Genomic DNA, 72089 nt, shown 5'->3' with positions numbered 1-72089 from the left:
TTACATACGTCACCCATAGTTTGTGGTTGAAGTTGAGCTTTACTTGGTAACTACAGTACAAAGGACATTCCTTGACTCTATTTGCCCTTAATCTGGGAACCAGTAAGAACAACCACAAGTTGCTATTCCTGTGTACCTAAAGATACGGGAAAAATATTAGTTCAGAGACGATATGTTATTTTATAATGTATATATCCTTTCGGCTATTCCCTCATGAGCTCAAGCAAGTTCATTTTTACCCTTTATTTTAGTTCTCTTCTTTTTTGTACATAAGAGAATGTAGCGCTGAAGTCTGTTTACAGACTCATTCATTTTCTTGACTATTTTGTTGTAATAAAGGAAAAGAGCTCAGCAGGTGAGCAACTCCAGAGCTCAGCAGGTGAGTAGCTCATTGCAAGTACCAGCTCTTCATCCTGTCTCAGAAGCATGTATTACATACTGAACAACAAAAAATATCTTTTGGACAGATTCCTTACTTTGAATTTCAAGTACTTACAAGATGGTAAATTGAAAGAAATTATAACCAGAAGAAAGCTGCACACCTTTTCCAGCCAAAAGCTATTTTCAGACTGTCTAAGCTTGAGGCTTCTCCACCCTGCTTTCCTCAGATGTCCCCAGCTGAGAGGTTTTATAGAGAAGGAATTATGAAAACTTCTGGAACAGCAATGGAGATAGTATTAACCCACAGCAATTTAAACTACAAATTTTTCACAGTATCATATTTGCAGTTTCTTCGGAATCATGGGAAGTACATTTTCTTTCTCCTTTCTTCACAACTGGGCAGCATTTTTGGTCAGGCTTTCACACAAGTGAAGGCCAGTTATTAGAGACATTCTCCCAGAAGCTCAGTAAATGTCACTGTCCCAAAGCATTCTGAAGCATTCTGTAACAATGCTCTTGCAATATCACCTAAAGGTCATTCCTTTACAGTGTCTCTTGAATTTTTGCTGATAAAGAACAGCATATTCTTTGCTCCATTTTTGCATTTTCCTTCATAGAGCCTGCAGTCGCTGCCTCTCCTCCCTGGTGCTTGCACCCTCCACCTTCTCATAGGCACTCAGCTTGTCTCCCTTTAGCTATACATATTCAGTTCTTTTAATCTTTCATCGTAAATCAATCATTCCACTGTTTAATCATTTGTTCTTTTTTTCCCCTGAAACTCTCTCCCTCTTGTCAGAGCTACATGTGCAGAACTGAACTCATTTTTCTAATTGCATGGCCAAAGACACAGACAAAGCAGGATAGCTGTCTTGTGAGTACATAGTTGGAGTCAACTAAACTAACAAGGATTTTAAAACAGAAAGAGTCTTGGTTGGTGTGTTATCACTCTGCCTGATGGCTGTCAATCCTGTGTTCGGATGCTACTTTATAAAAAAGAAGGATTTGAGAAAGAAGCCTGGATGCAGACAAGGGTAGCAACTGCTAGTGTTTGGTCTGAGACTTGGACTAGCCCATCAGGCCCACAACCTCACAGGTAGTGCTGAAATTCAGATACAAATGTAGGCTCCGTGGCACTCACCATCTATATTTCACTTGAGGGATTCAGTCTTGTAGTTTTCTGGAAAAATCAGGATGTTTCCAGCTGCTTAACTTCCCAACTTCACTAAAATGATCGATACGGACAAAAGTCACACATGAGCATATAAATTGCCATTTTATTCTTTTGTAGCACAAGTCAATCATTAGAGAATAAAATAGAGTGAAAGAAAAGTTAGGAGAGAGCAGAAGGAAGAGTCAAAGAGTAAACATAATACTGGAATAGCTGTGTTTCTTATTTTGTATATTGACCTGATAGGGACAGGGAAGAAAGGAAATGAAGGACATAATTCTACTACTAGAAATCATCATCCTTGAAGAAGAGAGACTACTTTTTCCATTCTTAATTGGGAAGACTAAAAGAACAGCTCATGAGTCTCTTGGAGCTGTACAAGCCTGGTGTCTGAGGATGCGTAGGTCCAGCTGCTCTCCTTGAGACTCAGTGCGGACAGTGCCTTGGCACATTGCTTTTCCTGGAAAACATGCTACTACAAGTAAGGGCATAGTGCAAAAAGAGAATATTGTAAACACAGATGAACATAAATAGGAAACCATGTAGTCACAGGTGAGTATAATACAGGCAGTCTTATAGGGGAGCTACTCCTAGTGGCTTCTATAAGCAAGGCAATTTTATCCCCTTCAAAGGCAAAAATGGGAGCCAGGATACTCCGTTTATAATTTGGGGGATTTTTGAAATCATAGCTCTTTCATTATAAAATGCCTTAAGCCCTCAGACATAGCAATCAAATCCTGCAATATCCGGTGTCAAGTAAAGAAGTACCTCCTGTATTTTAACAAACATCATCAAAGGGTTTAAATCTAAATCATGTTAACTGTGAGAATATGCTGGTAATATTTCTGATGAGCACGTTTCCTTATCAAAACTGTATGATTGTTACTTCCACAGTAGTCTTTGATGCTCTAGTTGAAGAAAGAATCCCTAAGTAGGAAGGTTTTCAGATGGGACTATGTTCTTGGAACCAGGTGGACCCTACCCACATCTTACTCTCATACTGTTTCTAAGATGCCCCCTTGCAGCATTGGTGAAGCCTGACAAAGCAGAATCAACTTCCTGGCAGACCTTTTTGCAAACACAACTACATGATAAACATATTTTTGGAGGTACAATGCCGATCAATATTTTTATGAGCAAGTGCGAAGGGCAGAAACACATAAGAAACCACAATGAATAAGGTTTTAGCCTTATAGCATAAATGAAATGCTGTCTCCATTTAATTGTGGCCTCTATGACTTGCATGTGCAGTGCTGGGTTCCAGCCTATAACCATCTGATAGTGACCTACAGTCTTACAGTTTACCTTGGCCATATAAGTCTGTACAAATGTAACCCAATGTAGCTGAATCTTACAACCCACTGCAGCTGAATCTTACATAGCGTCTTGCCACTGTGGCCTGTTAAACCATTTCTTCTTCCTAAATTATGTTTCAGAGCTGAGCCATTCTTACCAAAGCAGTGAGATGTGGACACCAATAGTGACTAAGACAGGAGTAGAAAGAGGAATATCTAACAGTATAAATCAAAGTGTAAATCCATGGCAGCTATCTGTCTTTTGTAAACACCTAGGAAGAACATGAAACTATGCTTCCAAGAAGACAAAGCTGAATAAAGAAATTATCTGTGCCAACATCTATCACTTAACAGACGGCATACCAAGGAACATAACACCTACCTGTAACTTACACAGAGCAATCTCGAGTCTGTGAGAGATCCTTGGATATGTATTTCTGACAGCTGCAATGAGATTTACAAAGTGTATTTGGGTTTCAACTCACTAATATGCTCTGAGAATAACATCTACAAAGATGACGTATTTTGTAAAAGATCTGGCAACCTTTCAGGGAATTTTCAAGATCTCTTGTATATGCAAAGAGAACTTTGATTTGATGATTAAGATAGATTTATAGCAGCAGAAACACCTATTTAAATATTATAATATTTAATAATATGTAAAAAAAAAACATTTTATATACTGCGTTGAACTGAAATGACATCCGTTGAATGCTGAAAAGCTCAGAGGAGATTTCTCACTTCATTTGTGAATATTCAAGAATTTTTTGGGCATAATGTTCATTTCAGGAATGAGAAGCAAATTTATCTGATCTTTTACTGAGCTCTATAAGTATCATGCCATTTCTAGAGCAATTTCATTCTGATATTTCTGCACCATATCTTTCAAAATCTGCCTGAACTTTTTGTCTACATATCTGCTCATTGTGTTCTTCCATTGGTGAGGACTGAAGCTCTGAATGAAGACAGGATTTTGGCATTCCAATGTTCAACAATCCACAATATAGCTATGCCACTGTCATCAACCTGGCAAAAGAAATGAGATCAGACTCTAAGAAGTCATTGGCAAATAAAGCTATTTTTGAACTAAAGGATTCGATTAGTCTCAGATAAGTCTTTAAGTGCCTGATTTTTTGGTGCTATTGTAGGTTTCTACTCACAGTAACTACTGATTTTGGATGGAAAACTAAAGTTTAACAGAAATACTGACTCATCCTCACTGAGGGGAATAAAAAGCATTTGCTTTGATACAGACAGGAATAAGAAAGATCAGAGAGCTACAAAAAAGACAAAAGGAACTTTGTCCTGGTGTTGTATGTGGGCTTGAATTTTTTTAATCTTTGTGCTCAAAAGATATTTCTGTGCTTAGATATGTTGAGTGTATGGACATTCATCATTGCTTTCTGTAAACAAGTAAGAGACATCTCTGTAAATTTCATGTAAACCATGACAAAAGTCTTCCTGGATCTGTCTCCTCTCCAATGTAATTATCCAATCCCTTTGTCAGACAGAGTAAGCAAATTAACTAGGTAGAAAACACATACATTTTAAAGAACCATGCAATTCCTATCTTAATCAAGAATTCATGGTGAAGTTAATTCCTAGCAAGACTGAGAGTTGATGAAACGCAGGTTCAGTCTGGTGCCCAGAGATAAACGTCTCACTCAATTGCCATGGTTCGTGTCTTATGCAGAAGAGGCACCATATAAAGTTTAGGTATTCCAGTATGTTTTCTCCTGCTGCAAGAAGAATCTTTTTAAACATTTATTAAAAAATTGTGTCAAAGCTGCTTTTGGAATGAAAAGTAGATTTTCAGCTAAATTTGTCTTGAAAATTTTTCTCTCTTTTTTTTTTTTTTTTTTTGCAGAAAGCATGAAGAGTAGAAGTATTCTGCTCAAACATTGAGGTCTACACAAAATAGGCATATTTCTGAGCTAATCAGCAACACGTCTTTTACATTCAGAGGATAGAAACTGGTTGTTGAGGGTGTGGTCCATGTCAGCTTTAAATAGGCACTGTAAATAGAGTTGATCACTCTGAAAATACATGATTGCATGGAGATGCATGAGGGACCAACTATGGGATGTATTGTGCATCTCTGACAATGGAGGGAAACTGCATGACACTTATTTATTGCCAAACAATTTTCCACTAAGGTGGTGAATTTGACCAGTTCTGACTTCCATTAGAAAATTGTAATTTATGGCCAAAAGTATAGAAAAAAAAGTAATGAAAAAGAATAGATTAAATACTTTGAATAATTCAATTTCCATAATAAATGAAGCATTTCTCTTCTTTTAATCTTTAAGAAATATCAAATTAAAATAAAAAAGAAGTAAACATTCCTAGCATTTCCCAATGTAGAACCATAGAATCATGGAATCATTTGAGCTGGGAGGAACTTTAAAGGTCCAACTCCTCTGCAATAAACAGGGACACCTACAGCTCCATCAGGTGCTCAGAGCCCCATTCAGCCTGACCTTGAATGTCTCCAAGGATGGGGCATCCTCCATATCTCTGGGCAACCTGTGCCAGTGTTTTACCACTCTTATAGTAAAAAAACTTCTTCCTTATATTTAGTCTGAATCTCTCCTCTTTCATTTTGAAACCATTTCTCCCTTGTCCTGCCACCACAGACCTTGCCAAAGAGTCTGTCCTCTTCTTTCTTACAGCCCCTTTAGATACTGACAGGCCACTCTCAGGTCCCCCCTGAGCCTTCTCTCCTCCAGGCTGCACAGCCCCAGCTCCCTCAGCCTGTCCTTGTAGGAGAGGTGTTCCATCACTGGATCATTTTGTTGCCCTCCTCTGGACACACTTCAGCAGGTCCATGTCTCTCCTGTGCTGAGGACTCCACATCTGGATGTAGTGCTCCAGGTGAGGTCTCACAGCTCAGAGCAGAGGGGCAGGATCCCCTCCCTCTCTCTGCTGACCACACTGCTTTGGATGCAGCCCAGGATACAGTTGGCTTTCTGGGCTGTAAGAGCTCACTGCTGGCTCATGTCCAGCTGCTGTCCAGCAGCTCCTCAGGTAATTTTTATCAGGGCTGTGCTCAATGTTGTTGTCTCCATGTTTTCAGTACTCCTTTAAATGCAGAATAAAAAATGTCCTATTTTTAATTCCTGCTTTTTTGAAACACTCAGCCTACTAAGACTGCCAGGAAAGTAAAGTTAATAGGCCAATTTGTTTCCTTTTCAAGCAGGCATTTTTTGTGTTTTATCTCTAGTTGCTTTTCAAGCTATGGAGGAAGCACCTGTAAACGTGTTGCAGAACTACCTCATTATCCTCGTTCAGACTCTGCAAGCACCATTAGTCAGGCAGTGCTTTAAACCTGTCTGTAGTGTGAGATATTCCTGGTGATGATTCCATGTTGCTTTTTTTGTTTTGTTTGTTTGCTTGCATTGTCTGCATCCTTTTGTAAAGGAAAATATCTGATGTCCATCACATGAAGGCTGCAGGTCAGGTGGTTTGTGATAGGGCAATATGGATGATACAAAAAACGATATGAAAAAGGATTTCCCGTCTTCTACCAGATGCATTTCTGAGCTTTCTGTTATGCCTTTTCCCAGTAGATGTAAAGCAACATTGCATTGAAACTAGACAATTGATTTGAGATCTTAATCAAGCAGAGGACCTACAGATGCATAGACTGTAACATCACAAAAGATTTCTTTCATTAGGTTAAAAGCACCTAATTAATTCAAATTATATGTGAATAAAAGCACTGAGCCCCTTTTTGGAGGTTTCACGGGGAGTGGTGCCCAGACCATAGGAGCAATCAAAAGGCTGGTAGGTTTTTTGTTCCACTCAATTCTTGTTCATTTTGGCAGAAAAATTGGTCTTCCTTTCTTGCTGACCTTGTTTTGCTCCCTGAATCTCTTCAGTACTTTTCCCAAGGTGACTGAAAACTTCCTGAAGATTTGGACTGTGTGGATCATTCAGATAGAATACTTTTAAGGCAACATACAGAACTTCCAGGGCGCCCCTATGAGAATCCAAAGGTGTCCTTGGGGCCTGCAGTATAGCCTAATTGTTACCACCCCAACCCTTAAAACCACATATTGAGTAAGTCTTTTACCAAATTTGTACCTTTACTTAGGCTTTTAAGGTTCGGCTTATCGTCACATTCAGCCACCTCTGCTCTCCTTCATTAAAGGCAAAGAAAATGACAGTCAAATATGTTCCAAGAATAGCAGGAATTGAAAATTCTGGCTCACCACTTCTCTCCTTGAGCACATCATTGTTCCAGGTGACATGGGAAATGTACGCAGAAAGCAAGCTGTTTTACAACATCAGTTGAATGTCTCTAGGTTTATATTGACAGAGAGTCTGACAAATATGGATGAGGAGAAACTCCTAATGGCGAATTGAGTGTGAAGAATAGAATATATCCAATATTTTGAAACCCAGTGTGTTCAATGTGTATGCCACACAGTTGAGAAGACAGAAGAGAGACAACAATGAGTTTGATGGAAGGTCCTTGCTTAAGTTCATATCTTATCACAAATAAATGGAATGATAGTCCATTCTCACTGAATGACCAGTGACAATAATATCGATCTCTGACTAATGTAAGAATGACAGTGAGAGAAGAGAGAAGGCACAGCTTGTTAAATGGAGTGAGGATAATGTAGGGGCATCTGTGCAGCAGGTTTTCTTGTCTGTTGGCTCCCTCCCCACCTGAAAAAGTTGGGTTACTCTGCATCAGTTGAATACAATGCTTTGGATGTCAATCATTTGCAAATATCTCCACTTTCACAAGCTGACAATTTAACAGGCAATTCTGCTCACTTACTATTTACTGGAACAAGGCAGGCTATAAATACGGGATTTGGTACAGCTCAGGGCCAAAGTATGGGTCCATTTTGGCTCTTTGTATATAAATACAGGTGAGTCACTGGATGTGCCCGTACACACCTTGAAAGAAAAATACCTGAAGTGATCATTGACTGCCAGGAACCTCTGCCAGATTGTTTGCAATGTCCTTTGCTCCTCCTTGGCTCATCTTCTTTCATGAATGCTGAGCCAAATTAGAATCTGCCCTGTGGTTAATTTTATTGGCTGGCTCATTGCTACAAGGTACAGTTTTTTAATGAAAGATTGTTTACACCCATGTATGTATATATGCATACACACACAAATTTCCAACAGATTTTAACCTCGATTGTCACAAGTTTTATGGCTTATCTTTCAAAAGGCATGTGTGAATTATTTATGCTCGTGACAGCATGCACAGAAGTTTCTGTGCTGTGAAGGCTTTTCTTCAGTGTTTACTTACTTGCTGCATGGAAGGCTTCCTGGTATTATTTTAATATGCCTAGAGAAAGGAAGAGTCAAATAAAAGAGAGTGAAATTTCTGCCTGTGCATAAAGAGGATCAAATGGACCAATTCAGTAGACTCCTTGTGGATCACCATTGTCACAGGTGAGAGAAGAATTTGATTTGCAACCCAAAAGAAGCCTAGTTTTCATGTTTTCTTTTTGCTGATATTGAGAGTACAAAGTACTTTTTCATTGTAGTGGGATGAAATAAATATATTTTCAAAGATACTCTTGCAATAATAAAATGAGTGTGCTATACAGCCAGTGTTTAACTGGGAAATGCTTCACTTTTTTAAAAAAAAATTCTGTTCTGTGCAAGAGCTTTGCCAAAGGGTGTACATGTTTCTGTTGCAGCCAAAATTACTGTTATAGCCAAGGGATGTACACGTTTCTGTGTAAGCACATTGCCAAAGGGTGTGCAAGCTATAGTTCAAAGTTACAGTTGAAGGGGCATTCCTAGCTTTAACGTATGTGATCTGCTTATCCAGTCAATTAAACGCGGTTCATTTTCAGATGGCTGAGGGGATTGCTCATGTGATACAGAGCCTATTACTATGGGAGCCCTTAAAAACAAGTTCCCTTTCAACTTTTTGCTGTTATGCAAGATATTACTGGTACTCATGGTATTCCCCATTCTTTGTACAATACATGCTTCTACAAAGTGTACCTTACCTCCAATTAAAGATGGTGAAAGTGCTGTGTGTTTTTCTATGAGGGTGCCAAATATCCTGTGAATCTCACCCAGGGTGTGCCAGGCTTCTCAGCAGGCTACTGTATGTCAGCTTCATCCTACTCTGAGGGATTTTGAGTGAATGGCAGTGGCTGAGGAAACAGATTTTTTTGGCGTAGTGAAATTTTCGGCATAAAATATCTTCTCAGCACACAGTGGGCACAAATCTGGTGCAAACAAAATGCAAGAAAATATATGGAATAGCACAAGAAAATGATATGGGAGAACAAAACTAGTTGGAAGTGTTCTTTTCAGAGCAATCTCAGCAAATCAATTAAAAAAAAAAAGTTTCTGACAAAGTAAAAAAAAAAAAAAAAAGAGTCCAAAATCCATTCCAAATTGAAGGTTTTCTTATTTTCCAGTGAAACAATGAAGCCCCCATTTCTGGAGGCTAGTTTCTGGAAATAGCATGAAAAGTCTGTTGGCTCTGCTCTGCCAGGTAAATCTGCTCCCTCTTCCTATAATTTCTTAGAGTAATATATTATTGTTGTATCAGAGCTCCTCACCAGTGTCAATGGGTTCAGCTGTTGTGGGTGATCCTAAACAGATGTCTCTGCGTGTTAGAAGTCTGGGCATGGTTCATCAGTTCTATTTTGCTGTAGGAGGAGGAGTTGCACCAAAACTTCCACAACACTTGTTACTAGATCCCATTAGGCCATAAAGAGATGCCAGAGTGGCCTCTTCATCAAGAGACCTTTGCCTTTTGACATCTACAGCACTAACGTTTGCCTCTGGACATCTACAGCAAGACATCAGTCACTGCTGTGCATTCAATATAACTGAACCAAAGAAAAATGTTTAATCTTTCTGAAACAGGTCAGAAAATTTGCCCTCTTGAGATCCTTGCTTTCCTCTGTGGAAGTCAGGGAATCTGCCATGATTGAATCAGACCAGATTTTGTCCAACTTTTACATATTTAAACTTAGATGAGATAAATCTGTTTGTTGCACAACTGAATCACAGCAGAAAAAAAGATACTTCAAAGAGAAACAAACAAGATGAGTAGGAGCAAGGAACGCTTCTGTTTGACATTCATATGATAAGAAATTAATTTAGAGGGAAAATGAGTATAAAGAATAACATGATAAGGCTGTTCACTAGCAGACTGGAACAGATTAAATGAATGCAGCCTACCCACTTCATCCCAGTCAGGAGCAAAAGAACATAAAAGAAGGTGAAAGATACAAATCTGAATATGGAAAGGTAAATATGGAAATATTCCTCCACAGTGCGAGATCATCCAATAGTCATGACATAGCAAGAGCCCAAGAGTTTCAAAGAAGTAAGAAAAAATGTCAGGTATATTAAGATAGTATCAGTAGTTGTTTTAGTTAGTTAACAAAACGCAATGATTCTCTCTCAATAGGGGTAAAAGGATACACTGTTCTTCTGTGATATATACAGATTAACACAAATTCAACTGCTGACCTTGTCATTAGTCATTATATGAGAAAGGGAAAAAAGAAATGTACATTTGCCCCAAGCCTAAGTTTGATTTTTGGATATGTAACCATATTTACCTTATGCTTGTAAACAAGCCAAAACTTGAATGTATAAAATTGATATTTTTCTTTGCAAATTTGTTTAGAATTTTCTCCATGTAACATCTCTTTTATTTGTTGAAATGAAATCACTTCTAACTTTCTCTTTTATGTCTTCTCCTTTTACAAGATGTTTCTTCTGGCAATATCAGTCAACTTTCTTTACCTCATTCTTTGTTCCCACATTGCCAATATTTCTGTGCTGCTGACTTTTGCACATATCCTCAGGAGTTTTTCTGATGATACTGTGAACGGGAGACCCTGGATGTTTACCAACTCCTTACTTATTTATCATACCTGGCTCTATTCCTAGGACACAGTGAAAACAGTGTCTGTTCTTGTTGATTGCTAAGCAAATCTTGTAACGAAACGGTTCTCCAGTATATTTAGGAACACTACTTCTCCCTTTGGGACCCCGTCACTCCCATCTACCTGGAAATTAGTGGGTACAAACCTCGCTACCTGCATATTTACATGTATTTTCTACAGTATGCAGAGAGTGGTCTAGTTTGCTTTCTTCCGCTTGTCCTTAGTATTCCCTGGAGTATATCTCAAAATCTTTGGTTTGTATTTCCAAAAGATAAGAAAAATTAATTGTAATATTTTCTCCTATTTTTAACGCAAAGTTTAAATTTAAACATACAGCTTTGACAAAACCAACAGGGTGTGCGAAGCTCCAGAAAACTTCTAGGAGGGTTTGTAAGTTATGGGTTCCTTGTCCCACATATGATTGGGTTGCCATTTAAATACTCTAAGTCCAAATATTAAAGCTTGCATTATGCAACATGCACAATGTAGGCTGCTGCCTTTTATTGATCATAGTAAATCCCTAGCAACAAGAATCTGCTTTTTCACATCTGCCCAGAAACTTGTGCTTTTCCTTCTTTTATTTCTTTTTGTCTGTGTCAATTTTAATGCAGTGATATTTCACCAGAACTCCTACTGTGTAACCACTATTTTAAAACCAAACAGTGCCTGGCAAAGGACAGTCAACACTTCAGTTCTGAAGGGCTATTTAAGCAACTGAAAACCTTTGCTGTCAACCTGCTACGTAGTGTTTTATATACGCCTCCTTCACACCGCAGGACTCTGGGTTTTGTCAGCCTTAATGTGAAACTGTCCAAACACTAGAAGTCTTTCGATGGAAAACACTTCTGGCAAAGGAGAGGAAAGCAAAGAAAAGAGGCAGGAAAGAGGAATAATCTTAAAAAAAAAAAAAAAAAAAAAAAAAAAAAAAAAAAAAAAAAAAAAAAAAGATTAAATCAATCTCTGAGTTGGTAAGAGTGTTTCTGAACTCTATATTTTTTTAGGTCTGGAAGTGTCCTTGCTCTCTGAAGAAATTCAGCTTCTTTCATATGCTTGAGAACATGGTGTGATTGAAGAGATGACTACAGTATCCATTCCAAACTCTGACTTTCTGGTGTGTATTCCCAAGGGTATCCTGCCATAGCCCCTATTTGTCCAACCCCCAGCAAGTCCTTCTGAGCACTCCTGAATATATTCCTGATGAGGAGAAATGTTTCACTACTATGCTGTACCCTCTCACACCACAACTGAGACATATTCCATGACATGCAGCAAGGTCAGGGCCAAGGCAAGCACAGAATCTGCCAAAAATTCTTCGTGTGACTTCATGGAATCCCATTCCCCCACACCACAAACACAACCTCTATTTCTTAATTTCTTATCACCTGACAGATTTCCAAGACATTTCATCTCACTCGGTCTAAGCAGAAGAGAATATGACCCATACAAATCCCCATAACACAGATATACATCCCACTAATTCCTGACATGGCTGGATTTAATGGCAAATATGGAGAGCATCTGTATGTGGCATAGAGGGTAAAGTCAGCTCAATTGTGAAACAGGTGATCCTGCTTACCTCATTAGATGCTCTTGAAGAGCATCTGCATCCTGTGGCTGTCTTCTGCCTTCAAGAGGACACTTCCCAGGCAGTCATTTCCAAGTTGCTTTACAAGGAGAATAGGCAAACTCAAATACTGTACTGTAAATAGTACAGTGGGTAAGGTAGGGGTTGATATGTGAAGGATGGAGAAGGACAAGAACACAGCCAATCCATGGTGAATCATGTACTGAATATGCTGGAAGTGAGCGAGTATCAGGGCTTCAACAAATATTAAATACTCATTTAATGGTTTACATTGATTACTCCACGCACAGTATGCTTGTTTTACAGTTAGAGCATCTGCTGCTGGCCAGAGGGCATCATTGTTTGAATCTGTTGTGATAGGACAAGGGGAAGTGATTTCAAAATAAAATAGGGGTGATTTAGAGACTAGATATAAATAAAAAGTTTTTCACAATAAGGGTAGTGAGGCACTGGTACAGGTTACCCAGAGAGGTGGTAGATACCCCATCCCTGGAGACATTCAAGGTCAGACTGGACAGGGCTCTGAGCATCTGATGGAGATGTCAGTGTTCCTGTTCATTGCAGGGGGTTTGCACTTGATGATAATCCTTGATGATCCTTATAACAAAGCTGAGGAAGTGTGGGATAGACGAGTGGACAGTGAGGTGGGTTGAGAACTGGCTGACTGGCAGAGCGCAGAGGGTTGGTGGTGGTGGTGCAGAGTCTGGCTGGAGACCTGTGACCAGTGGTGTCCCCCAGGGGTCTGTGCTGGGTCCGGTCTTGTTCAACATCTTCATCAATGACCTTGATGAGGGGATAGTGGCCACCCTCAGCAAGTTTGCTGATGATACAAAGTTGGAAGGATTGGCTGACACGCCTGAAGGCTGTGCTGCCATTCAGCGAGACCTGGACAGGCTGGAGAGCTGGGCAGTAAGAAACTGGATGAGGTTCAACAAAAGCAAGTGTAGGGTCTTACACCTAGGGAGGAATAATTGCATGCACCAATACAGGCTGGGGGATGAGCTGCTGGAGAGGAGCTCTGCGGAGAGGGACCTGGGTGTCCTGGTGGACAACAGGTTGGCCATGAGGCAGCAGTGTGCCCTCGTGGCCAAAAAGGCCAATGGCATTCTGGGGTGCATTAAGAAGAGCGTGTCCAGCAGATCGAAGGAGGTGATCCTCCCCCTCTACTCTGCCCTGGTAAGGCCTCATCTGGAGTACTGTGTCCAGTTCTGGGCTCCCCAGTACAAAAAAGACAGAGATCTCTTGGACAGAGTCCAGCGGAGGGCCACAAAGATGGTGAAGGGCCTGGAGCATCTCCTCTATGAAGAAAGGCTAAGTGAACTGGGTCTGTTTAGCCTTGAGAAAAGAAGACTGAGAGGGGACCTGATCCAGGTTTATAAATATCTGAGGTGTGGTGGCCATAGTGAGGCCAGTCTCTTTTCAGTGGTACGTGGAGACAGGATGAGGGGAAACGGACATAAGCTGCAGCATAGGAAGTTTCGCACGAATGTGCGTAAGAACTTCTTCACGGTGAGGTGACAGAGCACTGGAACAGGCTGCCCAGGGAGGTTGTGGAGTCCCCTTCTCTGGAGATATTCAAGTCTCGCCTGGACGCCTACCTGTGCGACCTGGTGTAGGGAACCTGCTTTGGCAGGGGGGTTGGTCTCGATGATCTCTAGAGGTCCCTTCCAACCCCTACAGTTCTGTGATTCTGTGATTCTGTGATCTTTAAGGGACCATTCCAACTCAAATGATTCTATAATATTGTGGTCCTTGTCTGCATGTATCTTTAATTTGAACAAAAACTGTAATTCATACAACCTTTATGTTTCAAATGGTCACCTTATACAACAAATCTTACCCTGTCAGAGAGCTCAGAAGTTGGGGAACATTTCAGAACTGTTGAAAACTCTCATGTCCTGCAGATACTCAAAGCCAAATCACCCAACACGATCTAACTTGTGTAAATCAGTGTCCCAGCACTCAACAACTCTGTGCCTTTCCAGGCGTATACTTATCCAGCCCTCACCTACCAGTGTCCAAGCAAGGGCTGTGGAACAGCAAGCTCTGGCCTCTCTTTATCTTTTGCGGAAGTTAACCACAATAGAAGTTAGTTATTTATACAATACTTAGGGCTGATCGGGAGGGAAAAATCAATCACACAGCTGTTTTGGATTGTTTTTCTCTCTCTCACTCTGGTGCACAAATTAAGCCATTGGTTAATCAAACAGTCTATTGACAAGAACCCTGATTTATGTTGAGTTAAGTTACAGCATGCAAATATTTGCATAGTGCTTGATGTAGATTTAAACACAGACTCCAAAAGTTTTTTGTTTTGTTTTGTTTTGTTTTTTAAACCATGAACATTTTCTGAGGATTTTTCAAGTGCAAAACTCAAGCTTTTCATCTTTACTGGTATTTGAATGGACAGACTGTGGCAAGAGTCAAACTATTTGTGCTAAAACCTTAATCTGATAAATAACTCAGAGGATGATTTTTAAAAGCACAAAGGGCGGTAATGTGCCTTGCTCTCACTAATAGTTCAAAAGAGTTGGGCACCTTGCTCCAGTTTACATTTTCAAAAATCTCCCTTCTTTGTCTTGAAATCTGTGTTGACAGCAAGCTCTATTCAGGAAATTCTTCAGAAAGAACAGGCAGATTCAGACCTTCCTGCGAACATGCAATGTGCAACTGAGATTGATGTTCTGTAAGCAAGAAAAAACTAAACTTCTCAAGGGAAAAAGAAAAAGGTAAAATTGTCAATAGCCTGCCTATGACTCGGAATCTGAAATCTCTTTTAAGGAGTAACTGCAGTGTTATATATATATAATGTTATCCAGGAACCAAAGAGATCTGCTAGGACTGTTTCTCTTGTCAAAAAAGAACCCAGTGGATGCTACATTCCAAAACAGACCTCTGGAGAGGTAAATCCTTTAGCTCTACATCTCGCTCCCACACAGCATTCTGCTCACTGTATGGAAATACATTTGTGTTTTTTTAAATGCAATATAATTACTTGTATTCAAATCTGCTGTTTGAACCATAGCATCAGACACATAGAATTGTGGAATCATATATACCCCAAAGGTCATCTAATCCAGCTGTCAGCCCATCCTCACCATGTCCACTAACCATGTCCCTCAGTACCACATCTCCACAGCACTTGAACACCTCCAGGGATGATAGCTCAGCCGTATTTGAGCCTTTATTAGTTTTGTTTTCCAGCTTGGTTAAGAAGATGAGTCTCAATTCAATTTTGCTAGGCCAGTAGTAAGGCCTAAGCAATCCAGTCTTCTCTGCTGTAGATTTTCTATCCGTCAAATGGAAAGGATAGCATTATTTTTTTCTTCAGAGGTAAGCCGCATCATTTACAACATGGCATAGTCTGTGTCTGGATTTTACTTATATGTGAGAGCATGATGCAACTCCTTTCTTACCTCCCCACCTCTGTTAAAACCCACAACCCTTCAGGGCTGTGTTTGGCTGATGTCTGTGCTGGGTAATTCTCAGCAGAACATCTTTCTGGACTGGTGATCCCGTGAAAGCAAAGTTGTCGTGACATAAGAGCAATGCCTGCAAGGTGCCCGCAAACAAAGCCATTCTCACTGAGTTTCTCTGCATGAACTGGTAGAGCTTGCCCATTCCTGCCCAGTTCTTTTGGCTCAGACACCTTAATACTGACTATATCCCTTGCTATATGCTGAGTAATCTGTTGTGAAAAATGCTTCCAATGAGGCCCGATTATGCATGCTCTCCTACCAGGCAACATAAAAATCCTGCCTAAACAGTGTGTTGATTAAAGTCCCACAAGTTTTTAAATGATTACTTATGCTTACCTACCATTATCTCACTGCTGAAGCACCTTGCCAGCAGCCTTCTTTGTGGTGAGTAATTAAATAATGCAAACTGATGGGACTCAGCGTTGATTTTTAAAGGAAAACAGGCCTCATGAGATGACAGGATCAGCACAACCTGTGTGAGCTGTTGAAAAGTTTGGTCAGAAATGCCTTCATGGCAGACTACACAGTAGGATGTCAGAGACTAAGAACCTCCCTGACCTCCCTGAATGAGCTACATGGGCAGTGCTACCATGAGCATGGAAACAAAGTGGGGAAGTGCTTGGTGGTTGAAAAAGATGGATAAATCACAGAAATATATAAAGCTCTGGTTCTTCATGGCTGAATGTATACTGAATTAGGGATCATTGTAGCTCATAGATTATGTATTTTGCCACCATCCCTAGATCACAGTGGGGAAGAACTGCAACTTGCTTGCACTTCCAGCGTATTCTGTGGCTAAGGCTGAGATATGGGCAGATTGAGGTACAGCTACACTGTAAGATTTTTTAGGTAATTTAGAAAACAGCAGTTTGGCAATAGAATCCGCACAGGCTTATCAGTCCTACATTTACCACTGTGGACATGCAGTTAGCTAGCTATAGTTGAAAGTCATTCTTCTTGGCACAGTGTTCCAGTCCCTTCTATCTAAAATGAACCAAGGGAGAAGTCCAGGCCTTAAGCCTGTCAGCTTTACAGAACAATCATGTGATGAAATGGAGAATATGTGTCAAGGGAAGAAGGTGACAGAGACTTACAATACAGTTTTAATTTTAACTGGTAATAGGATCCAGGAATCTCAGTTTGTCTGGTTTTCAGTGGCAGTGAAAACCCATGAGTGGCTCTTTTCAGACACATTTCTATTACATCCATGACTTGAGAATAATCCCTAAGTATTAATGAAAATATGCATAAGCATAAGAGTAAAAAGTATCTCTTTCACTTTCTCTGTTTCTCAGAATTGAGGGTGTTCTCCATGTACTGAAAGATGAGTTTTTTAATGGCTTCCTTATTTTTTGTTTGCTTTTACATTTAATCGGGCATTTTCCTATGAAAAAGCTTTGACTTAAAGTTGCTGCACTGCAGTATAAAATGTTGAGTTGTGAGCCTCAAATCCCAAGACCAGCTGAGATTCTTCCCAGCTAGGTTTCATCTAAACTAAGTCTAGTAAACAACACCTTTGTATTTTGGAGACAGAACTGAAATGTTGGGAAAATGTTTTGAATTGGGTATTTAATTGTTCTTCATGTTTAAAACTATAGTTTGTCCTCATACCACCATGTTTTTCATGAGTAATCTTGTCCCCAGTGGTCAATGCAGGATTCTAAAAGCTCATTCTGGTAGCTAAAATTGAACTGAGTGAATCTAGCTGACCTTAGTCCAAGGAAACAGATCAGAATCCTCTCTTCCTAACCAGCACCTTGCATGTGTTGATGACTACTCTGCAGACTGCAGAGTGCCTGGATTCTGCCTGGATTCCTGCTGTGAACTTCTCAGGCTTTTGTGAAAGTCACTCAGTTTTGGAATTTAAACAGCTTGTTATTTTATAAACTCTGGAGACTCAGCACAGCATTCAAAACATGCCTAATGTGCAGGGACTCTGTTTTGTCCAGCCCAAAGAAGCAGAACTGTCAGCACTGCCAATTTTTGCATTGATGTCACTTAAACACATTAGCCTTTGTTGATTTGAAAATAAGGAATCAACAGGTCCAGAGATCTGTATTAAAGAGAGCTCCAGTATAGGAATATAATAGGTGCCAGTGAAGCTGGAGAAAAGACTGCTGAATGGCCTTGTAAAAGGAGGCATTCACATCAGTTTGACAATCAGTCCATCAAAATATATATTTATATAGCTGGAACTAGAGCTCAAAACTACTACTTTCCAAACAGTCTTAACTGCAGAATGTAGATATTTGGGGGCCATCATGTAGCCAGATACACGAGAATGGTTAGGCCAGCTGACAAGCAATCCTATCTCATTACGAGAATTACTTATTCTCAAACTAATTTTTGTCAACTGCAGAGATACAGCTCTGGTAGGAGGGACTTACTGAAAACCTCTCTTTCTCCTATATATTTAGAATATAAACTCTTAGAGTTGTCTAGAAAACTTAATTCAGTGAGATCACGAATCCAGTTTTGTCCCTTATTTTTTTCTTGATGACAACTATGATGATAGAAGACAACAGTGATATTGCTGATGCCTGTGTGGCTCTGTTGGACTCCTTGGCGACAAGGGGTGGTTTCCATGGAATGTGACGTTCATGGTGAATTTCAGCATTTCTGAGCTCTCTTGAATCTACAATTGCACTGGAGCCCTCTTCTGTTTGCAGTAATGGGACTTTGATTTGCTCTCTGGCCACATGAATCACCTCTTCTATCTGCACACATAGTGCTTTATCGTGTGAAAAAGTGCTCCATCCAAGAAATGTGAATTAAAGGTAAAACAGGTCTAGAGAATTCCTTCTTTGTAATAAGTTATCCATTAAATACCACTTAAGCTTTTCTTGTTTTAAAGCATATGTCAACATAATCTCAAATACTTTTTATAAAGTACTAGTAGTAAGTCATTAAAAATGACAAAAATGTCTTTAATCTATTAAAAATATTTTAATCAACTGAGATATCTTTTTCAACATAATAAAATAAACACAACCCAGACTGGGCTATCTAATCTCTAGCTCACAATGGGATGACTTTACAGTAGAATGTCAGAATCACTGGCTAAATTCATTAGGTGCTTACAGCTCTCAGGAGCTTTCAGGTATGTTTTCATCACTACTGCGGAATATCCTACTTCTTTTCAAATATTTACCGATGTCAAATGTTTATATGTTTGTATTTCCTTGGGGGCAAATGTGTGTACTTTCTGAAAGGTGCCATGACTGAGATATGGTAAATAAGGTTTTCTTAGCCATTTATCAAATGCAAGATAATGGTTCTATATCCTTTCCGAGTAGTTGTTCAGATTTTCCTTTGTCTCAATTTGACCAAGATGACCAGGAATCCTGGAAAAGGCAGAGAGGAGAAGAAGACCTGGTGAAATCTAGGAGAATGTTGTAATTGTACTATTTGCTTGTCTGCTATGATGTTACTCTGTTCTGATTTCAGTACCTGAAGACAGTTCACTCATGGAAGAGTTAAAGACTTGTCTAATTTGGGATCTAAACACTACAGTCTGGGGCTGTGATGAAACCACTGTTCTGGTCAAATCCATGTCCAGTATTGCAGATGCCTGTCATGATGAATCAACCTATGCAGCTTATTTTTGCTGATTGCTGTGGCCCATCATGAATTGGGACAAAATTAATCCTACAGAAGATGTAAGACCATGTCGCAGGGCGTGCACTCTCACTGTGTCACTGGGAGGTCATGGTGCTTCCCGTTCACTCTGTTGTCCAGTGGGACAGGAAGAAAGAAAGAAGGATATGGATGTTATTCTTAAAATGCAGGAGTAATTGCTCAGACATTATGTAGGTGGGAGAGGAGAGGAGAGGAGAGGAGAGGAGAGGAGAGGAGAGGAGAGGAGAGGAGAGGAGAGGAGAGGAGAGGAGAGGAGAGGAGAGGAGAGGAGAGGAGAGGAGAGGAGAGGAGAGGAGAGGAGAGGAGAGGAGAGGAGAGGAGAGGAGAGGAGAGGATGGACCAGATGTTTGTGAATGCAATATCTATTAATAAAAAATAATCAGGAATATCATAGATCAGGAAGAATGTTTTCCATTAAATACATATTTCATTGTATCAAATAATACAGCATATGGTAATTGGATTAAAAAAACTGACCTGAATTCATAAGTTTTCTCATAATCTGAGAAAATTCAGATAAGTTTTGATGTCTTGTTTGGCCCTGTTTGGTCTTTTTCCTGTATTGAAGACTCTCCATGTTTGCAAGTCATGCAGCTTTGACGACTGAAGAAAATCTTCCATTCAGAACACTACATATATATATTCATAACCAGTGACAAAGCTCTAAAAGAAATGCTACACAGTTCTGTGTTTTCACCTGCAGCCTATTCATTAATCAGTTACTATCTTGAACTTCATCAAAACTGCCAAATTTTCAGCATCTGTTAGTAATGGCTTTTTTAAAACAATCAGTTAGTCCCACAGACCCCTCTGCCAACCAATTACTTATACTATTTAGATGATATTTTGTCCTACATTAATGTTATTGTTCACTATTCGTCAAAGGGGAAATTCAGAAACATTTTATAGATCAGGGCTTTTCCTATTTATGTCGAAATTGTGCATTAAATATAATAATACATTAAAACTTTATTCTCCATAGAAAATTAGTTGCAATCTATCAGTTACTGGACAAAGATACTTACCTTCTCTACTTCCATGGTTGTAACCACTGGGTAAGTAACGTTAATGCATTGTTCAGATGGAAGGATGGAAAAACCACAAACAATACAGTAAAAAAGAAAGAAAGAAAGAAAAAAATTAGACTCGACTCCATTGCTTTTCTGTTTCTCTCCATGCCATACAGTAAAAACATAATCATATGCTGTAGTGCTACGGTTTTGCCGGCATTCTTTTAAGACAACATGAGTAACTCACTTGTAATTTATTGAAATATTTTAATTGTGATAGGATTACCCATGGATGGGGCATTGGAATGAGACTCGTGAGGTTTAGAATAAATCCCCAGATCAGAGCATCTTACCTGGTGACTTTGAGTGAATCACTATGCCTCAATTCAGAAGCATATCCAAACATGTGAATAATTCCATGTTCATGTAGCCAAATGTTTGGATGAATGACTATCTTTGAGCAAATGTTCATGTGCTGTTGACTTCACATACACAGAACAGTTATTAAAAAGCTGTGTTTTCTGAGATAAAATTCAGGGTATTTATTTCCTGTCCGTAAATCAGGAGTGATATACACCATTTAAATCCTTTTAAAGATGTTCACTCTTTTAGGCGCAGTTAGTGATAATCATATACACTCATATTTAAAATGTAATGTTTATTTATTATTATGAATTCAAAAAAATTGTGGAAGGAATAAAATAACCTTAAACATCATGAGAGCTATTATAAACCATCTGTCAGACTGTGGGCTCTTCATTCCAGATCTGCTTGGAAAAGAGCAAAAATAATAAACTGCTGATACTTTGACTTCCATCCTCTCACTTATTAAAAACCAAACAATCATACCAAAACCTCACCAAAACCCATGGACCACATAACCAGTGTTTAGACATGGGCATACTAAAACCTTTGTGGATGTCCAGCTCACTAAACATTTTTCTCGGCGAAAACAGTAGAACATAACTATAAAATGTGACTGTAGTTATATCCACTTAGCACAATTGCTAAACCACAGTGTAGTATATAGAAGAGTTAGGAAAAATACATTGAATGTTGGCCTGTCTGTTTTCAGAATTACTCTAATTCAAACTGATCTGTATTTTATATGATGAGACCATAATAAAAAGCAAGACTCCACATAAAAGTTTATGATAATAATGAGTGTGGTTCACAATGTGTGCTTGATCTCCATTCATATTCTGTATTTTAGTGTATGACAATTATAAAATACTTCTTTGCTGTGATTCTTGTTTCCTTTTCTTGCTCCTTATAAGTGAATAGAAAAGATCGTGACAAGGGATTTTATATCATTTAAATATACAGATAAAGATGGAAATCTCTCCGTGCTATTACCCCAAGTAAATATTTACTGAGCTTTAGTAATCACAGTGTCTAACCAAGGACAAATTTAATTTCCTTTCCAACTAGTTATGGAAACTGAATTTCATAGGTTTCTCATTTCTCCATCAATTTCAGCTGTTTTGTGTGGGTTTAATGGGGTTTCTAATAGGTAATAGGAAATTTTTGCTCATCATGCTGGCATAACCTAGCATATAATATGATATTTATATATATATATATTTTTTTTTTCAGTAGAAAGTTGATGTTTTACTGCTTACTAGCAGTAAAATAATTGGTAAAACTATAACTTGGTTCGGTGACCCAAAGGAGGAACCAGACCTGCACTGATAGGCAGAGGTGTAGTTGATTTCCTTGAGACCTGGATCACAAAAAACCACATGATCACTACCAAGGACTGAAAGTCAATGACAAGGCTGTCCAAGAGAAAAAATTTTGGCACAAGGCACTTTTTCACACCTGAATTGATTTATGGACATTGCAGAGAACAGTCCAGTAGAGAAACACAGCTCTGCATATCTGCCATGATGTACAGGATAGTCAAAAGGATAAAGAAAGATAGGATTTTGGCTTTTCCATCTTCTAGTACACCCAACCTTGCCCAAAACTGGCCTTAGGAAAGGCAGGCAGGACCAGATGGTGCTCTGCCTAGGGACAATGGGTAAATCTACCCGATCCTGGCTGGGGAGGGAACAAGTGCTATGTTCATAAAATTGTTTGAGTTGGAAGGGATCTTTAAAAGCCATCTAGTCCAACTCTCTCACAGTGAACAAAGACAACTACAGCTCTATTAGGACACTCCGAGAAAACTGATGGGCTGCTGAGACATCCTGTGGTGCCGTGGGCCCTGCTAATGGGGAATCCAGGGAAACTGAAGGATTGCTTCTGAACCTCCCTCTTTATGTTCGAAGATAATTTGGTGATACATCATTATGGATTTGAGTTATGTGAAGACTAAGGTCCGTAGTTCACAGTATTGGGAAATCTGCTCATCCCTGATCTAGACTAGCTGGACTTCTTTTCCCATGTTGTTGGGGACCCGGAAGATATTTAAATGTGATACCAGTCAAGAGATCTTCAGTGCAAGGAACAAAGTCCACGTGTTCACCTCCTGAGAAACATCAAGCACAGAGAAAAATTTTTGGTTGTTGCTTTTTTTTTAATACCAAATATGCAACAAGAATCCAATGTCAGTATTTGCTGATAGTTGCCTTGTGCCATAGCCTAATTCCTCTTTATTAAAAGAGTAAGTATACTGTGTTGTGTGTATTTTACACATGCACAAAAATGCACACACTTCTCGCTTGGTGCAGACAGTACACAGATCCATCTCCCATTTTATACTGAAACTTTTTATACAACTCTTGTGATATGATAAAATTGGCATGTAAGGGTGAATCACAGCTGAGAAGAACATATTTTTTCTAATTTATTTTCTTACATACTATGTGATGCATGCAACAATAGACACAAATCAGTATTTTATTTATGAGAAGTTTCCTTAGATTTTCCCTGCTATAGTAGAAAAGGGTAACCAATAGTTAAAATCTTTGTCTTTTTTTTTTTTTTAATCACTTTTTTTGTGTAGTAGTTGTTAGTTAGCTATGTCTGTTCTTGGAAAGTAGTATGCCTCTTCTACAAAATAGTATTCCAATAATGCTTGTATTTCCCACCTCTGGGCTGGAGAGACTATGAAAAGTATCTCCTTTTTTAACAAATCTTTCAAAACTACTCAGCCCCTTAATTTCATTATAAATTGGACTTGTACAAATCCTTACAAGTATGGTTGCCCTTTGACAGTTCTTCCTGCTTTAGTCTTAGAACTGCAATGGGAACAGGACTCTTGATCACAGCAGGAATGCGTTTATGATCATGCATTGCTCAAGTCTGTTTTTATTTCTCGTTTTATGTAAAATGCTGCAGTAATCCCTTTAGAATTCCCCTCAGCTTAAATCTCAGAGACTGTTCAAGGCTGCCTCTTAATGTCTCAAGAGCACTTCAGCTCACATAAGCCTCATATTCAACAGGTAAAGCCTACTTTGTTCTATAGAGATGGCTGAAGTAATGTAAAATTAAAGGTTTAATCTTCTGTGGTAACTCAGACTGTCCTCAGTCCAACACAAAGACACTAAAAGTCTGCTAACTTTTAAGTAAGAAGAAAATTCTTTGATTGACAGTGGTCTGCTGTATTGATCCCCAAAACTATGCCACAACAAATTTTATTACAATTGAGTGAGAAGGCTTACTGCACACTTTGAAAATGCAAAAGGATTCATTTCTCTATTAACAGGTCTTCTCCATTATAAACCCTAATTGACAGGGTTTAAAAGCAATTAAAGTTGAGACCAAACATTTTGGACAAATTAAGGAAGGATTTTTTACTTTTTTTTGTTGTTGTTGTTGAGCTTTTTTTAAAAAACTAAAATTAGACTGAAGCAGTCAAAGGAGCGACTGGGCACTTGAGTGTTCAAATGATTGGTAATTATATGAAATGGAATATATTCTACACAATTTAGTTCTCATTAGGAACTTCACACAGGAGCTTAACCAATCTTTATTTTTAATGTGTGTTCTCCAATTTAGTGGCCAGACACTTGCACAATGGGCTCCACCAATTAATGCAGTATTGTTGCCGAGGCTGACATTTAAGGTGAGTAAATACAAAGCCAAACATAAAGTATATATATTTCCTCAGCCAAATCTATTGGGTACCTCCAAAAAAACCCTACTCTTCACCCCAGTAAACCAACAGAAAATGTTTCAAGGCTCAGAGCGAACTCTAGAAGCAAAACTCGACATTTTGGTGTTGCTATTCTGGAAGGAATTTCAGTGAAGAAGATATTTCAGTGGTGTTTTTCTACTTTGAATTGGGACCAAAACTTGAAATATTATTTGTGTGTGTGTGTGTGTGTGTGCATACTTTAAGTTCTGGAAAATTACAGTTTGCCAGGAATCAAAATAAAACAGTTTGTTTGAGAGTAATTACTACTAAACTGTATTAGGACAGTAATTAGTACAAAGCTTCATATCCTCACCAGAGATATGAAGAACCAGATCGGTTTCTCTTTCAGGGTGAGCTGAATAACTTTTTGTTAACTGCACTAACTAGGCCTTACATTAGAGTACAGTGGAAGCCTAGGTCACTCATGTGAATAAAAACACACATATCCAATATTTAGGAATCCTAACATGTGAGTCTCGCTTGGAATGACTAAACTACTTTAGCTGTGTACTAGAATTTGTGTGTGAAGAAGACAGCCTTTGTGATCCACCTCCTTTAAAAATGCAGCACCGTATTGTTCTTGTCCTGACATTCCTGCTGTAATTTAAATTTAACTTTTGGGAAGCATGTTTCTTTGGAGAAAGCTCTGAGATTTGTAAAATAGAATATTACAAGGCGCTGAAGGCCACAGCTCTCTTTTTTTTTTTTTTTATTTTTTTATTTTTTTGCCTATTTTGGTAGCTCACTATTCACTCAGTATTTTCTCTTCAGAGCTTCTCTTCCTTTACTATCTCTTACTGTCACATCATGAATTGTGTAAAAAATGAGCATTTCAATATAAGGGAAAAGGAAAGAAATAACAAGATTCACATAATTTTCAGTAGTGTGGTTGGATGTCCATAATACTCCCCCTCAGAAGGCAATGTGGAGACAGTGTGATGGGCATTAGCCCCTCTTTTACTATACTCTTTTCCTAAAACCCCATCTTGTCATTGAGATAGATACCATAAGAACATCTTTCTCTCTTGCTTTTTATAGAGAATGTCCTAATTCTTGAGCACGAGGAGCAGAGAAAAAGGATTGCTTCAATTTCTCCTTGTTCCCCACAACTCCCTCTGTAGCTTGGAAGTAAAGCACAAATCTGGGAGTTCTGTCATCAAAAACTGCTTTGGGCATAGGTGATTCCAGACTACTGGCTTTGCACCACAGGGCAGTACAAACCCATTCACTCTGCAAATAGAAGTTATTATTATAACTTTTATAAGTTATAATTATAAATTAATTTCACTTTATGTTTTCCTTCAAAAGCCAAGAGTACTTAGTATGGTCAATTTTCAAATATCACAAATGAACAAAACTAATGGCAAAAAACTTTTTTGATAAACCACTTATCATCCCAAAAATAAAATCTCCAACACATCACTTATCTTTTCTCAGCACCATCCCAAATCAGACACTTAGCTGTCTCGGAGTTTCAGTTTTAAATGACTTGCTGAAAACGTACAGCCTCATAGGCAATTTCATTTTGTAAATGTAGACTCTGAGAGCAGTGCCAGGATAAATATAGGACTCTAATTACTTAAAGAAAAGGCAAATACGAGGTGGTGAAAGTTGCTCATCCGACAACTATCTGTCTAGGTTAGAGCTTTATAATGTTACTTATTATCATAGCAGCTGAGTGTCTGCTCTGAAAAGTCCTTAATAATATACAAAAGGAAAGGGAATACATCTGTAAAATGCCTTCTAGCTCGGCTATCACCTGACCACTGCATTATGGGCTTGTTAAGTCTAAAGTAATCAGTTTAACAAGATCTTTTTGAACAACACCAGTGATGCTACCTTGCTTAAGGCCATAGAGTGAGAAATACCAGATCTGAGGGTCCTATTAACTTGCTAATGCCTTAAAGTAGGATCTCAGGTAAGTTTTGTAACTTTTCAGAATCTCAGTTTCTGAAATTCATCTGGTATTTAGCATAATATATGCAAGAAAACACAGGGACCAGGAATCAAAACTAGTGTCTCTATCTGCTTGGCTTCCCAGCCTCTTCATTAGACTTCCCATATCTATCTTTTTAAAAATCTCTTCCCTTCTGCTATATACATTCTTGAATTTTTCTTCTCCTTACACTGATAAAGGGCTGATTAGTAAAGGCGGAGAGTGCACCATTAAGAGCAGCATGTGCCAGCGTGCCCTTTAGGTTCAGATGTATTTAACCCTCTCAGACTGAGGAAGACTTTTCTAAGAAGAACTCATTCTCTGCTTGGGAAGAAGTTGGACTTTCTACTGTTTTAGAAGCAGATCTTCAGAACTGCAATTTGAAATTTATATCCTTTGGGGAGTAAGCTTAGGTGCTTTACTAGGAAGATGCATTTACCTAGACGTACTGTTCAGCTACAAGAGAAAAAGAAGATCCCCTGCAGGAGAACTCAGGGGAGGAGTTGGGTCCTCTGGATACTTCTGGAGGTGGGTTGATGGGAATTGATGGTTGTACTGGATGATCTTAGTGGTCTTTCCAACCTGAATGATTCTGTGATTCTTTCTCTTTTATCTGGAAAAAAAGTCCCTAATTGAAGTACTAAGGTGACAGCATGAATGCTCACAGCCCAAATTCACTTACAGTTCAGTATGCCTGAAATTTTCTTTTCTGTGGCCTGAGAAACCTGCATGTCAGGCTGAAGAGCTAGTTTGGATTCTGCTGCTTTCGTAGGATGACTTTCTCACCTTATGACTATCAATGTGGGTTTTACCACTGACTCCAATAGCATGAATTTTTCTTTAATACCTTAGAGCTGAGAGCCTGTTACTTGCTACCAGCTATCACCAAGTGATTTTTGATCTAGCTGTGAAGATGAAATGTTCTTGACATATTAACTAAAATTTTTAAGCAATCCAGTGCAAAAAACATTATTCTTACTACTGGAATATTCTGTTTCTCCCATCTCCTTGGAAAATCTCACTATATTCTGTCATGTGTCAAAATATATCCGAGTATTGATATCAAACAGTTAAATGAGCAAAAAACATTTATGTATGGTATGAGGGCAGAGAAATGGCTGCATTCTGAACTGTATCCCTTTGTAGCAATACGGCAAAGTCTTCAACCCTCATATGGAAATGGAAATGTATGTAAATTACTTTGTCTAAATGGATTTTCATTAGGAATGGAATCTAAGCAGCCCAAAAATCACTAATATGTTCACTGGCAGGAGCCAAATGGCTGAGTCAACATCACTTTTAGTCTTCAGTGCCTCTTTCCTATAATGCTGAACTGCTGAAATAGTCTGATCAAACTTGGCATTGCAGAAAGTGCACCATGCCAGAAAAGTTAAGTCATGGACTGACTCATCCTTGGGGTATGACAAATGCTAAATGAGCTACTTATCCTCTGGGTAGCTGGGTACAGCTCGCTGAGAGATTGGGACACAGACAGTAGGAGATATTAATAGTGTGACTCTGTCATTCGGTTTAATTATTTTTATTTATTCTCCATAGGTTTCTCATCTTCATCCTTGATGCTGATTATTTTAGCTATAGTGTAAAGGAGAGAAGCCCAGAATTCAGTTTTAAAAAAAAGAGTCATCAAAATTCTTAAAGTATTCTTAAGCAAGACTCTTAAACCTTTCATCTGTACACGCTACAGCATCATATACATACAATATATACAAATATACATAAAAGAAGTATACCATGATCTATAGACAGATTTATGAATCAAAAAGAAAAGGTGTACCTCATTGTGAATCCAGGATCATATCTGTTCTCGGAGCATACAAAGCAGAACTGTCCCTATCAGAGATTCAGGTTGGTACCTCAACTCCTCTGAAGGCAGATTCCTTACATAGGAATACTGAGCACCAAAATACAGTTGCTGACTGAATGCCAACAATTTCAGTGCTCATTGTTGGTTTTCTGAGCACACTCTTGGACGTATGCATCCTGCTTGTGTGTTGCAGCAGAAAAGAATTCTGATGTGCACCTTCATAAGGTGCAACAAAGGGACAAGAATCATGGTGACAAAACTTTCATGATGCAAGAATCTTCTCAATCAGTGTTAGGCTATGTGTCTGTGAAAGGCTTTACAGCTTTATGGGCTTGTGTTCTGCCTTTGCTCTGATCTGAAGAATTGTTTTGGATGCAGTCAGCAACATATGTGAACTGGAAAGCTGTCATACTCCCAGTTAGATTTCAAGGCAGTTTAACTTGTTTATCAGGGATAATGTTATCAAGTTATTTGTGGGCAGAGCTGTCATAACTAACACAACGAGGCCTTCCTCATTCATGTTTCTCTTGAATCATAGAATCATTAAGGCTGGAAGAGACCATTAAGATCATCTGGTACAACCATGAGCCCATCACCACCATCCTCATAAACCATGTCCCTAATGAACTCCATGGCAATAAGATTCCAACACTTCTGAATTTTAACAGGATGAAGGAGATCACAATTCACCATTACAGTATTACTGGGATGACAGTGCATTTACTGTAAAACCACAAGATTTGAGAGCCAGCATAGCATTTTTCCTGTTACTGAGTGCCACCATTCTGCCTGAACCTACCTCAGTGATGCTCAATTAGTGATTTCTTACTCAAAATGTGTTGGGAAGACTTTTGATATTTGTAATAGAAAAGAGAAAATACGTTTAACACAAAGGGATACTCTGAAGTACCTAATGAGTTATGAAAAGGAGGTCCCAGCCCGCAGCTTGAAGATGCCACGTTGGCTTCAAGGCAAGCAGGTGGTTAGACAGCACATGCCAGTTTCTGGATGGGCTTGTCCACACTGTTTATGCTCTGAAATTAGATAAACTTGGAAGAAAATAACTGCAGTTGGGAAGCAGTACCTGTAAAGATTTGTCAGCTGGATAAAGTTTTAGCCAGGTGGTGTCAAGCAGCAAATTCCTATCTATTCTTACTGGCTTTCTCTCAGCTCAGACCAAAGGGTCGGGTACTCCTGCTTTCTAAAGTCACATGGAGCAGTTCAAGCTGTCTCTAGATTTGATCAGTGTAACAGAACCAAACAGCTTCCCTACTGTGAAGTCTGCTGAGACCTTTGTGCTTCCCAGAGTCTTGGACTCTGAATCCTGACCTGCCTATGTCGCACCACAACCTGCACCCACTGTTGAGATTGGGGTTTGGCTCTGCTTCCCTGTGGACTTCAATAAGGTAAGTCAAAGTATACTTTAACTTAGGTAATTAGAAGTAACTTATGCAAATTCCCAGTTTGGTACAGCAAAAGTACAATGTCTAAAGGGTTGGGTCACCCCATTGCAAGAGCACCCAGAGTAATAACCCAAAGGCTGACATGTGCTGCAGACTGTACACTGAGGTTTTAATAGCACCTCATGGTCAGCATCAACAATCTTTCTTTGCCCTAACCTTTGCCAAATTAATAATTGTTTTAGTATTAAAATATTGATAATCTGGAAAAATTATACGTGGTGAATGAAGTATTGTTTTAGTTCCAGAAGGCATGCGAGCCTTTCGTGAAGGCAAGTATAATGACAAAGTAATGACAGTTTAAAACCACAAAATGCTATGAAACACCACTTACTTTCATGCTACGTAGAGTACAAGTCAGAACCACAAAGTCAGAAATAGCTGTTGGACTGGTGTCCCAAAGCAATGAAATGTGCCTGGTGTAGACATTCACTTTCCAGGTCTGTTTGTTGCACAGATACCACATCTTGCTTCAGCTAGCAATGAGACACACTTTATCCCATAAATTGACCAGTCAAGGCTATTCATTTGACCTTAATTACCCAAGTGTTCAACCAATGCTATGCAGACAGACAACATCAGTTGACACATTGGTCCTGCTAATAGTGATACTTAGCACTCCCTACCATTTTTCATCTTCAAAGCACTTTCCAAATTTTACTTAATTAATATCTTTGAAGATGCCAAACTGTTTGCTGATATTTTACTGATAGTTTCTGGCCTTTTTAGAGCAGAAGAAAATATGCTATTTCCTAATTAGGTTTTAGTAAAGACACTACTGACTTCCCCTTCTCCTCATCTGGTTTTTAGTCTCCCTCTGTTTCCAGGAATCTGACCTTTTCCCAGTCAGCAACTGGTGGAATTATTGCTTTACTTGGCTTTCAAATTGCAGATAATAACCTGTTGACAAAATAAAGCCTTTTTTTTCAGTCAAATTTAAATGTTACATCCTTAACTTTCAGAACTTCAACCCCTTAACTAGGTAATAAAGTAAGAGCCAATTAATTAAAAAAAAAAAATTAAGCTCAATGCTACAGATTTTTTAAATCTTTTTTGAAAGTTTTCTATGTAAGCTTTCCTGACTTTGTAGTTTTCAGTCTTGCAAACATTTATCAGATTCTTAGATTATAGCCAGTTCTTCCAGTGGAAGCTTTGGGAAGTTTTTGAAATATGGACATGATTCTGGACTTTCATGTTTTGATGGAGTGTCTAAAGATATATACATTATATTATACGTGGGCTGCTCTGAAAGTAATGCCTCCTATTTTATTATCTTGGCCCATTATATTAGAACTGGATGTTGGTGGTATGGCAGCAGAGGCTGAACCTTCCCATCAGTACTGTTCATGGAGACCAAACAGTGGATGTGAACACAGTGAGGCAGAGGGTGATGCATTTCAGCAGTGGCGACAGTGACAGTGGGTCACCCCTGCTGGTGCAGATTTTTACAAGTGGGACACGCAGGATCCTATCTATCACTGGTGAAAATGCACAGCTAATGGCAGTGAATATGTCGAAAAAATAGTGTTTTGAAGCTGAGAATTTGCTCTATCAAAAAATGCTATTGTGCTCTTTGTATCTGTTGTAGCTTCCACGGAAATAAATAGGAGATATATTACTTCTGAAGTGATCTATATATGTCATCAGCACTGCTGCAACTTTCACCATCAGAGGTGGATGGAGATTTTGACAAAGGACACTCTCTGAAGTCACTAAGTCGTGAAGTTTGCAACTCTTATGTAGAAGAGTTTATGTGAAAAAAAAGTACAAGTATATATATTTGCAGCAGATGGATTTATAACATGAAATGGGAAACAGCAGAATTTAAGTAGATGGAAGAAAAATGCATTTCTCAGATAGTTCACAAAGTAGATTGAGCAGGTTATTTGGAGGCTGCTGCTCCTGGTGTAATGGAAAACTGTGCTTTACACCACAATACAGCACTCTTATCTGTTGAATTTTAAATCACTTAGACAGTAAGTAACATCTAATTTTCTTCTAGTTGCTTTTTGTTGTTCATTTTTTTCTATCCTCTCAACTATTTCTGTTCTGCTGTAAAAATAAAATTTCAAATCCATATCTCAGACAGAGAGTACTGTCCATCAGTTGTCACAGAACTTAAGTGTAGACACATTTATGACGCACAAACGTGTCTCACTGTATTCTGATAGGATGAATGGGAACAGCCTTAAGTTGTGTCAGGGGAGGTTCAGGTTGAGTATTAGGAAAAAATTCTTCTCCAAGAGAGTGGTAATGCATTGGACATGGCTTAGTGGGCAGTATTATTGGTAGGTGGATGGCTGGACGAGATTATCTTAGAGGTCTTTTCCAACCTTAAGAAATGATGGTGCTTTTTTTTTTTAATGAAAGGTTGAGATATACGATACTTACTGATATCCTTAGTAACTATAGGAAGAAACCTTTCACTAACACTCTGAGATGCAAAAAAAATTATTTCATTCAGACAGCGCTTACTTCTAGCAGAAATTCCATCTGGCCTAGCTTTATTAGGATGCTAAAAAGAGTTACAGTGAGAGAAACACCTAGATCGCAAATACTTCTTAAAGATGTGATCAACAATCAGCACTCCCTGCAGAGACTCACTGTTTACTCCTCTGGGAGTTTAGGGTGAACTTTTCTAAATGAATTAAATATTGATATAATTGCAATAAATAAATAAGCAAATTGGACAATTTGGATGTAAAAGAAAAGAGTGAAGAGAGATCTCAGAGAGAGAGTTAATTTTAAATTTTAATTTTAATTTTTTAATTTTAATTTTAATTTTACTTCTGAAGCCATTCACTCAACAAAAGCTCTTTGACAAGCTACAGACCAAAAGAGATGTTGAAAGAGTACTGGAAGTATAAGAGATAATTTGTCTAGGGCCACAAAGCAATCGTGACTTCAAAGATGACACGGAACTATTGGACTGGTCGTCTCTTTTACTCTAAGATGCTGCCATATTAGTTTTACTCTCTCCTTGTAAAATTATTTCTTGACACAGATGATTTTGATTCCATTTTCCCAATTCTTTAAGCAGTTTTCACAGCAAACTGTCTGCAAAGCTTCAGGAAAGACAATATATTTTATTAGTACTGCACTCTCCTGCAAAATAAAACCTCTGTGTTTGGTCGGTTTTCCACAGCTCTATTTATAATTCCTCACATGTAGCCAAGCTAGATTTTCAATGATGTTTTTTTAATTTGCCTCATTCTTCTGGAAGTGCTGAACTACATCCCGTGCTGGTTACTACTGGGTCACAGAAGAAAGAGAAAAGAGCTTCACCACGTCCATAGTAGACAAGAGTGTTATCAAACAGTTAAGAAACAAAAGCCATATTGCCCTTCCAGTTTCCAAAGTATTTTCATCTCTTCAGTTTGGACACCTCAAAGGTAATTTTCTGTTTATGGATTGTTCATAATATTGCAGTTTCCATTTGGTGAATGCATCTCAAAGTGGATCTCCACTAGCTCTTGCAATTGAGGCTGTTGTAAATATTATTCTTGGAAACAAGGATGACTCCAAGAGTCTTTTTGTTTTTATTATTTTCTAAGAATGCTTCTTGGCAAATGCAATGCAATCATCAGAAATATGTAAAACTAAATGAATATTACACTGTAATATAATGAATGTACACAATATTACACATGGAGACAGACTGAAACCTACTAGCGTGCACAAGGCTAATCTGCTTTTGCAAATTCTGCTGCTGCTCGAATGAAGCTTTCTGAAGAAGACACTATAGACTTTTATTTCTCTAGAAAGCAAGTCTGGAATTTGTTGGCCATGTTCTAAAGCATCAGCCACTGGCAGCACTATAAAAATAGAAAGGAAAAGAAAAAGAATTCCTTACTTGTCTTCTGTTTAACAACTCTACAGAGTTATTTTCCTCTAAGCTTCTATATTTTAACATATTTAAAAAGAAATCAGCATTGAATCCATCCATGAGTAATTTGACTTGTAGGAAATAGAGAACTAAAAGTGTGCTTTTAGATAAATTCTAATTAATTGTACATGCAAATGTCTTGGATGGATGTGGTCATGCAATTCAATTAGATGACTAATTATGTTGGAATTATAATACCATATTTAAATAGATAAACACACATAAAAGCGCCTGCCCAGGAGTTAGCACGCTAAAGTCAGGGAATAGAATCATTTATTGGCTCTTTAGTGCCACCTGTTGAAAACTGAAAACGCATGCAAATGAAACGGTGCACCAATTAGGCGTCCATTTAGGAGAGCAACATCCATTTGCTTGGTAGGTGTGAAACAGTTGTAATCTTCATAAATTTAACAACTGAGATAGAAGAATTTGAAGCACGACTGTCAACCTGCAAGAGAAAATGTAACATACCACTGGAGATGCTGGGAAGCAGAAGCTAAGTCCTTGGGACACATGGCACAATCATATCACATCTGTTCAAAAAATGAATTGGTTTATTTCCTTTCTTTGCAGTAGGCTGTCACAGGACATATATCAGAACTTGCATCCTGATCATAGAAACCACATCTTCCATTGGTAGTACTCTTCTGCTAATTAAGATCAAGATTATTACTTCTTTGCTTATGCAGAGTTTCACTGGAACCAGACTGACTACTTGTAGGGAGTGTGCTATACAACAAGAGGAGGAGAAAGCACCAGCTCTGCGCGGGAGAAGCAGGCAGCTGTAGACTCCATATTAGTAGTTATGCCAATTCATTGTGTCCTTTGTGACAACATGGTGGCCAAGATGCTGACCTCATCTCTGAAAGAAAAAGAGCAGAACAAAAAAAGCCCCCGTTTGCAGAAACTTTCTTTTGTTGTCTTACTCTACAGAGAACATCCCTTTCAGCCTATGTTTTCTTACTGTTTTTTTTTTGTTGTTGTTGTTTTGGTTTGGTTTGGTTTTTCTTTTTTTTTTTTTTCTTTTTTTTTTTTTTTCTTTTTATGATGAAATTCAACTCAATGTGCAAAGTGGGATCAGCTTAGAGACCTGGGCTGTCTTGTCACAGATCAAATGTCGCAGTTAGCAGGTTTGACAGAGAGGAAATAACATAAAATTTCGTATTAAGGAAATCAAATCCACTTATTGTGCAAAAACACTGGTTTTATCCTATGCCTCTAGGTCTGCTGTGGCTTAAACACAATGGATCATGTATATCATTATCTAGATGTTCTAGGAGCAGAACCTACTTCCACAGCTGGGTAGAGATAAGTAATTCCATAGTTTTCAGAGAATACCTTAGATTTTTTTATATCTGGTCTCATTCTCTACAGGAGCAAACCCTCCCAAATTTCATAAGCAATCAATGAGAAGACATCAGGCCCCAGACCCAGAGATGTGCGTGTCTGCCCATGTTGGGGCCTCTCAGAATGCCTGTGGCATAGCATGAATTGGAACGCCATCTGAGGGACGACCAGACGTTCTCCATCATACCATCATTTCCCCACTTTAAAAAATTCCCATCTACTTTCACTGCATTTCTCTGCATCAGCCTTCCCCACAATTTTGAGCCAAACTTATTGTTAAATGAGAGTATTACAATCATCTACAGTATTTTTGACCCTTCTGATTGGCTTTCACTACTGCTGACAGATTAGGCTGCTCAGATGTTTGTCCAGGTGTCACTTTCACAAAATTACCAAAATAATGGATGAGTCCACCCATTTAACTAGGCTTTCTAACATTTCTATGTAGGTATTTGAAAGGATAATCTTATACAGAAATCATTCTTCCCCAATGAAATTCAACCTTTGTCTGAAACATCAAATTTAAGATCACGAGAAACCTTAAGAACAATATTTTTGGCACAAAATAGTTCCTGTTTCAATTTTTAATCCTCTTTAAACACCATTCTTTTCCAGTTAAACACCTGTTTTAGCCTTGCAGAAGCTGATTCTATAGAATTATATTCAATACCTATTATTCTTCTAAGTGGGAAAGAACTTCAGAGGGAAAAGTGGAATAGCTGTTATGACAGTAGCACTTTATTATAAAGTATCTTTTGAAAAAAAAAAAGGTAAATCGCTGGCTTTGACAGAAGATTATGGAGTCCTATTACATAGTAGAATATTATTTAAAAAAGAAGATGTAAAATGTCTTTCACATTTCAAATAAATGTCAAGCTAATTGACTCACCAACTTAATTGAAACAGAGTACTTTTAGAAGTAAAATATGCATTCTTTGCGTTTCTTGTAATATTTAGGTAAAAAATATTTTAAATATTGCTTCCATGAATTATTTTGCTCTTGAAAAGTGTTTGGAAATGAAACTCTTCATCTTGTTTGTCATACAAAATGAGAAAAGGTTTCACAGAAAAATGCTCAAATATACCAATTACTCTGTTTTTTCTAGTGTATCAACTACACTCTAATACGGCTTGAAAATACTCATGATTTCAAGATCAAATACAAATACGGAGCACACATGAAAGGTACTTTGTGATTACTGGTAGTGCATTTACATCATGCCATTTGCCTTTTCTCTTGAGTAAAGTAATTTGAAAACTTCTGTTGTTAGAATGATCTAAGCATCCAAAATTGGGTAGTTTGAGACACTTGGAAAGGCTTCATTTGCAGAAATTGAAGGATTCTCACTTTCCATTCATCACACTACTTTTAAGGAGCTTCAGTTTGGATACAGAATTAATACACACTTGTGAAATTAGAGATTTTGTGCCTGGCTCCAAAGGGTGAAAAACCAGACAACAATTTGCTATTTATTGTACTGTCACAGTTTCTGGCCTCCCATAGAAGAAAATTTCTAGCTAATTCTGCAGCCTTACACCATTCAGGTGTATTTTTGCTAAAATGAATACTATTACACAATATGTTCTATCTGTGCACTCCCTGTACATTTGTTCTGAATAGACACATAAGAACTTATTTCAGATCTTCCATTTCTTACAAGAGCTGGCAGCTAGCAGCTTTCACAGTATTGAAGAGGATTTTACCAACACATCCAAGAGACAATTGACAATTTGAAAATTTCTGTAAAATAAGAAAAGGTGACAAATTGCCACTACTGCCCTCGGCATTTGCGTTCACACTCACCTGTGTTATGGTCAACTGGTTCTATATCGGCTCTGCCATAGTAAGGGTTAACTTGTTTCATCAAAGAACTAACATGGAAATACTCCTATCCTCATTCTCTCTTCTCTCCAATACGGGAAATGATTGAGAGGACTTACTCTGAGCTTGTCTCTGCTGCAGTTCCCTGATAGGAGTGACTGTCATCTTTAGCAAACAGCAAGATTGTCTCCTGCCACAGCCTTTATGGGAGAAGCAAGTGACAGGAAGGAGATGAGTGGATAGTGCTTCGTAACACCAGTTCTAGGGATCTACTGACTTCCTGTTTTTCTTTTCCTTTTGTTCATGGAGCACCTACGCGGAGAGCAGCAATACAGAAAAACTACTTTTGATGTTGAGTAAAAATGTTTTGTTGCATTCTAAGAATGTTTTGAGCCTCTCCTAGCATGAGAACCTGACAGCAGTCCTGCTATGTGATGAGATTTCATTGATTTCAGTTAAAGAAAAAATAATTATTATATTGCTTCTGCATATGCCGTGTATGGTAGCTACTTCACTTGAGATGATGAAAAGTCTGTAAAAAATATTGATTTATGGAGTAACCAAAGTTCAGAGTAAACAGGTGAATTTATTCAGATTTCATTTTGCAGGTAGGTTTACCTAACACTAACTTGGACCACATCTACAAATGATGGTGATAAAAAGCACTCCTGTATTTCAGTTGATACACATCAGAGAACTCCACTACCAAACCAAAAACCACACTCAAACATGTTCCTGGGAGAAAAGTAGGCTAAAGATATTGTCTCTTTATTCCAGACAGGGCCTGTTCATTGTGGCTGGTGAAGATGATTATCTCAGATTCAAAACCATTAGGAATAACCTTTCCAGCTGCCTGAAAGACTGTTCTTAAAAAATAGAGCAGTTATTACCTATACACAACTAATATTTTCAAACGTAGTATTTCTCTGGGTAAGATCAATATTCATTTATTTTTTTGTGCAAGAAATAATGTTATTAGAACAATGAAGTGTAGTGATGAAGGAATAGGCTTAGGTATGAATCAACTGTATCCACAAAATCCTCATTTTTTGAATATAGAGAATATCATAACATTATGACAAATAACATCTTGTTTGCCAACGTGACCCACTGCCTACCAGAGGCATTGTTCTGTGCATCCAGCCCTTTGGACAGCCCATTGATGGGGACGACCCTATGAAAAAAGCATGTTTTGAAGTACCTGATGTATGCCTTCTTCTAAAGCATACAATCTGCTGACTTGTGTGAACAACAGCATCAGTAATGTACTACCAGGATTTCAACAACAACTTGCTTTGAGTATTTGCTCTAGATCACATTACCGACTCTACATTCATCAAAATAAGCAACTGTTTGTGTTAATACATATGTTTTTGTGTTCACATACAAAGGAGCTTCCTTTCTGAACAAGACAGACTAGAATCATGATGATAGCCCAGGCGAGGAGCCTTGCAGGGATGGCCTGAGATAGGCAGCAGCAACAATGCAAACTTGATCCTGTGCTCATAGCATTCTCAGAGAATCAGAAGACTTTTGGCTTCTAATAGAGTTAGGCAGAACTGTGTATCCATGGTTATTCGGATCATGAGGGAGAAAAGATTTAAAATAGCATCTCTCTGCGTACCTACCCATTCTCTGCTTACACCTTTTTGTTTCTTTGTGCACTTGTGTAGTGTCTGACTGAGACTGTATTTCAATTCAGTGCGCAGGATTGTTCCCAATTGATTTATAGCATAACTTGCATACACAGTGTTGTTTGGGAGGCCAAGATCAGAACGTGGTCTTTGCAAGATTCTGTGTGAATGCATAATTAGAAATGGCTTTGTAAAGATCCTTTACCTTAGACCACAAAGAAAGTCTGAGTCAGAGCAGAAGGGAGCCTGGATCCCCAGAGTAGCATTCCTGTTGCTTAGTCCTGGATTGTGACTTCTCTGTGGATGTTTGATTGATTGCTTACAGACTTTCAGGATCAAAACCGTGGATTACTTTTGTCACAGCACAGTTTGGGAGATATATCCCAAAAACACAGTGAAAAGTGTTGAACTGATATCAACATTGCCAAGATAATCATCATCCCAGAAAACACTTCCTCACTGTGTAGGAGATGAAGCACAGGCACAGGAACCCACTGAGGCTGTGGTGTCTCACTGGAGATCTCCAAAAGGCACCTGGATGTAGTGCTGTGCACCTTGCTCTGGGTGTCTTGTTGGAGCAGGCATTGAGCTAGATGGACCCACAGCTCCATGCAACCTCAGCAATTCTCAAAAGTCTACTCTTGATTTTCATGGTAGAACCACTAGTCCATTATTGCAAACCATACCCAAGAAATCCCTGTCTGAAAACATACTTTCTTATAATTCCTTCACAACCATATGCCAGACTAATTGATTGATAAGACATTAAAACTGCAAAGGCAGCACACTTCTCCTTCCCAGCGGTAGCCAATGTTCCCAAAAAGCATGAGCAGATTTGCCTCAGAAGAGTTAATGGTATGGCTTGCTGCAGTTCCATAGGCAGCTAACCTTGCAAGCATGCCTTGTCAGCTTGAGGTGTTGTTTTATCTGCAGCACTGAGGAGTGGGTGGAGCAGAGAGCAGCACTGAAATGGGAAATCCAGCAAACTCAGACAAGAAAGCATTTGCAGCCACTGTCTGTTTGGTGCAAAGTTTTGGTTCATTAGTCTTGAAATGTCTCACTAAGAGAATGATTCTGGTATGCTATAAACAAGCTATAAGTACCTCGCATGCAACAGCACCCTGTCAAAAATGAGGATGGTTTATTCCCTCTTCTAAAATATTTAGAAAGTCAGTGACAAAGTTAAGCAATGGTCATATTTGTGCTTTTTAAAAGAGAAGATTAGCGCTGCAGTATCAAGCAAGAAAAAATAATTTTTTTTTTGTTTCCAGTTCTTATAGTGATACGGTTTTGTTTGAGGCTCAAAAATACAATTCTCTTTGCCTCTTTTATTAAGTTTCCAAATGCTTTTAAAAAAATAAATAAGTAAAGGGAAAAAAATACCAGTACATTTAAGTCTCCTTAACATCAGTTGGGACTAAACTCTCTTTCTTCATTTTAAGTGAACTAGGCCATGCCCAAGCCTGGTCTTGCATGTAAAGGTCAAATGGCGCAAGTCTTTGGCAAAGCTCCTGGTGAGAGCGGGCAGTTTTTGTGGTACATAAGCACAAGCTCCAGGAAACTATACTGAAGACAGAATCTTGCCAGGACACACGAAAGAAAAAAGCAAAGAAAAAGCAAAGGAAAAGCAAAGGAAAGCAAAGGAAAAGCAAAGGAAAGCAAAGGAAAGAAAGGAAAGGAAAGGAAAGGAAAGGAAAGGAAAGGAAAGGAAAGGAAAAGGAAAGGAAAGGAAAGGAAAGGAAAGGAAAGGAAAGGAAAGGAAAGGAAAGGAAAGGAAAGGAAAGGAAGAAAGGAAAGGAAAGGAAAGGAAAGGAAAGGAAAGGAAAGGAAAGGAAAGGAAAGGAAAGGAAGGAAAGGAAAGGAAAGGAAAGGAAAGGAAAGGAAAGGAAAGGAAAGGAAAGGAAAGGAAAGGAAAGGAAAGGAAAGGAAAGGAAAGGAAAGGAAAGGAAAGGAAAGGAAAGGAAAGGAAAGGAAAGGAAAGGAAAGGAAAGGAAAGGAAAGGAAAGGAAAGGAAAGGAAAGGAAAGGAAAGGAAAGGAAAGGAAAGGAAAGGAAAGGAAAGGAAAGGAAAGGACAACAACTTTGAAAATAGAGATTGCTTTAGATCAAATAAACAAAGAGAAAGATATACACAAATAAAACCTGATCTGAATCATAGCCCAGATTTTAAACCCAATCTTCCCTTGAAATTAGGGAAAAGTTTGCTCCCTGTCCCAGGTCTTATGGTATTTGCACACATATTTTGACTACACTGTGTCCTGATTCTGGGCAATGAAGGAGCCAAAAAGGCTCTAATATAATAAAGCTGATTGTTCTCCTTGAGGGATTTGAACGCTTGAAAAAAGGCAACTTTTTCTGACTCTCTTTAGTTGCTGACAGCAATTAAGTTAATAAAAGTTCACAATCAAATAAGATCCCATAAAAGAGATTTCATAATATTCTGGAAATGTATCCCTCTGTAGTGTAAATCTCTTTTTAAAATGGTTTGAGTGAAATGACAGATCCTAAATAGGTAATGCCGTGTATTAGCATTAAGAGGGGTTGGAGAACAGGGCATAAATCCAAGCAATTCCTAAATTACTTTGGATGAGTCAGCTAGCTTTAGATTCTTTGCAGCAAACCTAAGTGGGTTTTTACCTTTCTGTGCATGTGTTTGAAATAACACCAGCATTGCTAGGTTAGCTAACACAAAGAAGATAGAATAGGTGGGGAATAATTGCTGAATTCACATACGTTTCGCAGAGATGAAAGTCTCTCTGCCCAAGTTCAACATGGGCCTCCTTGGCACCCCCTAGATCTTTGCTGATGCTCTCAGTTTTGTGGAAGACAACAACAGCCACTGCCTTTTGGTCTGTAGCTTTTTATTAATGCAGGTTTGCCTGTGACTCAGGTGTACCTTTTCCCACCTGGAAAACTCTGTGACTTAGGGTCATAGAAAGTACCATGAGAAATGGAGATTAACCCTGTGAGTCTTCAGTTCTGATGAATTTCCAGTGATGTCAGCAATAATGTTGGGTACAGAACTGGGTCTTTTGCTGTGAACCTTTTTGTCATAAAACAAACTATTTTTGCTGAGGGTAATTCCCCTTTCAGATAACTTCAGAAGAAGAAGCAGCAATGGAATTGGGAGGGGGAATAGACAGGGGGAATTTGGCCTGAAGTCTTTGCTGTGTAAGTGACCGTACAACACCGTATTTGAATATCTAGCACTTAAAGGGTTATGCATGTAATTATTTAACGTAACTCCAAATAAGCTGTTTGATTTTCTTTCATCATGAGCCAAACACTAGGCTTCGAAAGGAATTCCTTTAAACTTCAATAATATAAAGGCACATGGCAATGTGAAAGTTACAACTCTAGCTTAAATGAATCAGACATAAAAGTATTTATGACTGATATTCTCTGGATATACCAATTTCAGACACTTTAAAGTCTAATTCTGCTGTACAAGTACAGGAATATCAGCCACTGCACATCTGCAGAACTATTACTTTCATGCAGAGCTGAGTCCAGTCCCTAAATACTTTTTTCTATCTTAAGGAGAAAAAAAAAACAACATAGCAAGCTAGGCTGTCGGCAGCTGAAGCAAGTAAAAGCAATTCCTTTATGAACTTCCCACCAGTTATTTGTTTTGTGAGGTTCCTGGAGAAAAAAAAGAATTAGAAAAAAGCTAGTGAAAAAGATGTGTGTCCCAGTGAAAAGCATTGCACATAAAAGAGAGAAAGAAATGAACTGAATGTTGTTTTTTCTTGATGAAATAGCAGATTGGACCTTAGGCTTTTTACAAACTGTAGCACAGGTGATCATCATTTGTTCTGTCAAAAGCATTCTCAATGACATGGCCAGAACAATGCAGCTGTGATTACAAGGATCAGCATGAATTGAAAGATACTCAGGGCATTTACCAAGGGGATATTTATAGCACTGCTAAAGAAGTTCACTTTTTTAAATAGACTCACAAATTCTGAAGGAACTGAAGATTTGAAATATGTGTAGCTCCATTTGGTTTTGCATTTACCATCCTAATGAGCACAGCCCCGTCTTCTCACAAATGAGGGATGAACGTGCTGGTAGAAATGTTACTGTCATGAAGTCAAATCCAGTGCTGAAGAGGAAAATTGAGACAGCTTTCATTGTAAACTTTGATGTGAAGCATCACAGCTTTTGGAGGACAGCCATACCTTTGATCTTGCAGAAATTGTGAGGAATCAACCACCTTGAATCCCAGTCATTCAGCAGGTGATTTATAATGCTATTATATGACTGAAAGGACTTTTCCAAAAGTCATTTAACCAGCTAAGGAATAAAACAATGACAAAGATTTCACAGAAATGTAAGCAATTCTGGTAGCATGTAATTTAAAGTTCACTGGAGATGCTTACTTTTCTGGCAGAAACTCTGAGGCATCGAAATAAAGAAATTCACACTGAAATAGGCAAAAAAGTAGCCAAAACACGTGGGTGCTTTGACCATGCAGACAGCCGTGGGGAAGATGCAAAGAGGAGGCAGAGCCCAAAGGCAGGAGCAGGTCCTGATGGCACAGCTGTTCCCCAAGGCCTCTCTTCAGCTGGAGGGTGCAGAGAACTACAGCCAAGCAATGTTTGCCAACCTTAATTCTTTCCATTAGTGGATCATTATCAAAAGAAAGGGTTAATAAGACAGGGGATTGCCTTTACTTTAAAGGTCTGGCCCTGTACTTGCTCAGATCCCGAGAGAGTTGGGAAGCCCTTGCTGGCAGCAGTGCTCAGGAGCTGTTGAAAAGTCAGTGGCACAGCCAGAACTGGGCATGTGGGCAGGGAGAAGGGTTTTGACAATATTCTTCCTTGAGAAAGCATTTTAATATTTTCCTTCAGAATATGATTGGTACCTGTAATGAATTTTTAGTCACTGTGTAACTGATGTTTGTTTTCTTAAAATGCCAGCTGAAACGATTCACTTCACTAACCCAAATTTACCAGTAGTTTCAGACAACTCCAAACTGTATTTTAAGGATCCAAAATACTCCCACAAAAATTATCCAGTTCTAGTTAGAACATCAGCCCTCATAAAAGCGTGCATCATGAACTATTCTGTTTATTTTCATGGTTTTTACCTTACTTGAACACCAGATTCACAGGAGATCTTATTGCTCCCTATATCTCCCTGAAAAGATGTTGTGGTGAGGTGGGAATTGGCCTCTTCTGTCACACAGCCGTGATGGGATGAGAGGTGGTGGCCTTAAGTTGCACCACGAGATGTCCAGGTTAGATATTAGGGAGAAACTCAATAAGAGTGGCAATGCAGCAGCACAGGCTGCCCAGGGAAGTGGTGGAGTCACCATCCCTGGAGGTGTTCAAGCAGCGTGGAGATGTGGCACTGAGGGATGTGGTTTAGTGGCACGGTGGAGATGGGCTGACAGTTGGACTAAATGATCTTAGTTGTCTTTTCCAACGTTAATGATTCTATGATTCTGTGTTTCTGAATTTCTTTGTGGCAGTTATTTATTTTCTGTATTTTCAGGGTTGTTCTGTTTCTTAAAACTTTGGATCTGCCTCCCCAGAACATTTGCTAGTTTAGATTTCCATTTTTCAGAGTGGTCTGTTTGGATGAAATTACTATCTGTAGCCTGCAGCAATTTTTTTGTTTGCTTGTTTTCGTGTTGTAGTTTTTTCCTTTGTATTTTTGGAGATCTGGATGATACAGGTCAAATTTAGCAACACAAAATTTCTGAGTGTTTTTCAGATACTTCTGCCATAAATCTTCCCATAAAAATACATGCTAGGCATGTCTTAAGAGAAATTATATACAAGAACATGACTTGATCATCATCCCAATGAGATACAGGATATTTTTCAGTTGGGGAGTTAATGGATGATGATACTATATTTGGCCAGCAAAAATAATGACACGCTTTCCCCTGATCTACAAGAACTACTCTCACATTGATTTTAACTTAATATCTCCCTCATTAGGAACCTACACAGAAGTTTGGCAGAAATACCCAAGACACTTATTGGATCATTTGCCAGTAATAATAGATATTGCTTTTTCTCTTTTTTTTTTTTTTTTTTTTTTTTCTGAGAATGTACAAGCTAGTCATAAAAAGGATAGCCGTGAAACAAAAGCTTTTTACAAAATACAGATTTTTATCAACTCCATCACTGTTGAGGTTAAATATTTTATGGAGCTAAATAAAACTCGGACTTCTCCGCTTTCACATTGCGGGATGCAGTAAAGCTTAAGAGCCTGATTTGCTCGGCTGCTGAACGACTTCCATTACATGTTGAATGCCCTTCACTTCACTGTGTGCTCTGGCTCTGATGCAATCGGGCTACCAAAACCCAGGGACCTGGATGTAAAATCTCAAAAAGGAGAAGCCCATGGAGTGGTTCTTCTGAAGACCTGCTATGGTTGGATAAGCAAGTCCACACGCTCATCAGTCAAAATGCCATAAACCACTCATGCTTTTGCTTAGATTGAACAAAGAAATTACATTTCTACTTAACAAAGCATCTACATTTAAATTTGTTGAGTCCTACAGTATGTAAGTAGTGGCTTAAGTGATAAACTCAAACTTTGGACACATCAGGCCAAATAAGCACTGTCACCCATGTTCCTTAGCTCTTCTGATGGTTAATGAAGGTATTAGACTCATTCCACAGCTGTCAGACCAGCAAGACACTCAGCCCATTGCTCTTGTAGCTAGGAAAGCAACCAAACTATTTAATGGTGACACAGTTGAAACTAATAACGTGACTAATAACTCATTGCTTGATTGTTTTTTTAAGTGCACTCGTGAAAATTAAAGCTCTGGGTCTGGGGCGTGAAACCATTATCTGTGCAACAGCTCACATAGAGGGTTATCTAATAACATGAGAAACCTATTAGACTCAGTGAAAGCAAGAAGAGAAGGAAATAAATCAGGCAATAATGGTAAATCAGATCTCTAACTATGGCCCCATACAGGAGGCCAAAGGAGAAATACATCCCTAGGACCACTGTGTGGTATTTCTCATCCTCCCTCTCTGGTTAGAAGCATTTAATCACACCTTCCTGCCTAAATTCCACCAATCCCACAGTAATTTCTCAACAAAACCAGCATACTTGGGAAGGAGACAACTAAAAAGAACCAGTATAAGTTATTTCTTTTAGAAGACAGCTCACAGGCAAAGATCCTCACACCTTTTTTTCACTGCTATTTAGTCTGAAAATCCTCACACCTAAAAACTACATGGTCAGAGGAGCTTTGATCCCTGTGCAACAGATCTGTGACTGTCCAACTTAGGCTGCGGTGGAAACAAGCCCACTGGTCGCTTCTGTTCCCAGACATTCATGGGTAACCTCTTGCAGAGTTACGTCTGCAGGTTCTTTCTCTGCTGTAAGCAGGAGCTGATCCATGAGGGGATTTTACTTTTCCATTCAAAGGCAGTAGATGAAAATAGCCTGTGTGAGCGGGACCTTGGAGCACAATGTTTCTCTACTATCTGATGCACAAGCCATGGCAAAGCCACTCCTTTCTACATTTTATCTTCTGAAATTACAAACTTTTGCCAGATTTAGCACACAAATGTCATTTTTCCTTTTGGATCTTTCTCTTACCTTCATTTCCCCTCTGAGGTGCTTGTACCTCTCTATAGACGAAGAAGAAGTGCTAAGCTTGGTTTTCCCTACTGCAAACACAGGGGACACATCTGTCTCCTAGATGTAGACCTCAGCAGCTTATACTGGATGAGCAGTAATAGACATACTTATGAAGATTATGAATTGGAGCTTGATACCATCTAGTTGTCATGAGCATCGCCAGCCACTGGTGCATGCTTTCTGCAGGAGCTCCACAGTCGCACAGTAACTTTTTTTCTCTCTTTATTTTATTTTATTTTATTTTATTTTATTTTATTTTATTTTATTTTATTTATTGCATGGAACTCAGAATGCTGGGCAATTGGTAACTGTCCTGGCTGGAAATAAATATTCTCATCAATTGGGTATACTGAGAAGTGTACCTGATTCAGTAGAAATGCAGCACAAAAATATCATTGAAAGCATCTAAACAAAAAGAAATAAATCATAGAGTGGCATAAATAATGGTGCTGGAAACAACATCAAACTTTTAATTTTGGCTCCGACAAAGTGTTGAGGACCCAGTTGGTTAGGGACCTGGATAATACTCTTTACCTTAAACACTTTTGCACACACAGATGTTTTCTTAGACACTCGTTTGGTCCAAGTCTTGTTCCAATTTCTTTCCATGGTAACCGATATTTCTCACCGGAAGGAGGCATCTTACTAGTGGTGTGTTTTTCCACTTAGAGATCTGATCAGAAGTCCGTGCATTTGTCAAGTTGTTCACAGATGAATTTCTATACCTGGTTAAAGGAAGCTGTGAAGACTCAGTGGGTTCACTGCAAAGAAAGAGGACAATTCTCATGAAGTTGTTTTAGGCTGTATCTAAAGTTGCTAAAGAAATTTTGCAACTCATGCTAAATAAAATAGGCCTAAAACCCAATGACATGATATGGCCAAATGACATGACGTGGCCAAATCCATGTGGTGTAAAACATGGTTTCTTCTGCACTGTTTGTTGCTGCTGATGTAGACCCAAATATGTAGTGTTCATCCTTGATGTGTTCTCCTGCATTTCCAAATTTTGAAATCCTTTGAAGGCTGTGTTTGTGCCCATCAAGGTTTTTTCAGAGCATGAATCTATTTGTAAGATTTGCTTGCACTAGGCAGTGCCACCTAAGTATGTGCAGGTATTTAAGGATACAAAATTTTCTGTGGTGCTGCTGAAGGTCCAAGTAAGACAGAAGGAACCAAAAGCATTGTTGTCTCACTCATATTGTCTTTTAGGAATGGACACAGATACGCCATTACGTAGTGGGGTCTAGGAAATGTCTTGTGTGGTGCTAAATGCAATGAAGCAGCATGGATAGTGGGGATCTGCGACCTGCCCAGGCCCAAACCCTGGCCCTGCTTCATTTGCAAACACAGCCACAGAGATAAGGTTGTCATTAAGTAAAAGCTAAGTCCAGTCCTCACCTACGGACTAGCCACCCAACACTGCACATGACATGTTCAGATGGATATTGAATACTCAGGAAGGTTTTGCACCCCAGTGCAGTTTCCAGTGAAATATTTCTGACTGTGAGGAGATACCTGGAAAAGGGTGGCTATTGAAAGATGAAGTTTCTTTTATCTGCTGTACATTTTGATGAGAAAATGATGTAGGCAGAACATAGTTTCCTTACAGAAAGGCAAATTTATCTAGATTTTTGCACAATATATCTGCAAACTGGAAAAAAAAAATAATACCCTTTAATTGAAACCTTTTCAATTTACACAGGAATGAAACAGAATAAACTCCACATTTCTGCACTCACATATTACTGTAGACATAAAAATATTCCTGTGGGATCACACAGTCAGAAATCACCTACTCAGGGGGATATGAATGATGACTTCAATAGAAGATGGACATAAATTTTAATTAGTTGGTTATTTGATCTTGTGTTGTTAGTGATGGAGGATCTCAGAAGGGAATTAAGTATGCTTAAGACTGAAATTGCTTAGAACCAAAACACACTGCAAGGTAAGTTAGATGCCACTAAATTAAAAGAAACTTTGCACCAATTAGAGATACAATAAAATAAAAATGGCAATTACAGTTAATCAATCAAAAAGTGCAAGGAAGATCAAACCGACTATGAGGATAACTAAATTTATCCCTGACTTAATCAGACCTGCTAAGTATTTTCAAGTAGATTTGAGAAAAATATTAGCATTCCTGGGAACATTTTCTACTGGAAGAGACATTTTAAGAACAGAGAAACTAGGTCCAGTCTTTTTGCTTTAAAGCAGTTTTCATTGCATTTTTCCTTCTATTTATATACCCTAAGCAAAGCATCTCTTGCATCATTTATATATTTTGCTTTCTCTCTCCAGTATCCCTATATTTTCTCCTACTATCTGTTACCTTATGTCGAGAATACCGCTAAAGTTGTCGTAGCTTCAGAGAAGAGAGAGCAAATTATTTATTCTTTTATAGTTTTGCAATCAATACAACCATGTATGTGCAGCTTAGCATGAGGCTGGGCACGTAGGACTGCAGTCCGCTCTGGAAAGCAGCAATCCCCACGCTGGGAAGCTGCTGGCTCGGCGCGTGGCACAGTTGTGGCCTGTGCCAAGTAGCTCATTTTTCCCTGACAAGGTCTGGGCACAGTTCAGGGGTCGGCACAGAGCAAGGCCTGCTGCCAACAAGCAACAGGGATGCAGCAGCTCTTCTGAAGGACAGAGAAAACTAAGCTGCATGGGTCTGAGCCATGCCTGGCCATGCCAGCTGGCCTCTGGGCAAAGAAAACTTCCATTTATTTACTACTACATATCTAGCTTCTACACACAAGTGTCTAGACTGCCTTAGCAGCTTGTATTGAAATCGGTCAGTCCTGCCTATCATCAGCATCCGTTTCCCTGTTACTCTTGATTTTCACTTGGAAATTGCTGCATTCAGGACTACAAAGGAGACTTCAGCTGTCTGAAATTTCTGTGGCATTGTACAGATGTACCCCCGACTTCTTTTTAGCAATTGAGTCCATCCAAGACAAATGAATGCTTAACAATGGAAAACTGGGAAAAGAGTTTTTGTCAGTTGTTTAAGGAAAAAAATATTTATGATTTAGGTGAGAATCTGTAAATGATTGAATCATGAGAAAAAACTCTTGAATATTCTACTGTGTCAAATACATGAACTAATTAGCCAGAATCTTCGTGGACAAAATGTATTCACCTTATGTGTCTGTTACAGGAATGCATGTATAGATTCTTTCCTTTCATTAAAAAAAAAAAAGAAATCATTTGTCCAATCCACTTGCTGCTGACCTTGTTATTTTCATCCTTTTTGCTCCATCTTACATATCTCTACTCAACATGCAAGTCCATGACAGCTTGTCAACATCCTTCTATGATGATCCTGTATGACCTTCTCTGGAAGGACACGTGTCTGAAACTATATGCAGAATCTAAATTGCACTCTGATTTCAATTCTACCATTGAAGACTCCTTTAATTATCATTTATTTTATAGGAAAAAAATAGACAATCTTCTCCCCTAAGAAATATCAACAGATATAGATACAAAGATGCCAGCATCATGAAAAAAAATCCTGTAAAATCTCCATATCTAATACCTTTTCCTTTCATTTAATCTTCAACATTATAGTATCAATTTGCATACTGATTTTACCAATGTCTGCAAGCTTAACTACAGGACAGTTCATAATTTATTTTTTTTTTCCCCATTTTTAATTTATATTCTATACTAATCTACCAGCACCATTGCTTGAGGAAGGGAGAAAGTCTTGACCACTCCTCAAGAGAGAGAAAAGAGGCATTAATTTGTTGCATGTAGTATTACAGATGTTGCTATTCACTTTCTGCCCAAAGTTAAGCACATTGTTAAAGTTTGTAAAGTTGTACTTCCTTGGGCACTTTCTTTAAAGGAAAGTAGGGAAGCTGGAACCTTTTTTTGGCCCTGTATGGTATCCTGCACATACAAGAGCATATATACATTAGCAATAATACACATAATAGTAGTAATAACATGAAAAAAAGAACAGTGAAGGAAGAGAAAAATAAAACATCTCACTAAGCTTCCTATTTAAAAATAAGCATAACCTCACAATTATAATTTGGTAAGCCAATGTGACTCTGCAGAAATAACAGAAAAACTCCTAAACAAATCTGTGTGCATAAAGATAATAAAATAATAAAATAATAATGGCATGATAAGAAAGCAACAAATTAATTAATGAATAAGCCGGAACTTCTCTAAGGCTTTTTAAAAGAGCAAATCATGCCAAGTGAAATGGGCAGTGATTTTTTGCCAAGTTACTCAATTGATTGATGATTAGATTTTTCAAGATCCCAAAGTTCTTTACAAATGAAAAACTTGCAGAAGATGCTCCGGTATGCACTTTTCTGCAGATTGAAAGCAAATGGCCAAATAATTTTCTTGCATGGTGTACAGGTGTGAGAGTGAAAGCAGCTTTAACCAAGGAATTGTTAACAACTCTAATCAAAATTGCTGTCACAGCTCTAAGTTTGGTTTTCAAAATAAGTACATACTAATGCATGCACACAGCTGTATTTAAGCCTAACTTTGAGGAATGAAGCTCTGAAGATTTGCACAGGGCAGCCTGGACATAGGTCTTGAAGGTCTTATCTAAATGATAATCTCCCTTAAAAAATGATGGAAGCCTATTGCTCGGGTCACCCAGAACTGGACAAGGCATTGAAGAACATGTTTCAGGAGTAATCCTCTACTGGCAGGGGAAGAGATTAGATGGCCCAATAGCTTTTTCCATCTTTAGTTGTTATGATTGCACTGTAATCCGACTAGTGTCACTTGCCTGAAGAGGGGAAGAAGACCTCAACCTTGGGGGTAGGGAAGGACACAATATTTCATTGTGTACAATATTTCAGATGCTATTCTTCCCAGAGAGCTCCTCTCAGATTAGTGTTGTAAGGAAAGATTTATCATTTGCATTCCCATTTCTGCAGTCAACCCAAGTAATATGATTGTGGCATTAAACTTATCCTACAAAAGGTATTTGTTTAAGACATTTCTTTTCCATTATTACTCACACAATGAATGTATGCACTAGGTTTCTCGAAGTCTGCACCAAAAACAACTTTTAAGCCCAGAATCACATTTCCTCCTCCATCGGCCTTAATTCCTCTATTGAAACTTTTTGCTGACTAGTTGAAAGGGGCCGTTCACTTACTTTGCAAAACCCAATATGCGATTTATTCCCACATTTCAAAGGAAGAATGGGAAGCTTTTAAATCTCTACAAAGGAACCGAGAAATACTGATCAAGCCCAACTGACAAGGGGACAGATGTAGGGTGATGAGTGAATTCTATAAGACGCTTTAAAATTTGGATCAGTGAAGGCAAGTGTCTTCCAGGAGTAGCAATTTGATTCTCCCTAGCACAGCTCATTTGGCTGCATAGAAACGTAGCAACTCCTCTTTCCATCTTAAAGAAGTACAAACTCCATCTCAACCAGGTGGAAATGTTGTGGAGATAACACATATCACAAACAAAGGTCATCTGCAATGTTACATATTAGAACCTCTGGATCTGAAAAGCCTTAACAGCAAATGTATTGGAAACCCTTTCTCTCTCAGGCATACTGTTTCCAGCTGTGAAGCTTTTTATCAGCTCCATCTATGTGTTGGTCCTCATGTCCCCAGATTTCCCAAGATCCCAACACTGCTATATTAACCGCAACATTTTCAACAATAGTTTCTCAAAAAACCCTTTAAGCTCTTCACAGCATCTTGTGGTACCTATAGCCACACAGCACAAGCATCTGCTGTCGTGTTTTCACTTCCCTGCAGAGCCATATTTGGTTCTTCTCTGGTTGTAACTGAAGGATCTGACTTGGCACTGTTTTGACACTGAATTTTACGCAAAATTTCCTATGAGATTCATTCCATTAAAAGTGGGCAAGTTGCCATGACCTGCTGGGTCCCTGACCTAGTATCAAAGCTGGTGCATCCTGAGCATTTCCTATTCTTTTCTGACTTCATTATGAATCTGATCAGGGGTAGGAATATACCCACCAATCAGAGAATAAACAGATCCCCATAGGAAAAATGTGAATCCCAGCTCTGCTTGCACCACAAATTCAATCCATCACTGCAATGGCACCAGAAATAATCATTCTTACACATGCAAAATGGGTGTCAATAGGCAATTAGGCAGTCAGTCAGGACTACTTGGCCAATATCAGAATTCTTCCCGTTTGGAAACAGTTGCAAAACACTGGCAAATTTAGGTACAAAATGTGCAATATACATGTGAGTGTGGTGATTTTTTGTCCCCAGCTGAGTGCTCCCAGCAAGAGTAAATAAGCAACTAGATGAGGAATCTGTTTTTCATCTTCTGGCTGAGGACAGCTACCTTGTTTACAGCAAACAGCAAATCTACAGAGATTTTGTTTGAACTATAAAAATGTTCCATCATTTCTGCTACAAAACCTATCTGAAGATATGTTTACTTGAGTATACAGATAATTATTGCAAGAAGATTCCTGATGAAGATTTCGGTATATGAAAGAAGTCAAGATTTGTGTTCATTTTACTATATAGTACACGTTTACTTTTGCCTTTTTAAAGAATGAGTCAGTAGTTTCAAAATGTCATAGCTCTTCACTGGAAGCTGTGAAAGTAACACAACATCACCAGCTTTCCCTTTGTGCAAAAATAAACCACCTCACAGTAAGCAACTGCTGTTTTACTATCTTAAAAAGAACACAGGCTCCTTATTATTATTTCATTTACTGTAGAACAACAGTTGCGGTGAAGACTGATAATTTTTTTAGGATATTGTAAATAATATTTTCTCCAATGAGCTGGAAAACATAGGTGATGGATAAATGTGGGAAGCGACCCACCATGTAGGATTTGCCTCATTCTCCAAGGAGCCCTGCATGTATTGATGTCTGCTCCCCATCTCCAAAAGCTGAAGGTGCTTCTCCATCTTCTTCCTTTTAAGTCTACATTTCGCTACTGTGGGGCCAGGACAAGGGGAAGCAGAACAACAGCAGAGCTCACATCTCCCATGGCAGATCCCACTCTCTTTGGGGCTGCAGTTTGTACAGCTGCAATGCAAAGTGTGCTGAGGGCTTTTTTCCATTTTGTCCTATTCATCAAAAGAACTTGAAATAAAATTGGGATTTTAAAACTTGAAGCAGGAGGAATTGAGAAATTGAGAGAGTGATATCCGTAAATGGAAATGACTTCTGGGAAAAGCTACAAACACGAAGGGAAGAGGCAGTTCTTTCAGGTTTTGTTGTTTTTTTTTGTTTGTTTGTTTTGGTTTGGTTTGGTTTTTTTGTTTGCCTATCTTCTTCCAAGTGTGCTAAGGGAAAAAAAAAAAATAGGCAGACAGAAAGATACAGACGGAGATACAGAATGTACCCATTAAGTATCTGCAAGGAATGCTTTATCAGCTTGCTTGTCGGCTGCTGAGTTGTTCATTTGAGAGCATTAGATTCCCAAGAGCAGGGATCTATAGAGGATTCCTACCTTTGGAAAAGAACAAAAACACAGAATAAAAGCCTTAATCTTATAACCCCCGATCTAGCCAACTAAATCCCCAATTAGCAATTCAAACAGATTAATATAGCCCTTCCCTCCATTAAGCATACCCGACATCATGTGGTTGTGTATTTTAAAGATACATTTTTCTTGTGTGCAGCTCTCTTTCTCACCAAAGTTGACAATTCCTTTAAGACCATCTAATTTTCCCATAGACTGGGAATCAACTCTTTTTTTTTTTTTTCCTTCTTTTATATTCTGCCAGTTCTGTTCTGTTGATGCACACTGCCAGAATCTCTTAAATTAATGATCTATCTTCCTTACCATATATGTCTCCAAATGTCTATCCACTTTGGGGTTTCTGTACCATAGGCTGTTTGCAGGGTTCCCACCATGAGCAATGGGAAGGGTGGCAAGGACACACTTCTGCTTTCTGGAAAATTCATTCTTATTTCCATAAAACTCTTGAGTTAAATGATGGTTTCTCGTCTTATCTAGGGAAATATTGAACAAAGCAAGCAGATGTCTCAGCTCAGAAGAAGCACTGCTAAAGCATCCCTGAGCAGGGTGGCTTGGATCTTCCCCACATGTCAGTGCCTAATTGCCTTGGCCTTTGGACATGCCAATAACTTGCTTCTAGAAAGTATGAAACACCTGCAATTCCCAGCAACTACTAGAGGTGGCCAGAAGTCTGTTGAGGGACCATGGAACTACTCTCCTGTTAGCAACTGCCCTCTTTTTAAAAGATGGAGCAGAAGACTAAGGATGTCCCCTGGCGTCCCCCATTCCTCATTCCATTCCACATCAAATGATGGGGGGATATGTTCTGAGGCTTCCCTACCCTTCTCCACCACTTGCTTTGTCCCTCATGTAATTTTCTGGTTGTTTATGCAGATAGAAGTAAAAACTGTCCATTCTTACCCATGTTTTCTTAACCAGATAATTTCCAACTGCTGTTGGATATTACCAGCTGTGAGGCTTTGGAAGAAAGTGAGTCTTGCAACAGAGTGTGTCCATGGCCTACTGCAACCTATAATTGCTTTGTTGGGCAATCAGCTTGAGAGAATTTAACTTCTTGCCTATGCTACAGATTTTTCTTGGACATAGATGCAATAATCCTCAGCAGAGGTGAAGATGCTTTTTGTCCTCTTCCATGTGACTTTCCTCTGCTTCAGACAAGGGACTCGGAGGAACACTATCCAGTGGAAATAAACCTGAATGATCTAAAACTCCTACAAATATACATTGGTGCCAACATTTCTTTCATATCTGGTCCTGCACTCCAGAAGAAACGGTAAATAAGACATAGCTTCACAGATAAACGTATGCAGACAGCTCGTATTTTCTCAGTTCTTATCTTTTTGCCTTTGGAAATTAATAGCGAAACTTGAAAGAAAGTTTAATAAAAGAAGGAGCACAGACTTGACTATGTGGAGATTATTATAATGATCCACATTCTGCATATTTCATGCCCAATCACCGGCAACATTTCCCAAATACTTTGCTGCCCCATATAGCATTTTGCATATACAGGTGTGCTTATACTATATACGGACAACAACGAGGCCCAGTCTGACTTGTGAAGCGTAACAGGAATAACAACTACATGGCTGCTTTGCTTGGCTACCAAGAAGAACAAAGCTTCCCTAAACATTTTTGATCAAAGGAACTTCCCATCAAACAATCTTTTTGTCTGTATTTTAAGAGTTTAACTCGACTTTTCTGTATTTCATGTTTGCTTTATTTTCCCTATCTTTTTACTTAGGAGATGAAATAGCTGATATTAAGTATATATATATATATTTCCAGTATTTCCTGGGAAAAAATATCTATCTTATCACTGCTTATCTTAAGTTTTAAAAGATTCATTGAAAAAGGAGCTATTTTTCTGATTGAACTTGCTTTGAAGTTCGGCTAGCGCATAGCAGAATCACCAATATTTTGTATTTTGTTACGTGTGTCACAGTCGCTGGTGAGTTCCTTAAAATTTTCCCTATTGGAATCAGGAGTTTGTTCCAAAATAACAGTTTTATCTATTTATATTTATGTCTCTAGACCTTAAGAATTAAAGCACAACATGATCAGAATACATCTCAAACACTGTGAAAATTTGCAGCAAATAAAATGATCCATATGTATGCTTCTTGTAATTAAATCTTACCATTTTTTGGTAAGTTCAAGAGATATTTTACTGAACGTGAATGGCAGTTTCTCTCAAAAGTGTGTAATATACCAATAACAATAACAGATGGATATGCATGCAGACGTAGGTGGAGTTCAGAGGGGGCCTCTGAACTTCTTGCTACCCAGAAAACCAACGGGTGAACAAAACAGATGGGAAAGGACAATAGAGAAGAAGCAGATGTAAGGACTTTGCATTTGATGAAACCCAGGTCGCTGCAGCTCCTGGCTGGTTCAGTTCACCTGTGCTGCCTTTTGAAGGACTGTTCAGCCCTCCGCACACGTAACAAATACGTGCAGTTTGGCATTCTGAGCAGTACAGAAAAGGGGACCATGCTGGAATCACACACTGGGGGCAAGTATCATCTGGGGTAGGTGGGCATGGGCTGCCCCAAGGGCAAGGGCTGGGGGAGAGGGGAACAGCGTGGGGATTTCCAGCTCTGGGCTGGAGAAAAGAGGCAAGGAGGAAATGCTGGCTGAGCCAAGCTGTGTGGCAGGACTCCCAGAAATGGAGTCAATATCACAGGCATCTGGAGGCATCAGAGGTGGTTTTCAACAGCTGGCTCCAGCAGCTGGATCTACCTGCCCTGCCGACAGTGAGTCTGCACATCAGCAGGGATGGGAGTGAATTGTCTCCTGAACCCTATGGGCTGGGCAGAGAGTAACTCGGCAGGTAGGCTGAGCTTTAAATGGAAGCCCAACGTTGGCACACAGGTCAAGAGCACAAGCTAGGCTGGCTGTGGGCAGAGAACCACATGCGGTGCTGATACAGCCCGTGAGTCATGGGCAGCATTTTCACCAACAGTAGGACATGAGCTTTTTTAATGACTCCATTAATAGGCAGAGAGCAAGATCAGGCACACATTTCTTGCTCAGACTATTTGCTCTTTGCAGGGGTATTCTTCTTATGCCCAGTGAGCTCTTAATTTGCAGTCAAGTTAAAACCTGATCTGGTTCCTTCCACTGTCAAAAAATAGTGATGTCCTCTTAATTTTTGTTCCACAGCAGAGTTAACCTCACCCACACACTGGCAGGTTGTTCACTTCTGGCAGCTAGTGGCTTGCAGCAAGCATGCTTTTCTACAGTGATGAGCCAGACTGGGCCCAATCCTGCTAACATGTAAAACTAGACATGTTCCTCTTACAGAACTCAACCAGCATAACTCACTGCAGGCACCACTATACCATCAGCATTTTGAAAATACTTTCTGCTCAGATCTTGATAGAATGTTTCAGGAATCCTTATTTTAAAATATTTTCAAAGTTGCATTTCACTCTCCTTTAGATTCAATGTCATACACAGATTCATTTTTCAAAATGTAAATTCTTTCTTCATGAGACATGTTCTTCTAATGCCATTTTTACAGTGCAACTCATCATAACCTTCATGAACGTATTTTAATAATAGTGTCAAAAAAGACTTAACATGCAGATAATAAAAGTAACAAATGACAACAGTGAGCAACATGGGTTTTATTATTTAATAAAAAGTATTTTAAAGAATGATTATATTATGCAGAAAAGAGCACTCATAATCCTATTGTAACATCTCTAGCTATTACTTCTAAATCAGCAGATTTATGTTTTGAGAGGCTCAGATGCACAAGAGAGGAGAAAGCTACCAGCATCTGTCAAAAGATAAAACATAAAGAAGCTAATAAAAGAGTAAAACAGCGGTGAAAACAATAAAAATGACAGTACCTTATTGCACTAAAAGCTGTGTAAGTTACCGGAGGGCACAATATCTAATGACAATAGTTTTATCAAAACACATGTAAACGTTTTGTACAAATTAATGCAACCTGCAAATTTTCCACTTCTCTTTTTTTTTTTCTCCACCCTCCACTACTATGATGGATTTCATGTCTTATCTACTTCCAGTTCTTTCTAAAGCGGGCCTCATCACTCAAGGACACAAATATATATAGACGCTGAACGTTAAAAGTCTGAATGTTTTCAGAGGGCACTCAAAGGGGTAATTTTGTGGGTGGGAAGAGAACACAAAGAGTTTGCAAGGAGGCACCAATCCGGTGGAGGACCAGGAGTATGGTAAATATGGCATTTAGCTGGGTATAAATAGCAAAATCATACAAAGCTTAATGAAGTTCATTTGCACCTTCAAACCATTGCTTTCCTTCTCCTTGTCCAGATCTTTCAGCAGGAAGATTTTCAGGAAACAAGCTATCTCTCATAGGTTTGTATGGAGCCACAAATACTTTGGCCTTCCCTGGGGGAACTTTGGTCACTCTCCACTGTGTTCGTGACTACAGGTGCCCGACCTTGGCTCTACACTGACTGATAGGTTCTTTGCCAGGAAAACTGTAGATAGATTATTTGTGTCAGAGTCTGCCCCTGACGCATGGCATGGATACAAACCAATCTGCCCATTTGGCCTCAGGAACATCAACCAGTCTCTGTTATGGGTGATAAGGATAGGTGTGATCCAGCAAAACTACTTGAAAAGTGTAATGCTGGTGTGGCAGAGTTAGAGTTTCATCCCAGACCTGAACAAAGTAAGGAAGCTTTCCTTAGACTGATATTTGCTAATATTCCTGGGACAGGGGACATGGGACTCTCCCTTGGGCATCACCTCAGCTTCTCTGGTAGCATTTGTCTTGGGTTTCCCAGCAGTGCCAAATGCCTTTCCTCTGCCCAGCACCATCCCAGGGATGGGTGGCTCTGTGAGGGCTCCTGGCGCACCCAGCCATAAAATTCACAAGCCATTTTATGAGGCTTTTTCCATCTCTTTTTCTCCCTGTAAGGTTATAGCAGCGAGGATAAGGACATTTGAGTATCAAGGTTACCATTCCTCCCACCTCCACCTCGAAACCTCCCACCTCTGTCTAGACACGCTTTCTGACATCTCAGAGCCCAGTATCCTCTTGATCCCTTGGCTAAACAACAGACCTTTACTATCACTCAGGAAGCTGAGCCTTTGAACTCAAATCGTGTATGTTTAAGGTGGGGAAAACCATATCTCTGTGTACGGAAAAAGAATGAGTTTTTTCTTTTTTTTTTTTTCTTTTTTTTTTTTCTCTTGGTAGCAGTTTTAAGGTCTGATTGAAAAAGAAGGGAACAGAAAATCCTGGAAAATTTCAGGTTGGATTATTTCTCTGCGCTAGGAGGAAGGATCCTAAAATAGAAAGGACACCCAAGTATCATCCAGTGCACTGTAGTTTTGGCTCAGAGCATTAGAGATCGCAGAGCTAACAAGCTGGCTCTCTGCACACTGTTACTTTTTAACTCCTGCAAACACAGGGACTGAAGACAAGAGGGCATGTAGGCATACAACAATGACCTGATATCACCACCTTAATGAAACTGTATACTTCGTGTAAAGATTGCTGAACTGATTTTATTGTATTACTTGCCTTTTTCTTTCCAAGCAACAGATAATTTCAGCTTTAAGAAGGTTCCTTTAAATATACTGAAACATATTTAAAAGCCTCAAAAGTTGTATTTGTTGTTTTCAAAAGAAACAATTTTTGAGTAGAGCTGCCTTTTTTGGCATAAAGCAATTGGAAAGTACCATAGATATCTCAATAAAACACATCAAAAGTAACTTTCTATAGCTTGTTTTGACATGTCCACTTGTGGGTTGTATCAACTTTAACTAAACATCAGTTTTTCCCTCCGTCAGTACAAACCATTAAAAATATTCAACAGAAAAAAAGCAAACAGAAATAACTCAGTACTGTGTTTGCCTATTTTCAAATAAAAGGAGATACAGAAAGGAGTGGTCACTGCAGTTGAAAGTGCATTTTTCTGATTCATATATTTGCTGTAACTATTTGCATAGGATTTAAATGTCTAAGAAAAATGCCCAGCCATTTTAAAGGGAATGCTGCATTTGAAAAACTTGAAAATGCTAATCTGGTTTCATATTTACAAAGGTTTGTTTACTGTATGTGCGATCAATTCACCAAATGACAGAAAACTTTGGTAAATACAGTTTTGATGCCGAGACTCTTTGACCTGCTTATGAAGGAATAGAAACCTTATCTGCTCTAGAACCAATCCTAAAGGAGCACATTGTGCTGATTTCATTTGAGATCTTATCCTTTCGCTCTCCTCTCTTTCTCTCCCACCCTCCCTTATGAGCACTGAATGCTAAGTTATTTCCTTGTCAAGGCAGCTTATCAGGACTAGATTTACTCTTGATATCATTTTGTAAACACGTAGCAAATGGTTTATACATTAAGGGAAAAAGGGAGCAGACGATGTTTTCGTCTGAAGAGGAAACAAATCTCAAGAAAATATAAGATCTTAATTAATATTCTAATAAATAATAAATAAAAAATCATTCCATCACAGAACAAGCCTAGGAAACAGGCAATTAAATTAAAACTAAAAATAGGTCTGCACGCTCTTTGTTTATCCTGCTCACTCAGAAGCACTCTCTGTTCAGTGATGCCATGCAGGTAGGTTAAGTGCACGATGGAGAATCATTCCCTTAGGAAAAGATAAAGATTCATCAGTGAATCAGCATCCTGCCATTGCTGCAGCAGTGTTTAAAATGACAATATTTGTCTTACAGGAGAAAAATCTAAGGCTTCCTTATAGCTAAGTCAAGGTAAATGCATCGTTTGCAAAGTCAGTATGCAGTCAGGTTAGGAGTTAGTGAATGAGAAAGATGGGGAGATAATCTATACTGACTTGGCTTGCTTGCTGCCTGTGACCCCAGTCAAGCAACGCATGCATAGACACACAGATTGTCCCAGTGACCTCAGTGGTTAAAGTTTCAGCACTTAAAGATTCCTGTATTTTAAGTGCTTTTGCTAGAGAGAGACCCATGAGAGCCCAAAGCTTATTGCAAGGAGGCAGAAGTCAATGACTGGGCAAGCACCTACAATAAAGGCAACAACAGCTTAGGTGCCAGTGCCTGAGAATAAGAGCCATGTAGGCTTTCTGCAGACTGAGATAACCTGTCGGAGAAGAATACCAAGCACTGTGATAAAGGTATAGGAATGTATTACATTGGATTAAGCTAAGTGGTAAGTTCATAGCACATCTAAGGCCTCTGCAATAAATGTTCATATTCCTGTTCTTCCTCTATGGTCCATGTGCGGTAACACCAGGTAGCACCAACTCCTCAGTGGCAGACTGGACATCACTGACAGGTGTCATCTTTGGAGCACATGCTGTCCTAACCTCTCTGCTTAACCCTAGGAATTAGCTCACAGGCCCAGACTCTCTGGTGTTAGTCAGAGAAATAGGTCTCCTCCTGTCTTCCTTAGTGGACTTACGGAAAACAGGCAAAAACTGAGTGGTCTCACCTTGCCTTTCAGGAGTGACTGATGTAGGGCCAGACGTGAGTCAGTTCCTGTAACTTAGGAGACAAGATCTTCCTCTCTGTACAACTCTGAAATCCTACTTCTTTCTGGGTTGTGCTCTACAGACTTCTTTTACAGTAGCTGCTGGAGTAAAAAGGGAAAAACAGATCTGCTCCATGACTCTTGTCTGTTCTGTTCCCTCTCAACCCATTCCCTACTTTCTCAACTCCTTGTCATTACATAACTGTTCTATATAGTCTTCATGTATTTTTATCCTCATACATGTGCTTCTGTCTTTTTCTCTTTTTTGCTTCTTTCTCCAGAACTGTTCTCTCACCCAAGATTCATCCTTTGCTTCTTGTTGTAAAGTGACCAGTGGGAACCCCAGGAAGAAATTCCCTCCTAGGGAAGGTGCAGAAAGCCAAGGATCTCACAACCGGTTAAAAAGAAGTTGCAGCGATGCAAGATTTCCAGTGTCTTCTCCATTAAATCTCCCAAGACAATTCTACGAGTGAGGCGGAAGGAAGGTAGTCATGACAACTGAAGGCTTAATAGTATCTGGTGCCTACTGCTGATGAGCCTCTTACAGACCCCAGAGTGGAAACTAATGATGCCATCTCCAGGGTGATGCATATCCTCCACTATGACCTAATGGATTAGAATAGAAAAGAGACAAATCTGACATATTGAGCATTATTTTGAATGTGAGCCAGAGAGTTAAGATCCATCATTAATCATAAAATGAAAAGGAGCTATCATGCTCTATTCAGGTCTAAGATAGAAGCAGAGGTTGTGACCAGACCACCTACACTAAATACATAACTCAGAGGTTGTGTCTGTCTCTCAGAGTTGACTGGACAAGGATCCAGGCTCTGGGTGATTTGCAAGGCAATCTGCCATATCAGTGTCTTGAACTTGGATGACACTGACGGTACCAATTCCAATCCAAAGTGCTATTGCATACAATTTGAATACACCTCTCCACGGCCCTTTATAAAGAACAGGTGTTAAAGAATGTGATCTATGGAATGGTCACCTTGTAAAAACCGGACAAAAAGTGGGTCAGATGGCAGGACCCACTGTCTGCTTGCTTCACACTGTCTACTGAAACAAAACAGAATTTCTTTTTGACTGCATCGTTGTGAATTCACATCGATTCTCCTCTTCCTTGCCAAATTTCATATTTGTGAGTAGGTAATGTTGTAGTGGGGAGAGTCCATGAAATAGTCCTGTCAGCAGGTCCTCTGACCTATTTCTGCAATGGAGCCTGGCTGACTAGATCCCAAAGAGGCAGACCCAGAGAAAGAGGGTTGTGGTTCACTGAGGCAAACCAAGGCAAGAAGCCAATCACTCCTTAATTTGATTGACTCCTACTAGTGGACCTCAGTGACTGAGCATGAAAAAAAGACTAAGCCAATAGAGAAAACTTTACTTTTTAATAACTCGATTAAATCGTGCATGATTTAAGATGCTTCTGATAAGAAATGCACTTAGGAGCTCTAATATTACATCACACCAAGCAGCAATGGCATAAAGGTTAAAGTACTTAACTTCCAAAATAGTATAGAACTATGATCAATCAAGTGGGAACAAGTCCTGTGTAACGTCTGCCCATATTCTTAATGACACACTGGTACATAATGCAAGTCAGATTCCCGTATTTAACTCCAAGTTAATTCCAAGGGTGGCATAGATGCTGTGCCATGTGCTGCCCCTGTTAACTTCTGAACTATATAGCAGGAAGCTAGATGAATCTGATTTTAATTGTGATTTCTAATTGACTTATGTAAGAATTTAGAAGATGAGCTGAGGACTCATCTTAATTTCCTACTCTTCATGATAAATAAATATGCTACAAGTTCTAAATAGCCCTTTGCTGCCTCCTTCTTCATGAAGTACTCACATTTCATTGTTTATATCTTCTGAAAGCTGCTCATTTCTTAAGGATTTTTAGATTACATGTCCATAGATTAAAATTCTTGGGCTCACATTTTGAAAAACCATTTTGGAAAGTTTAGAGGCTTCCTTCATGCTGTTTTACAGGATCTTCTGTTGTGAATAGTCATGTAAGAATGTAAGAATAGCCGCAATAGCTACACTTACACAGGAAATTGGGCCAGATAGAGGATATTTCCAGGCCCATATTTACACATAGGTCATCATTTTTAATAGCCATCATTCTGTATTTTGTCTGCTTAGAAATTTTCTAGCCATTTTGAACTCACTGCATTTCCATGCTCCATGACAGCCTGTAGCAACAGGTTAGTACTTTTCCACTGTGCAAAAAAATCCTTCCTTTTATTTGTGAGCCTGCTGCCATTATAAAAACAGTGAATCATTTCCTCTTTATATTATTCACAGCATTCATGGATGTTTAGATCTCTTATCATATCTTTTCTTTATCTTCTCTTGTCCAAATAAAAGAAACATTTTCTATTCAGTTTCTGCTTGTATGCAACCAGTTTTGTTCCTCCAGTTATTCATCTTATTATTATTTTAGAGAGAGATCAAGCAGAAATTCAAGCAGTACGCAAAACATGCAGTTGTTGTGGGTTTAGAGTAGCAGAAAGATGTCTTTCATTTTTCTGTAGTTTGTTGGCTTATTAACACTAGTGAAGGACATTTAAATCTTTGCAATTTAAAGTGAAGCCTTCAGAAACGTTGAGGTGAATTGTGAACACAGCCTTCACTAACGTTCAGTGAGCTGTGAACATGAGGTGCTCTTGAAAATTGCATTATTGCACACAATCACACATCTTTTTAAAGATTTCATACCTTGCTTTATCCTTTCATCCAGTCAGATGACATTAGGTGCTAAAAGAGCCCTCTCCTAGATAAGAAATGGGAAAAGTCTCACAGACTTCATTAACAGACAAACAAACCTATCTGACCTATTTTCACAGCCTTCGGATAGAAACAGTGAGCTCTTTGCCCATATCTCTACTCCCATCTTCATGCTTTCTATTATCTTGGGATGATTCTGAAACCATGGGAGCATGAAGTGAATCATGTCCAGCTGGCCCCAATACCTCCTTTGTGTCAGAGAGACCCAGAAAGATAGCAAGTGTAGAAAGACTTCACCCTTAGAAAGAATTTAGTACATTTTTGCACCCTGTTAATTAATTCAGGGAGAAAGTATCAGGCAGACTTGTGTAATTGTGCTGGTCCACTAATCTAAGGAATAGTATTTGTTTTGACTTGTAATATGTGATACATTTTTTCATAATTATGAACTTCATCATAAGGATAGTCAAAGAGATTTTAATCTGGAGTTGATAAATTTTGCAGGGCTGGGTAACAGGTGGAGTCATTTATCTCTGTACTAACTTGATCGTGTTTATGAACCAATTGGTGAATCCCTCTGAAGAGGTCCAGGCCCGCCTTCTTATTTATTTATTAACCACAATGGATCCATGGGAATCCGAAGTAGGTTTACTGTGTAACTTGATTATCCAAAACCATAGCTGTTCACAATTCCCTCTTCCTCAAAGTAGAGATTTATCCCTGCATGTATATTAGTTAGAATGAATATGGTCTCAATGGTCAGAAGTCTCAATTATCCAAACAAACCCCTTATGACATTGGGATAATTGAGCTCAGCTACTCTTGTGGATTGTTGAAATACCAACATTCCCATGTAATTTCTCATTAGGATTTAAGTGAACTTAGATTATATCTTAGAAGTCTGTCTTTGATCACAGAGCTATTATACAAACATACAGATGACATTATTCCCATACAATTAGTCATTCATCTTGAAGTGTATTTTAAATATTAAGAATGATATGTCTTCTTGTAAACTCTCCCCAGCTTACCCAAAGATCTTAACTTCTAAACCAGTCCATCAGCCAACAGGGTGGGAACAATCTATTTATTACTTAAAAAGTGCAATATGATAACTGTAGAGTGTAATTTACAGCAAGCAGTAGCTACTGTCAATGGAAACGAATCATACAACTGATTATATTCCTGAAATTAAATGAGAAAATTAGTTTAGGATAATAATACATCAAGCTTGATGTGGCTAGAATATAAGGTTCTGCTTCGGTGAGCTCATATAGATAGTACTAACCCTCTGGGAAAAGGCCATCAAGGAAAAAACATTTCACAAGAAATTGGACTGTCACTGAGATCTGCTGGGACAGTGAAACATGCACAGAGCCTAATGCCATAATTGAATGATGTCCATTGTCAAACATGGGCAAAATCTCTAATCTGTGACTACATCTACTCGCCAAGTTCATGCACATCATACAGCAAATCTCACAAGCAGAGAGAAACTGTGGGCAGGACAACAATGGAGGTTGTTTGTGGAGTTTGAGATGAAAACAATAAAGAGTGGATGGTAAGATATAAGGCATTGACACTGGTGAAAAATACATGTATGGATTTGGCCTCATTTGGCAACAACTCTAGAGACTGTTTAGTCATGAGGAATGGGGTAGAGATTCTACACTCATAGCAGGAATGTCAGTATGGGAGCAAGGAGGAACAGTGGTGGATGGTAGGAGAAGAGAAAGTGGTTAGGGAGGCTAGAGACAGGGAAAGTAAATAATATCACAAGGCATTACTTGGAACAGCTGAGAAGCAAGCTCAGCTTAACTGGTCGCTTCACATCCCTTCTTTTCTTACTCTCCCCAAAAGTTCCACTTGATGTTATCTCCTCAGGCCTTATGGTGAACTTTGCACCAAAATGTGCTGGCTCAAGACTGTCCCCATGCAATACTTTTGAACTCAGACTGGAACAAGCTTGTGAGAAATATTCCTCTGCCTCACAACAGAGCAACACCTATGAAAATGCTCTGCTCAGCAGTCATTTTCATATTTAAAAAGCTCTTCATGGATTGAAAGCCCAAAGCAGACAGTCACAGACAGAGCTGAAGTCCCAGGACACATGGAGAAGTGTTGTTGAGTATTTTAATTTGCAGAAGTTCCCACCAGCAAACCAACGCATGCACACACTAATCAATTGCTCTGGCTGCTTCCAGTTCCTAGACCCATATAAAAAATTCTGTTCATTTTGTAAGCACCCAAATGACTGGAATCTTGCTAATGGTCTGAAAGGACAGAGACAGACTTCGTGAGCTCCATTCCACCCACTCTGCTGTTCAAGTAGGGTGTGCCCCAGCTGTGCTATTTCCTGAGGCTACTGAGGAGGACGAAGAAGTACTCATTTTGCTCCTACCACTGCTCAGCTGGCTCAGTCGTCTTCTCTAGCTGTTAGTGAAGCAATGGGTAGGCATAAGCTCTTCCCACAACAAGGAATATAAAATACCACTGGAGCCTGTGTGTCTTGGTGAGAGTAGGCAGCCATGATAACAGCACAGATGCTGGCGAGAGGGCCATGGGTAAGGGTTTGAGCTCTCACCATTTTGGTTTTGAGGACCTAAGGGGATGATTACAAATGGGATTGTTCCTACTCTCATCTATACCTGTTTCAGTGATCACTCTATGGAGGCTTTACTTTGCTCTTATGAGATTAAGTTTTCATTTTAGAGGCCTGTGAATGACATTACTGTATTATCTAGAAAATGAAAAATGTTCTCCTAGAAGCAAGAGGGAGAATAGTCTCTGCTCTTTTTTTTCTCATACAAGTGTTTTCCATTTGAAGAATCTGTAACCCTTTTCCCCTGGATCTGATTCTTTAGGGCATTTCCAGGTAGATGGCTGCTAGAAGAACAGTATCTTCTGGAGGCAAATGGCAGAGGGCAGTGGCAATGTAATGAATAGAAGAATAAACAACCCACCTTAAATTCTAATCAAAAGACTCCGGGAAAAATCAAGCAGGAAGGGTATGGGATGGGAAAAGAAGCAGCCATGAAGCTCATATCATGGATGAAGGCCTCTTGCTTACATGAGAGGATAAGTAGATAGATAGATAGATAGATAGATAGATAGATAGATAGATAGATAGATAGATAGATGTTGAAAGATAGATGTGATATCAATGGAACCTCTCCTCTAGTGTTTTGTTTTTTTTTTTTGTTTGTTTTTTTGTTTTGTTTGTTTTGTTTTTTTTTTTTTTTTAAGAAAAAAAACTTGAATGGGATTTATTTCTCATTGGAGGCCTCCAGAAGCACCAACCTCTTCCTACTGGCTTTATAGGAATAAGCATTCACAGAAAGAAATTTGAACCCCTTTTGAGAGGGACCTTTTTTGTGTCTGATCTAGTGGTTAGCAACCTTGCCCATGGCAGTGGGGCTGGAACTAGATGATATCTGAGGTCATTTACAACCCAAGCCATTTTATCATTCTGAGACCAGCCTAGACTAGATGCCAATTGAAAAGCTGAAGTTAGGTGAGCAGAATCTTGTCCCAGGAGCCTCAAGGTTAGGCAAACCTCTAGAGGCAAATATACACAAGTGAATAAAAGTGATTATGTATCCCTTAGTGGCACAGAGGACAGGTTAGATCAAGAAGCAGGTAAGACAAATAAGGCAGTGATGATTTCTACCTCTGCTCTCCGCTGTTTCTGTTCACTGAGCTCCTGGAGAGCCCCTTCGGAAATTGAAAGCTGCCTTTGCTCTTCTGCTCTGTCCTCCAGGGAGGGCTGTAGCAGGAAATCACCTACCCTCCTTCACAGCAAATAGCATCCCCAGGCACAAGGCTTGGCTGTCATGGAAAGACATGATTCACCTGCCTTCTCGATGCTTAAATTGCATCTGTATTTTCCAATTGCTCAATTCTATCGAAGTTGCAGAAAGGAATGACAGAGGCTTAAAATAGTTAAAGTAGAAAATTCCCCAACTGTCAGTTTTATAATTCTTAAATCCATTCCAGAAGAGCTAGCTTTATCCCTACTTCCTTATCACTCAGAAAAACCAAGACGATCAATTGAAGTTTTCCCATGCAACCTCTTGGACAGATGGTTGAACCATTTTAATTAAGTGCATGTATTGGACTGACAGAGTTGATGTATCTGACGTGACAGACATTTTCTGTGTTCATTTAGGTTTTTAATTTTTGTCTGTCTTTAGTATGCCCAGAATTGTGCATCTCATTGCACTGTGCTCTCAGAAGAATTATTCAATACATAGTCGATCATTTGGATTATTGGATTTTTATTACTTGTTGTGGTTAGTTTTGGCTGTGGTGAAAAGCTCCTCGGTAGCAATTATCTATCACTCTGGATCTGAAAATGAAAGGATCTTGTTGTGGAAGTCTCTGTCAAAGGAGAAGAAACCAGATTTTTTAAGATATTTAGACATCTAGAGAGGGAAATAGGGGCACAGTGAGGATTTCCGAAATCATCTTGATAATCTGTACATGAAATCTTGAATGGAACTTAAATGATGCTGAGCTGACTGTCTGCAGCTCTAGACATCTAATACACTGCAAATTTGCCTCACTGCAGTACTACATGGTAGATGCTCTCTTGGTGCATAGTCTTTATTTAAAATAAAATTAAATTAGCTAGATATGCTTGCTCCCAGGAGATATAAAATGAGAAACATGCTTTTCTTTTCTTGTATCCCTTCACGTTCAGTGGCCTTGCTTGTGATATAAGTTATAGTGTAAGGCACTAGTAGCCCTCACATTAACAACAGGATCCTAACAGATATAGTGAACCCTCTCACATGATTTCAAGGGTAGGATCTGAGTAAAGGCATATTCTTAACACACACGAATAGTTTCACAGCTAGCGCTCTCTTCTTCGTGTTTATCAGCCCCTGAGTTCTTCTTAATATAGTGGTCAATAATAATATTACAGTGCATATGTGGAAACAGAGAATTATTAGCATTTCTCTTTCCTTTTCCTTCAGTGGGTACTCGCATAAATATTAGACATTTCCACCAGTCCATGTCCCCTGACTTTATTGGGCTGCTTCACATAATTTTTTCAGTTCTCTTTTAATATTAATAGGTATTAAAATATAGATCTGATATTAATAGAACCTCTCTCTAGGGTTCAGTGAATATCAATCATCAGCTGCAAAAGTATCATATACTTGAATAGCCTATAATGGCTACAAATAACTTTTTTATTTTCAGTGCTTTTCGTGGCCAAGATTAATGTTTGCTTTCATATGAGATAAACTCCTATGCTCTTGTGTGCTTCATGGTACTGAAAAGCAGTGTCTCCTCCTGGTGCGAAAACCATACTGGAAGACTTCAAAGACTGGGAGAAAAGGCTGACAAGTTGATTATAAATAGCATCATAATCCTCAAGACTTTCTAATATCACATTTTCAGGATTGCTAATTTCCAGAAAGTTAGGTTGTATTAATTTTCTTAGTTGAAAAGTGAGAAGAAATACTGAAAGTCGTGAAGATGGTCATAAGCTCAACATTTCTGGAAGTTACAAAAGAGACAACAAGGAAAAATAAAAAAGAAAAAAGAAGTCAGGTTGTTCTGTTCAGGTAGTACAAGAAGACATGAGATTTAAAAAGAAACATATCCTCTCCTAGGTAGGCAGAGTGAGAGTGAGAAAGAGCCCGGATACATTCAGCTTTTAATAACATATATGTATAGTCCAACCTGTGCATGTACAAACCCTGCACTCCTGCACACGCTTCAAATACCTGCAGGCATAGATAAATACTTGGATAAGCACATACCTCTTTGCTTGCTTACATGGGAGATTTTGTTCATGCAGTAAAAACTGAGCACTTCTTTTGCAAAACCTCATTGTACATCTGCATGTATGAGTATTCCAGGAAATTCAAAACAGCCACTCTTTGAATGTCCTGTTCATGCACACTGTAGGCTTTTGTAGAGTGGGCTAATGGACTTATCAAATCACTAACAATTGTTTTTGAGAAGCGAGGTGGAGAGGCCGTGAGTGATGGGGGCAGGGAAGGAGAGAAGGAAGGAATATCGTGCTGCTCTGTCATGAAGTTGTGGAAAGTGTGATCATGGTGAACACTGATTGATAAGCACAGTGCTGAGCAGTCTGTGGCTCCTTTTCTAGCAACAAGCCAGAAATTCTGTGCAGTGATACAGTGGGTGTCATATGCTGCACCGTCAGATCGACACACATGGATTCTGCAAACAGATTCACTCCCTCTAAACAGCATCGGCAACATCACATTTAATTTTCTAAGTGCAGCATCTGATCTGATCTAAGAATATCAAAGGGAGCCAGTAGCTCAAAGTGACATTATTACACAGGCAGTCACATTTTGATATTTAAGCTTGTACATTCCTCAATTGAATTTCTTGGCATTGTCAAGGAAAAAAAAAAAAAAGAAAGAAAGAAAGAAAAGAAGAGGGGGAAAAAAAAAAAAAAGAAAAAAAAAAGAACAAGAAAAAGAAAGAAAGAAAGAAAAAAAAAGCAAGCCATGATTCTGATGAAAGCAGCTGTCATTCAGCACCAGGACTTGCCCTTCGAACAGCTGTACTTGATCTCAAAACTCTCACCTGCACAGCATGGTAGGCTGAATCAACTCCGCTCTTTGTCTCACTACCTCAGATAAGCCTGTCATCAAAGTGAAGAGATAAAAAAGAGACAATCATAACTCTAATGTCATATTTGACAGAGGAAGCTGTTAGTCAAGTAGCTTTAAACTGTTTCTCCTCTACATGTATCGAGTGACGTCCTGGCACGGCGACAAGAACTTATCACATTACTTTTTATACGGGGAAGAAAAAAAAAAAAATACCAGAACAGATGTGTCATCATAGGCACACCTTTCAGTGGACCTTCAAAGTGAAGAACTGGAGAGGCATGTCATGAGACAAGTGTCACAACAACTCTGTCTTCATAGATGTTCCTATGCAGGCCACTGCAGACAGCACATAGCAGATGATTGGAAGTAACTACACTAATAAGGAATTGGCTCAAGATGCCAAGAAAACAGGTTTCCTACGGCCAAATCTTGAATTTTCTACTGCAGCAAAATACTAACTAGCGTAGGAACTGGTCCAAAGGTAGCTTCCTAGTGAGAAACTGAAAATAGCTTGCTCATCATAGCTGGCATTCCAGGAAAGGTGAGGAAGAGAGCTAGTCCCAGATATGCAGACCGGGGTGTAACAAATTTAGACTATTGATGACTCTTAAGATAATTATTAACTGATCAGTGTGCTTTTCTCAGGGGCTGGACCCAAAGATCTCTAGAGGTCCCTTCCAGCCCCTACAATTCTGTGATTCTGTGATCCATGATATCAGATAACTGTCAAACCTATATTTGGTATATTTGGAAAGTTCTGCTTTCAGTAGTGTAGCAGCTGAAATAGGTCTATTTGTATTTGTGCACTGCATTTAACCCAGAGATCTCACAAATCTTTAAAAATAATAACAATAAAGAACTGGCTGGATGTCTGGGCACAGAGAGATGTGGTGAATGGAATTAAATCCAGCTGTGACCAGTCATTAGTGGTGTTCCCCAGGGGTCGGTATTAGGGCCTGTCCTGTTTAGTATCTTTATTGATGAAGATGAGGGGCAGGAGGTGATCCACGTCCCTCTATGTGGCACTAGTCAGGCCACATCTCAAGCACTGTGCTCAGTTTTGGCCTCCTCATTACAGAAAGACATTGAGTCCCTGGAGTGTGTCCACGGGAGGGCAACAAAGCTATAATGGGACTGGAGCACAGTTCTTACGGGGAGCATTTGAGGGAACTAGGATTGTTCAGTCTGGAGAAGAGGAGGCTCAGGGGAAACCTTATGGCTCCCTATAATTCCCTGAAAAGAGATTGAGGCAAGGTGGGTGTTGGCCTCTTCTTCCTGGTAACATTGATATGACAAGGTGATGGCCTTAAGCTGTGCCAGGGGAAATTCAGATTGGGTATTAGGAAAATTCTTCTCAGAAAGAGCTGCCAGGTATTGGCATAGGCTGCCCAGGAAGGTGGTGGAATCACAGTCCCTGGAGGTTTTCAAGAAACATGAAGATGTGGCATTGAGAGACATGCTTTTCAACCTTAATGATTCTGTGATTCTGTGATAACTTCTTGGTCAGATGGAGCTTTTTGCTTACAGAAAAATAGTCATATTGGAAAAGTATAAGCACAGCTCTGGGCCTATAGGGACCTATACTGATATAAAAAGGAGATTAATTGGATTTAATTCAAGAGACTCAGAGTAATTTTACATGCCGAAGCTACCTTGTGATTTGTTTACCTTCCTGAAACTCCCATAGTGATCTTCTTAAAAGCTTTCATCATCTGGGAG

General features: G+C 39.0%; 1 protein-coding gene across 1 annotated transcript; it reads left to right on the top strand.

The window, feature by feature from the left end:
* The first annotated feature begins 12514 nt into the window (after positions 1-12514).
* LOC146544067 (uncharacterized) lies at positions 12515-71599 on the top strand. The gene is given in 5 exon segments (XM_085226938.1): positions 12515-12544; positions 13120-13572; positions 13575-13616; positions 16806-16811; positions 71516-71599. Coding segments are annotated over 5 exon segments (615 nt in total).
* The last annotated feature ends 490 nt before the right edge of the window (positions 71600-72089 follow it).

This window comes from Meleagris gallopavo, chromosome 6 (genome assembly GCF_905368555.1).
Source record: "Meleagris gallopavo chromosome 6, MGAL_WU_HG_1.1, whole genome shotgun sequence".
Taxonomy (NCBI): Eukaryota; Metazoa; Chordata; class Aves; order Galliformes; family Phasianidae; genus Meleagris; species Meleagris gallopavo.
This window is presented reverse-complemented; position numbering and strand designations above follow the sequence as displayed.